This window comes from Scophthalmus maximus, chromosome 15 (genome assembly GCF_022379125.1).
Source record: "Scophthalmus maximus strain ysfricsl-2021 chromosome 15, ASM2237912v1, whole genome shotgun sequence".
Lineage (NCBI taxonomy): Eukaryota > Metazoa > Chordata > Actinopteri > Pleuronectiformes > Scophthalmidae > Scophthalmus > Scophthalmus maximus.
In genome coordinates, this window is record NC_061529.1 from 21,705,913 (window position 1) to 21,778,001 (window position 72,089).

The window sequence follows — 72,089 nt, forward strand, 5'->3', positions numbered from 1 at the left end:
TGTTTTGCACCCAAGACTGTTAGTCTGTTTTTCTATTGGGACTATTAAATAACCTTATTTTTGGCACTCTGCATTTGGGTCCTGTTCCTTCCCCCGTGACACATATTTGATTTAAATGAAGAAAAAAACAATTGAAAGGATTTTAAGAACATTTATGCGTTAAAATAATAATGCATGATACTGAACATTTACATGAATGAGATTAACAAGATAACATAAAACAAGAACTATATACAATAACACCCTCTATTGTCTTACCTCTTATGAATTTCTATAGGCTATCATTTGTGTCGCCTACAGTTTTTTAAGTCATTAAATAACTATTGTGACCGCTTCACAATTCATTAACTCATTCTTTTCCAATAGTGTAAGTCAAGTGGAAATGTTTTCATAATCCAAGTTATCGTCATGAATTGGATTTAAATAAAACTCACATACCTTTCCTGAGATCGCCAAGTCTTGTGTCCACTGCACTGTGCACAACCCAACGGACATTTGGGTTGTGGTGGGTGATGCAGACACGGTGACACCTGCCATCCTTTTTTCTTAAACTTCTGATCCACCGAACTTGCAACTGACCAACACAGCAAGAAAATGCTGTCTTGTGCTGCTTTCAACTGGGTCAATCGACCACATTGCAAAGGACAAAAGTTGTTTTGTTAGGAAAATATCCAACAGACACCTTCAAATCACTCTCTCTATATCCGACCACAATATACATCCATGAACAACAGATTGTTAGCTAGCATCGGATACAGTTCAGGTTACAATAGCTAGCATTAACTGGGTAACCAGTAGTCTATTACATATCATTGAAACACATCACGTCACTTTTTTGTTGTTGAGAATGTTGTTTTTTTCATGCCTGATGCTTGGTCATTGATGTAATAGCCCTTTATTTGATTTAACTGTACTTCTGTTTAAGATAAAATCAGAAAAGATAAGAATTTATTGATCCAACACCGGGGGAATGCACTTGTTTGCAGCAGCAGTAAGAGTAAAAGAGCAACAGGGAAGAGGAAGAAATATAGCAAAAAATACACAATAAAAGTAGAAAAGAACTATATACATTATATACAAAGAGTAATTGCTTATGTAAAAAATAGGCTAAAATGTGCAGTGGTTTGGATGGGATAAACATATGACTAATGAGTACAATGCTGTATGGATGAGCAACAAAAATAAGTAATAAATGATAAATATGTGTGTATATGTTCTCTGAGTTTCCACAGCATTGTGTCCAGAAATTGAGAACCATGTCCTTTAAGATTTTTTAAAAGTCTGAAATTATAGTTAAAATGTATAAATAATTTCATTAACATAAGTGAATGAAATGATGAGATAAAGGCCCACTGTATATTTATTCCATATATTTATCTATTTTTTTATGTCGAAAATAATTTATACACTAATTCATATTTTCAAATATGTACCTGCATATACTGGTTTTCCAGTTTTCCATTGGGTGACAGCAAGAGGCTTCGGAGTCATGATTCTGCCCCTGGAACTCTGTTGACTCTTGAAAAGTCTTTGTTTTTCTTTATGGTCTGTTCATGTTTTAATTACTTCTGAACTTTGAATTAATCATTTTAGAACCCTCGTGAACCTCTGTTAAGTTACCTTTGTTATCCCCTGTCTGTGATTTCTTGAGTTTCCTGTTTTATTCTGATGTCCCTTTCCTGGTGTCTGCACTTCCTTTTCCTCTGTCTTGTTTCTGTTCCCTTTACTTTTCCTGTGTCTCCTGCCCCTGTGATTGTCCACACCTGTCACGAATGTGTCTCCCCTGTTTTCCATCATCTGTGCCTCCTTGTGTCTATTTAGTCTCTGCGCTTCCCTTTGTTCGGTCAGTTCGTCTGTTGATTTCCCCCCAGTTTGTTATTGTGTTTTTGGCTCCTGTGTTTGCTACCTGTTCTGTCAGAGATTATCCGTTCCCATACCCGTGGACACCTTTTGTTGATTTTGTTTGTTTGTTTTACTTTGGACTTTGTAAGTTTGTTTTCTTTTCAATTTTTAAAACATTTATCAGACTGCACTCTGCATTTGGGTCCTCTTCCTACATCCCCTTGACAGAACGAACTGACCAAAAATGGACCCAGTAGGTGCAGAGAAAGAATAAATAACTTACATTATTTCCTTTTATTTATTAAACGATGAACGATGTTTAATTTGGAAAATGACCGGATTCCCTCTGTTACATCCGTAAAAGTATGTTCGAAACAACAACTCTGCCGGTGTTCTGGATTAAAGTCACAGCAGAATACCCTGAGATCGCCACAACAGCACTGAAAACCCTGTTGCCATTTCCAACATCCTATTTGTGTGAAGCGGGATTTTCTGCAGTGACAGCAACCAAAACAAAATTACGGAGTAAGACTGGACATAAGCAACACACTTTGGGTGTCATTGTCTCCCATTACTCCTAGATAGGACCGTCTCGTTGCAGAGAAACAAGCTCAGGGCTCCCACTCATTTAGCGATATAGTGAGTTGTATTTTTCATGCACTTTATATTTGATTTTGTGTTGTCTTATTTTGAAGGCATGTTTAAACGTTACCATAGCGACCAGAGAGTGTTAGGGGGCAGAGAGGATGTTACTCATGTTATGTTGTTGGCGCAATGTTACGAGGGCGCTGCTAATAAAGTTGCATAAGAGTACACAGTGGATTCACGTTTATTATTATATTTAGAAAATACCACAGTTTTTATGCCGGTCGTATCATTTTATTTTGTGTATTTCTCCGCCACAACTTAAAGGCCGGTCCGTGAAAATATTGTCTAACATTAAACCGGTCCATGGCGCAAAAAAGGTTGGGGACCACTGGTCTATATGACTAGAAAAGCGCTATATAACATGCAGTCCTCAACCCCCCTCACAGTTGGTCAGTTCCGCTCACTAGTCTTCAGTTCTACAGGTTGGTTTATGTTCTTGAGACAACTCGCCACCTAACACTGTCTTGTGTAATACGTGAAAGTCAATTACTAAACAAAAATGTTGCTCTTTTTATTTGTGTTTCGAAGATCTAGTCATGCATAATGTCATGTCCAGCATTGCTTTTACATCAGTTAGCCAAGGAGGACATACATAATGCCTTTTACGTTTAAGTTTTTTTAAACTACTTTTCCATTACTTTCCAGGGATCAAAGTGAAACTCCACAACTACAGAGTGAGATTCATATAACTGCAATAGCACCATCAAAACATATTTTAGAAGTAATTTATTTTTCTACAGTTATGACATGTTTTTTCAAGCATAAAAATGAGAAATGATAATACAGTATTGTCATTTACTGACATTTTCTTAAATGCATATCTATACAGTATTGAAGATATTAAAAGTAAATGTAAATATGTTTATTTGATAACTAATTCTGAGCAATATGCAAGTAATAGTTTGGTGTGTTTTTTAAATGATTTAATGTGTCTACATAGCTGGGTGAGAAAAGGCAAGGCAATAACAAGCATTGCACTTGTCTGCAAAATATTCAAAGAAATTGTGTCCACTGAAGCATTCCGAAAGAAGGCACACTACAGATGGCTTGACAGTAATTAACTAACCTAAGTACAAGTATGTACAAATTGTGTGTGGGTGTAATCTCTTAAAGCTGTGTAATTTTTTTCAAAGGTGTTGTGAAATATTCAACAAACATGCAGACACAACTTACATTTTAGTATTTTCATCCCTGAAAGCCAGCCCACCCTTGAAAACATAGTTAACGGTAGCCTATTTCAAACACATGCAATGTGTATCTACAGACTGTAGCCCATATTGGTATATACAGAAAAACACTTTGTCCAACACTTATCACCACTTGCAGGAAATGATACATTGCACAACATCTAAGATGTGCAATATACAATAATATATAATAATACAATTGTATTTTTTTTTGACTCATTTTGCAGCTGCAACTCAAAGGCAGACCTAGACAGTCTTGGATGGTGCCTAATAACGTGCTTGTATTGGTAAGTTGCATCACGTCATGACAACAGACAGAGTTCAAGTTGTCAGCTTGTGACTGACAGTTCAGGGGCAGTTTGTCTGTTTTTGTAATTAAAAGTGTTCAGGGCTGAGGTAGAATTTGGACCCAAAATGCAGACGAACAGACTCCATGAAGGTTTTAACATATTTAAATGTCTTTCAAGGGAGAGAGGGTGATGATGGAGGGTGGCGACGTTGAGCAGTTAGGTAGAGAAGCAGGAGCAGGCAGCATGACTTTGCCAATGGTTTCGTGACTGAGTTCCAGTCTTACTGTAGGCTGAGTTCCAGGACTGCCTGCTCATACCTCGCACTGCCTGCCTCAGAAATATCAAAACGAACAGAGAAGCTAAATCAGCTTCGGGAAAATCTACGAACAAGATCTAAATAAAGTCAAAACAAAACACTCCGGCGACGAGTCACAGCTTTAATGCAGGAGATAACCAGCTTGATCAGGAACAGGTGTGCAGTCCAGCGAGGAACGTTGGTTGCGTATTGTAACCTTGGATTCTATGAGTATAGGCGTAGCCCTCTAAAAGCTGTCACTATTGGGTTTATCCCTCGCGCATGCGGAATAATGAAGACTTTCAGATCGATACATGTGAACCAGTCGCCGGAGCGCACACATTCCAATATATGCTTTATCGTGAGCATGTGGAACGGCCTCCTCATAATCGATCTGTTGAAAAGAGACACGTCGAGAATGGGTCTCATTCCGCCTGTCTTCTTCGGAACCAGGAAGTACCGGGACTAATAACCCCTCACACTCCTGGCCTGGGGGACCTGGAGATGGTTTCTTTCTCCAAGAGCTCCGACAACTCTGTCATCAGAGCCTCTGCCCCGGCCTGAGAAGACATCACAGTCTCCAGCACCCCGTCGAATGGAGGGGGTGGGCTGGCAAACTGCAGTGTGTAGCCGTCTCTTATCACTCTGCTCATCCAACCGTTCATGGAGAGCAGAGTGTGCCACACCGAGTAGCGCTCTGAAAGCGGGCGTGCACAAATCTGCTGAGGCTCTGTGGACATCACTGACAGCCAGTGAAGAGCCCTCGCCACCGCTCCGTGAGCCGTCTGCGAGCTCAAGGAAGCCCATGGGAGAGCTGAGTCAAAAGGGCGGGTGCGGGGAGGCCCCCGTGACATCAGACTCTGTATCCGAGTCATGCCATGAGAGAAACCACTACTAACACACACTGATGGGTGGGAAGTGGGGAGGCCACAGAGAGTAGACGGGTGTGGCTGAGCCGAGGCGTTCACCTGGATGAAAGACTGGGTTCACCAGATCTCTGTCCTGTAGTGAGACATGACGAGAGATGTGACTGCTGACACGGACTGAGTGAGAGTGGAGTCAACATTTGTGTGTGTGTTGGGAACATGTGCGTTTTCAGTGGCAATTGCGAAAAAAGCAAACTCACAAGCAGACTGAGGAAGCTGCTCTTCAGTGAAGAGTAGTTGGCTCTTAAAAAAGCACTTGTTTGCTGCAGCTTCAGCTTTGCACAGGTTCACCGTGTCCCGTCAATGCCACCTCTGTTTGTGGGGCGGCCTTGGAGGCGGGTTGGCCCAGGTGCTGACCAGTCGTCGGTTTTTGGCACCGGTCCGGCGCCACGGATAGTGCTGGGGAGGAGGGTGAGGCTTTGGCGCGGCTGGAGACGCGGCTACAGCCGAAGCCGAGGGGCGTCCCCGCCTGGAGCGTGGTTCTCTGTGGCCTCTGCGGTCCCGACATGAGGCCTGGAAGCCTGGAGGCTGAGGTGCTGCTCAGAGCCACGACGTGTCTTTTCACTCGAGCCGCCTCCTCAGAGGCTTCCTGGAGTAGCATTAGAGCCTTGTTCAGAAAAAGGTTTAAAGAGGGCTGATGGGACCGTCTAATATGCTCATCTGTGTTGGAACTCACACTCCCAAACTGTGCCACCGGAGCTTTAAACCTTCCAGGATTCACCCTAGCCACCGACAGAAAGGAACATAACTGGGGAAAATTGGGCAACCTGGGCAGGCTTTTGGCCACAGCCTGCTTAATATAAATATCCCCCACCATGGCACTAGGCGCAGGTGCTGGGGGCAGAGGGATCTCCTTGCGCCCCACCGCTCTGCTGATGATGTCCAGCAGGTCCCGGATGAGAGCCGGCACATGGCCAGCTAGCTGAGGGCCGCCTCAGAGCGTGGCTCCACATTTCCCAGAGGTGGGATGGGAGATCCGGGAGGTGATCCACTATTGGAGGGAGCGGAGTCGAAAGACACCTGCCCTGCATCACTCTCAGCCTGCCAGTCTGAGGAGTACAGGATCTCCAGAGGGTCGTCGACGGTGAAGCTAGCGCGCTTCGCCCAGCTGGTGTCATCATCGTCTTCGTCGACCTCCTTCATCGTTGTAAAGGCGTCAGCCCGCCGCTGCATCTCGGCCAAGGGCAGGTGGCCCGAGGAGTGAGATAGGCAAGACTCGCAACGGGCATGCAGGTCAAAGCTCATAATATATCCTGCCTGGCAGGAGGGGCAGAGGCAAACAGAAGGTTTGCAGAAATACAAGTCGAAGCAGCCGATGAGCAGTTTCAGCGGGAGACGTTTATTTCGAGAAGTGGTTCATAACACAAAACGAAGACGATTCAAAGTGCATATGGATGTACAGTTCTTTTGTACTCACAATCTACGAAACAGGCAGCGTGGGATGTCTTGATTGTCCACACACATCTGCGTCATCATACTAGATATCGTTGACATGACATTGGTCATCTATGTCTTTACATTTGATAATTTCCACAAGATACTAGTCACAGCAAGAACACATCGGCGTCAGCATGATTATGTTTAGCACCACCAAGATATTGTCTACAACGCTTACTCAGGACACATTCTACTTCTACAATGCTGAAGAAAAAGAGGGAGCAGCCATCAGCTAACGCAGGAGTTTTATATTGTGGGTGTGGACCTGATTAAGGCCCGGTGCATGGCACGGGGCGTAAAACAAAGTCTTCACTACTGCGCATGCGCGAGGGATAAACCTATTAGCGACAACTCTTAGAGGGCGAAGCCCATACGAAATAGAACTCAGGAATACCACACCCACTTTATGGTTTGCGGTGCCCCCCATGGATGACGGTTATGTGCTGTAAAACTATTGTAGTTTGCATTGAGAGATGCAGAGACCTATATATGCACTCTCAATAATGACTTATCATAATACGAATGTGCAGACGATTCGATAATGCGTCAAGGGGGTGACTTCGAACCCCCAACCACCGTCATGGAGTCAGCCGCGCTACCAACAGAGCCAAAACACCTTCACTCTGGTGTTGGCCATTAAAATTCATCACTGTGTGGGGGGTATACTTTTGTCACCACCAGGGGAAAAAATACTGCAGCAGAGATGGGGATATGTAGACCACAGCCCCCTGCAAATCGCAAACTGCATATGTGATCACACATCTTGGTATCAGATGTTATTTGATGCTGTTCAGAAATGTTATGCGACATTGAGTTTTATAAGATTTTATATGTGATCGCTTTGTAATAATCAATCATCATGCACAAAACAGTAATTGCTTGGCTCTGGATATCTGTTATCGATTGATCAGACTTGCTAGAGTGGCTAGCTGTAACTTTGGGAAAATCTGCAATGATTTTGAGAGTCAGAATCAGAAACATCACAAAACACTATTCTGCCATCATTTCAAATACATTACACGCATCAATGCAGCGAAGCACATGAGAGAAATGGATACATTAATTTCTTTACAAGACTATGTTGCACTAACATTAGTCAATTTGTTTTTATAATCCTTATATTTTAACTCTGCTTCTTTCGTTCTGTTTTTTATAAAACTCCTATAAAGAGTATTCTTTTTTTGCAGGCATTTTGCAGTCCCTTGGACATCCAGGGGTTTTCTGAATATTTCCTTCTATTGCTATATTGTTTCGTCGGACAATTTTTATATGGTAGGTGATGAGACTGTTTCAAGAGTCCAATTGTGGCTATGTTTCTATTTTTCCAGACGGAGAAGGTGGAATCATCTAAACCTGGAGGGAAAGCATTGTTGTTGCATATAGGACTATCCATGTAGACGCAAATTTAAAAAAGGTTGAATTTCCCTCCATGTTCTTAACGAGTTTAAAATAACAGGGCTGGCTATGCATGCTCGAATTTTGACCTTGGCAGGATTGTTCAAGAGAGCAGAAGAGATGAATACCCACAGTCTGCATGTTCAACCTGAAGCCAAAAAGCTGTAGTTATTGGTGTGGGGTCTGCTGATAGGCTTTTGTGCTAGAAGGCCAAAATTCTCAAGAAGAAAGGAAATCACGTGGTTTGGAAAAGTGCAAAGTAGAATAGCCCTCCAGAGTCTACCTGAGTTCATATTCTCCATCTTCTAATATTTTAGTGATAAGTGTATTTTATCTTTTTTTCTATTGCAACATTGCCCAGAGCCAGCATTGCATATTAGGATACCTATCGCCACCCTGAATTGTTTCCTTGGCTCTTTTTTAATCCCATTGTTTCTTTAAGCCGAAGAGTTGTCATTGTTTACTGCTAAAAAAATATTTGTACAATTAAACTTGAAGCCACGTCTCTGCCTATTATATTCTACACTTATCTGTGTGTAGACCTGGGAATGGAAGTTGGTCTCAGGGTGCACCAGGTTAACGTTCCGTCCTATAGCTCCTTATCCGCCCATTGGGCAGGTCACAGTAGCACTGGGTTTGGGGTAGTGGTCCTTCAACAGCTCATCAAACGTCTTGTCACCTGGCCTGGCGGGGTTGACAAGGATTCGGACAAGTCTGACTGGCCACCGAACTGAGCTTTCTGCCAACCTGCATCATTGATCTCATCAGCTTCAAAGAAATGGTGGAGAACCTCACACAATAGTCCTTCCACGTCTTGACTATCAAAAGGAGCAACGCTTTCCAGCATGGTCGCTGCCATTTCCTAGTGTAGTCTTGTTACACAGTCAGTTTTGTGTCGCTACAGTTACTCAGCAGGCTTAATCAGTTGAGTGTTCTTCTACAAGGTATCTGCTGCAATCCTTGTCGTCATTTATGCAGCAACTCACACAAGGCTTCTTTATAAATAGTGGAAAGTTTATTTTCTTCGGTATATGCAGTGCAGCTTGACTAACGTTACTACATCTTTACATTACACAGCATGAACTATTGTCTCCTATTCAATTCAATTTCATCTGTACAGGGCCAAATCATAACTCATTATTTCTAGGCACTTGGAAGAGACCTCACAGTATTACAGAGAACCCCATCAGTTCCCACAACGAGCGAGCACTTGGCAACTGTGGATGAGAAAAAAACTCCTGTGCTGATACTCTCTATCAGATACCGGTGTAAAAACCCTTGATCCATTCTCCAGTCTTTGCAGAAGAACTTCCTTTACTTACATGTGAATATAATTAACCAGAACCCCCTTGCAGATTGAGACATCACACTGTCAGAGGTGTTCAAAGGATTGATCAAATGGGTTATTGGTAGATTGAAACGGAAATTAAGCCCGTCTAGGATTTCATGAGTTGTATCCACCTTTGTTGCCAGACTGGCCACTTGATTAGCCCAGCCCACAACCTATTGCTTTAGACTTGCCATGAGGTAAAGGTATAAAACCTTCTGACAGAATGGTATTACATTGCTGTGGTCTTCTGTGTCCACTGCGCAGTGAATAAACCACATCTGAACCAGCCACAGAATGGGACCTGAAGGATTTTTTTATTCTTCCCCAGCAGAAAGAGGGGGAGAGAAGAGAGAGTGAATAGTTGTATAACTTATTGTTATAATTACAATAATAATACTGACACTTATAAATAACATTGTTAATAAATAATGATAATATTAACAGATTTGAATCCTGCAGCTCTAGGGGAGAGAGAAAACAGTTAGTGACATGTAATGTGAATACATGGGGGCAGAGAGAGAGAGAGAGAGAGGCTTGTGCTTCTTTGTGCCTAACTCTCAACTGGTAAAAACAAGATCATATTGACACCTAGTGGACTAGCAATGTACACTTGAATTCACCTTGCATCGGTGTGGTTAAAGTGGCATTCAAGCCATGTGTATGTTAGTAAGAGCTCATTAATGCCATTTATCTGTCCTGTAGCTCTTACAGAGTTTTCTGAAGAAAGTATATGAGGAGAGGAAAGTAAATGTTTGTTCAATATAAGGCTGAAAGCTGAACATAAATAAATGCTTCTGGAAACATCAGTTGGCTACACTGTCTTTGCCTGTATTTTAGTTGACTGTCCCTCCATGCTTTCTGTGCTTTTAGTGTCTTCTCTTTTCATTGATAATGTCTCTTGCATGGCCATGTTTCCTTTTCAACAGGTATTCTGCTCTGCATCCAGGATCAGCATCCCCACCCTGTCGCTACAGTTACTGTTTCTCAACACTCAATTGCATGAATAGGCTATATACAGACGAGCACCCGTCTTTGTTGAGATAGTTGTATTAGATGTAATACACGCTTGCAGAGACATAAGTGAAATTCAATGAGTTTTGCAGTGAGAAACCTCACATGGAACAGCTATTCCAATTTGGAGAGTCCTTCTTACCATGTCCCTAATAAAGCCTGTAACTTTGTTCTGCTTCACTTTCAGTATGAAATTTGGCTCACATAATGTTGAGATGTTGTTCTTTGGATTTCAAGAGAATGGGCTTCATCTACATTATTACATAGGGAATATTTACTCTTATTATTATTTTATTTTTTTCAAGCAGACATGAAACTCTGACCTAGTAACACCTATACTAATTTACACCTCTGCTGAAATCCCACAAGCATTACCTTTATATAGATACCAGGATTAATTCATATAGACCTTGTAGTTGCAGACTCCTTTCATTTTGGGCATGCCATTTTCGAGCAGTGACCTGCAAAATGTTTTTTACATTTTATCAAAAACTTAATAGCACTTACATAACTGTAATCTAACAGAGGTAAATGATCATGAATGAACAGCTCAATTTGATGTGTGATGGTGGGGTTAAGCAGGACCCAAAATGTAGGGAAGGGGTAAAATTATTTAATAAAAAGCAACAAAAAAATTGACCTCCTGTCTTCTACTTTAAAAAAAAAGAAAAACCCAAACTTCAAACAAAGGAACGTGGACAACAAGCACTGAGGTAAAATATGGCATGGCTACACAGAGATACACAGGGATAAACAGACGAACCAACCAGAATAAAGGGAGGCACAAAGACTATATACACACAAGGGGGCACAGGTGACAATTAACAGGTGAGATACATTGGGAACAGGGAAACACAAGAAATATGAAAACCAGACACAGGAGCACAGGAAATGAATTACAAAATAAAACAGGAAATACAAAACTCCGGATGAACAAAACACAAGGGATCACAATCACTTTACATAAACAGACACACAAGGAAGGGCAATCACAGAAATGATGCACGATGAAGTCCACAAAGTTCAAAAGAGTGTCTTGGTCCTAGGGGACCATGAGAGTGATGGACCTCGTCACACATGAACTTCTTCTCTCCTCTGCTTCAGCAGCAGAAACAGTCGGACATCACTTCAGCTTGTCTCCATCATAGTTTGATTATAGTCAGACAAAAGAGCAACAACATTAACTCAATAGTAAACTTGATGAATTCCTGTGCTTATTTACATCATATTTTTAGACTGACTTAAAATTTTGAAAAATCTTTTGAATGTTTCTTTCCTATTTTAGTTGTTTGATCATATTATATCCATTTCACTTGTAGAATGTCACATGTATATGTTGCCAAACCAAATTGACCTGCACGTATCAGCATTTCTTTTCATATCATATTAAAAACTTTATTCATGGTCCTGCGATTAACGACTTTGCCTCTTCCACATGAACGCGCTCGTAACCGGACAGGAAAACCCAGGGTTGACTGAGACATTTGATATCCAGCTTCATAGTTCAGGTTATCAGGATGGTCAATGTTTGGTTTGTAATGGAAAAATTGATTGCAGTAGTTGAATCAGGAAGATGGACACCGTAGATGTCTTAAGCAGAAGTTATTATTATTAGAGCTCAATATTGAGGAGATTTATGGTACAGTGGTGTTTAGGTGCTTGATGTCCCAAAAACCTCCCTATCCCGGTCAACGTGGTGTATTTAACTCTCAGAATCATGTCGTCATTAAACAGATAGAATGGCTCCTTAGTATCAGGATGTCTTACCTATAATCTAAGACTATGACGTCCCAAGACAGCGATGTCCAGAGACAGTGACTGTCCTGGCCTGCCAAAGATAAGATGATCTTGCAGAGTGCACCAAGCAAAGTCTCTCACACAGGAGAGGAGATCATTTCTACGACAAGGTTAGGTCAAACCAGATGACGAAAACATATCCTGGGTATGTTGAAGTGGGTTATCTCTGGGTTTGCTCTGGGCTTTCTTATACAGTGCGTTAGTGTTGTCTGTCCAGTCCAGGTGAACACCCAGGTACTTATAGAGTCCACTCTCTCAATATCCATTTCCTGGATGTTTACCGGTGTCACGGGGGAATGACTGCACCTGTGGATATCACCCACGAGCTCCAGTTTTTCCACCATTTATCTGGAGGCAGTTGCACTAGCACCAGTCCACAAAGTCCCGGGTCAGTTCTCTGTACTCCCTGTCATGGTCATCTGTGATGAGGCCGACAATGGCGGAGACGTCAGAGAACATCTGTAGATCAACCGCCAGTAGCTTTTGAGGTCCTTTTTCCGGGTGCAGTGTTTTTTGGGCTCGGCCCCATGCAGGATGTCTTCCACATCCCGACGCGCTCCACGAACCTGCACAGATGGTCTGCACAGGACTTGAGGAGCACAGGGGACGGGTTGTTTGAGGATGTGAGGGTGGGGGGTTTGTGGCAGGAGAAGCGGAAGCAGTGGGGGTCTGTGACCCAAGTGCTGTGGGAGGGGGGGTTGAGATGGGGGTGGGGCGGTGTACTGGGGATGCAGATGAGGGGGGCAGCAGCAGGGATGACTGGGCGGGGGGTGGGTGGCTGCTCAAACCTGTTGAGGAACAAGTTCAGGTTGTTCACCCACCCTGGTCCCCCACAGTCTGGGAGTCTGGCGATGGTTTTGAGGCCTCTCCAGACTCCGGTGATATTGTTCTTCTGCAGAACCCTAACCCTCCATCTTCCTCTGGTAAACAGCCTTCCCCTCTCCGATCTTCCTCCTCAGCTTCCTCTGCAAAGCCTTCAGCTCCTCCTTGTATTGTTCCCTCCTGGTGCAGCATTGAATTCCGGCACGGTTCCCCCCGTCGTCTCCTCCTCAGCTCGAGGGGAGCGTCGGGTCTCTCATGATGCAGCATAGCTGTGTTTCAAAGAGCTAACCGATCATCCCTGGTGCAAACAGTAGGGCCATGGCCACGCAAGGGATCTTCGGACACGGACAGTGAAAGAAACAGAAAGAAGACCAGAGCAAAAACTGAGACTTTGGTCTCCCCAGATACAACATACTGACACGCTAATTAAAAAAAAAAAAAAAAATGTAAAAAAGTGAAAATGCTCAACGGTGTGCAAGAGCTGCTGCAACCGGGGCATACTGCTTCCTGGGTATGTTGAACTTGCTTCGTAGTACGGGCCCAGGTTTGACGGAGGGCCAGCGAAAGAGAAAGGAGGGAATATGGAATATGAAACTTAAAAACCACAGTTCTTTTAGGACTCACAATAAATTTGTCTGGAAATCAGGATTTTAAGGAAGTTGATAAACAAAAGACTGATCAAAAGTTGAACGCATTTAATTCCGTTGTTTATCCCATATGATTATTGATATCTTTACTCTGTTTCAAAGACCAATTTGGGCCATGGGGCAAGCTGTGAAATTTGTAGGAGAAGAGTTACCTGAAATTAGAAGGTTTAAATATTTATGTCTGCTATTTTTTGCTGCTGTTAAAGAAATACTGTCCACCCACAGAACTTGAATACAGGTCAACAGGCAACTGTACCTTGGAGCCGCCTGAACTTGTTATATTTACTTGGACAGAGATAGAAAAGTTGACAGCCCTTTTTATTAGTCTGTGTGTGTGTGTGTGCGTGTGCGTGAGTGTGTGGAGAGAGAATGTGTAAAAGCACTTATCGGAACCCTCAACCCAATTGAACTAAAATGCATCACAATTGTCAGCTTGCTCCCAGACTGCAGGGGTCACTGTTGACCAATTTTTTCCACAACCCTGACCCTATCGATTCGGATGTTAGTGCTTATGATGTCGTATTATGAGCCCATTCTTACTTTCTCCCGCTACCGTGATAGAATGACAAACAAAAAGTGCAAAATGAAACTGACTGTTTTTGTTAACATACTCAGATAAGTTTTGTTCACACAAGCGAGGGTGATAGTAAATCACATTTATATAATGTGCTGTTTGCACTGATGTGAAAGGGAGATGCGTTCAGGTACTCCTAACATCACCTCACACATAGCAGCTCAGTGTTATGGCTGCTTAATAACGTTTAGCCTAATAACCAACTGATCTTCACAGTCACATTATTTCATTTTTTATTGTGCATTGATAATAGAGGCATTAATTCACTCACATATTAGCAGGTAGGCTACAGATGGATCCAAATACACAACATGATATACCATATATCTAATGGCTTATAACATATTGCTAAAGAGACGCTGGCAGTGGCAGCAATGGCAGACAGAGAGCAGTGAAAAACCCCCTCAATGCAGGATTAAACAGTCAACGAGGGACTCTCGAAGAGTAGTTTGAACACTTGCTTGACAAACACGCACACATGCAGGCACGCACACATGTTTTCAGTCAAAAAAGGAAGTGAGGAGGAACTTTAATTTGAAAAAGAAACAGCCCCAACATCTGGAAGCTCTTTCACCCTTTGACCCCATCCCCTGCCTCATTCCTCCTCTGTGTCTCCTTCACCTCAACACAGGTCTTCTAGACCCGTGTCTGGAAGGAGTTAAATGTACACATCAGCATACGTGTGTGGGCGCTGATGTGTGTAGGCATGTTGGGGAGTGTGCATGTGAATGACACAAACACATACAGAAAGTCGTTTTTACTACTGTACTCTTTTGATTAAAGTAGGGCAGACTCTTTACAGCAGACCACAAAGCAAAGACACAAGGTGGTTTTAAAGATTTAATGTAAAACCTGCAATACAGACTGAAGACGGTTTCAGGAGTTCAGAAGTCCAACTGAGGAGTGTGTCCAACCAGCGTTGTGTCCAAAGTTCAGATCCAGTGTTTGGGGTTTGGGCTGAAGCAAAGGAGGAGGAGGAGTCAGGAGTCCAGCTGGGTGAGTGGCAGGGTTTGCAAGTCAGGAAGATGATCCTGATCCTAGGCATAGGCACAAAGAAGAGGTAATAATCCCAAGTTCAAAATACCTCGGATACGTTTTTGTTATCTGTCTTCACTGAACCTAACATTTTCCTGATAACCTGTGGAGCTTGGGCCTATACTACGGATTCAACATACCCGGGATATTATCTGGTTTGACTTTACCTAACATTGACCATCCTGGATAACCTGAACTACGAAGCTGGATATCAACTGTCTCAGTCAACCCTGGGGTTTTCCTCCGGTTACGAGCCGGGTCATGAGGAAGAGGCGGGGTTGGTAATTACAAGCAACAATGTCAGATCCATAAGTAACGTTTTTAATATGATACGATAAGAAACGCTGATACGTGCAGGTCACTTTGCCTTAAGCGACATGTAAAAGTGACTTTCTACAAAGTGAAATCAAAATAATAAAATCAAACAACTAAAATATCTCGCCCAATGTCAGCTGGGATTGGCTCCAGCCCCCCGTGACCCTTAAATGGATAAAGCGGTAGACGATGGATGGATGAACAACTAAAATAGAAGAAAAAACAGTCGAATAATTTTTTTAAATTTAAAGTCAGCCCAAAAATTTGATGTTAATAAGCAAAGGAATTCATCAAATTCATTTAGTATTGAGTGAATATATTTGCCCTTTTCTCTAACGATGATCAAACTGTGATGAAGAGAATATGAAGTTAGACTGTTTCTGCTGCTGATGGAGAGGAGAGAAGTATGAACTGTTTATTCATGATCATAAGAAATACTGATCAGTGTGTGGATCATTGTTCTAATAAAAGAGATAGCATTAAGTGTTCGTTAATATTTACCGTCACAGTCTCCTCGTGTTGTATCTAGCTGCATTAATTGAATAAGAATACACCAAGTGGTTCTGTCGAGAATCAAATATCATAATCTTTATTGAGTTCAAATGAAGTTTGGATATTAATGAGTCATTTATTTAGTGCGATAAACTCTCCGTCCGTTTATTAGAAACTGTTTTAAAAGCAGAAAACCCAGGGTTACCCTGAAGTCACCTCGATAACCGCCTCTGGTTGGCTACCGTCTCAGTTAACTTTGGGTGGAGTCGTTAATTATAGTTACATCGTCACAACCATGAAAGTCCAAAAAGTCCTTAATATGATAAGAAAATAAACACTGATATGTAAATCCTATGATGAAATAACTACAAAAGAACCACTCAAAGTAATTTTTGATATAAGCGTGAAAATATAATAAGCACAGGAATCTTATGAATTTATTTGATTGAGTGAGTAGTTTTGCCCTTCTGTCTGTCGATGAACAATGAAAAACTGAAGGAATGTCAGACAGTTACCGCTGCCAAAGCAGAAAGAGGAGAGAGGACAAGACATCCGCTGAAGACAATCTTAACTGTACATTCATAATCATGGTAAATATAAACATTGGGTGGATTATTATTTCTAATAAAATACATAGTATTTATTTTTAAATTTCCATTCATCACAGTCTCATGATAAACTATCCCTTCGTTATAGAAGCTCCATTCTAAGCAAGAGGACACGTAAAAACGCTGCATCAGAGAAACGATTCCACTCATCTATAAATAATTTTATTACTATGAACTCTTTTGTCCCTGACAGGTTCCTGTAGTTTTCCTTTAGACTGTTGTTTTCCAGTGATCTGATTGGTCAGCAATTGGGCCATTGGCAGGTTTTGATCTCTTATTACAAACTAACCTGCTGAGGAGCAGTTTAGCCTGAGTTACCATGGAAAAATATATATATATATTTCTTTGTTGTTAATTTAAGGTATTTTTAAAACTTTGTTTTTGTCGATCAGACTTTTTTATTAAGTTGTTGCTGTTTTGATTAAATGTTTTATGAATAGCCCAAGATCAGTTTTGTTTGTCATTGCAAACTAATTTACTTTGAAAGTTTCATTCATTAAATTTTTCTCAAGTAGCCTTTTGAGAGGAGCATCATAAGAGTCATCCCGCTCGGGGAAATTCACCAGTCACAGCAGCACAGTATCACACAGGGTAGCAAAAATACAGGAACAAATTGTTTTCAAAAAGCTACGTACATATATACAAAGTGCAAAAGTAATGTGCAGTGGGATGAAAATAATACATATTATTATTATTATTTTAAATATTCATATATATATATATATATTATCTCTCTATATATATTGCACGGGATTCCAGGAATTTGTAAAGATGTGGTAGATGTAGGAAATACACTACATAGGATGGTACTGAATAAAGAGTATTACATTGAATATTGTTATTATGGAGTCTGACAACTGTCGGGATGAAGGGATTATAATTGAATGTGTCTATAAACAGTCTGTGCCTAGCAAAAGAGAGTTTGCATGGACACCTGCAAATGGTAGGAGGGCTCATATACTGGCATATGCAGGTAGTATAACAGGGGGAAAAAATCATACATGCATACATTATATGTTTCTATCATCATCCGTTTCCTATCAAAAATTAAATAGTTGTATTGAAGCTTTTATGTTACTTACTGTAAATGTGTGTGTGTGTGTTTGTGTGTGTGTGCGCGCATTATGTGACTGTTCTGTCCTGCCTCCGTCGCGTCATCCACGGGAGAGGGGAGGGTTTCTGCTCCCTGCGCCACGAACCGGAGCGTAAGCAGAGGACGCGATGAGTGACTCGGTGTCACTTCGGCCGAGGTGGTGGACCCGAGCCCCGTGCGGACGAGCCGCTTCTTTTCGCGCAGTAAGTTGAGGGTCGCGCTGGACCTCTGAGACCTTACCTTCGTCTCGGGATCAATGAACATGGAGTGATTGCATACAAGTATTGGAGATCGGAGGATTATCACTCAACTTTGAGGGACCAGGCGACTCGGTGCAGAGCGCACGGAAAAGACGCACATGCGTAACCGCTTTTGCGGTCGATTTTCCTCCCGGCGCGCTCATGTGGTGTGACCACTGCTCCCGGAGCTGAGGGCCACAGTCAGGGATTCTGCATCCTGTCCGTTTTGGAGAAGAGTCGTGGTGAAGATGCAGCGGAGGGAGGTGTCGCATCTGTGGCTTCTGACCCTCACCGTGGTGTCGGTCAGCGGCTTCCCTGCCGACTCACAGCGGACTCCAGTCGGAGACAGAAACACGTCTGCGTCTTTTAGCGAGGTAAACGATTCTGCCATCTTCCCTGCTGCCCACAATCTATACGTGAAAGTTTTGGGAAAAAGTGTACATGTCAGTGAAATTTCATATTGACAAATTGTGTTCTAAATTTTGATTTCAGCTTAGAAGTATTTGATGCTCAATATGTCAGAGCTGCATTTAACTACACATCTGATAAACTTTGAATAGGCTACTAAAACTTTAAACAAAGTTCTGACTGAATTCAAATGGCCTCTCTTCCAACATCATCTTGACCATATATTAAACTGTGCCGATTCTATGGGTATGGATGGATGGAGGAGAGAGAGAAGAGGAAGATGATGCTGATGATGATGGGAGTTCTCCTACAGGATGGTTCAGGACTCACCTGAGCAGCCCTAACTTTATATAAGCTTTAATCAAACAGGGACGATCTGCAGAGAGGGCGTCTGTCTCCAGAGGCGAGGAGCTGGTGGCTGAAGGCTCTGCCTCCCATTCTACTCTCATTACTTCTGCATTCACTGACTCATTTGGGACATGAGGAGGGGAAATCCATGAACAACTTGTGTGCATGGAAGAGTCGTCGTTAACAAACACCATTCTACACCATTCTACTGCTGTTCCTTTAATCCCAATGTGTTCTAGTCTCTGTAATAGAATCTTGTGGTCGATGGTGTCAAATGCAGCACTAATATCTATTAGGACGAGAACAGAGACTCTTGACTGAAAGTCTTCAAGAAAATGTTTAAATGATCACATAATTGGTTAGGAACCGATTTTTTGGGGACTTTAGAAATGAAGTGGAGGTAAAACATCCATTCACACTGTAGTTGTAATAACATCTAAAAGATACTGTAAGTTGTTTTAGAGGAAGAAACTGTCAAGTCATTTCAGGGTTAGCGGGGATCGGACCACAGACCTTCTGGTTAATGGACGACCCTCTCTATTCCTGAGCCACAGCCACCCAGCTGGTTCAGTTGATACTAAGGTTTCTGTTTTGGGCAATACATCTATGCCATTTGTGGGAAGGAGGTGATGATTTTATTCTCTATTGGTTATAATTTATTTAAGATGAATAAGATAATCCTTTAATCGTCCCACAATGGGGGAATGTGGATGTTACAGCGGCAAAGTGGATAGCAGAATATAAAAGAGCATTAGAGAAGTATTTCAGTGGTTGAGTCCTGGGGAGTGTGTGTGTGTGTGTGTGTGTGTGTGTGTGTGTGTGTGTTCTACTGAGAGCAGTGCTGGTTGTACAGCCTCACAGCAGCAGGAAGGAAGGACCAGCGATATGCTCCTTCACACACTTGGGTTGAAGCAGCCGGTCGCTGAAGGAGCTGCTCAGTGCAGAGACAGTGTCCTGCAGTGGGTGGGAGTCGTTCTCCATCCTCCTCCTCTCGCCCACCACCTGCACTGTGTCCAGTTTTCTCTCTCTCCTCATGAAAGATAGGTACGCTTCATCCTCTATTATTATATTGACAATTTGTTTTGACATGAGGGGGAGGCGGGGGCCTTCCTTAACTTGCGGGGCCCTACGCAACAAGCGCAGTGAGCGTATAGGGAGACCCGGCTCTGCATCTGACAGTTACGTTAGCTACACAGTTCAAGAAGATTTACCGCTTTCACCCAAAACAAAGAAGAGGATTACCTGTCCAAAAGAAATAGGGCCAACATGGCGTCAGTTTTCAACCCCTTCTCTCCCCTGAGTTGACGCCAGCGTTGAAGAGCCACACGATGTTCACTCTGTTTACTCCTTGCGGTATCCAACCTCTTTTTGTCCATAGCCGTCTCAACTACAGTCTTTCCTTTGAGACCGAAAGCTGTTGTAGGCACTCTCTCTGCTATTCTGTAACTCGTCTTCTTCTTTTGTTTAGTTTGGCAACTCGTCTGCTAGTTGTAGTTGTAGCTACAGCTTCAGCCTTGTTTGTTTGCCTTGTAGAATATAGAGTGCTCCCTATTGTTTGGTGCACGAGCAGAGATAAGGAATTAAGCAGGTTGGTCATCCAATAATTTTCTTCGGACCAAACTTTCTGATTGGACAGGCTTCTTACAGCCCTACCACGGCCACAAAATCATTGTCAGGGCATTTAATTTATTCATTGCAAGTGGTATGTTACAAGAATTTCAAGTAATATAACAGAATCGCCAACCCCACCTTTAAGGGCCTCACAAACCATCTATGATGGCGTTTTCTGCCGTGATCTCAGAAGTAACCATTGGCTACCCTCCTCCAGTGTCACCATGTTTTTTTATTTACAGAATGCAAATCTGGAAGTTCTATACAGTCTGAGTTCTGTGGTGTGCTAGTGGAATACTCAGTAACACACAGTAACATGCGTTGTACAAAGCAAGTGTCATGGCACATTTGATTCTCTATGCAAACTTATCTCTGGCCTTAGAGACTAAGCTTGAAGAACCTGTATTTTTAATGTAGACTATCTAAACTCAACCCTCAAGCTCATACCGTCTTTTCCCTCTCCCAGGTGACAGCAAAGCGTGGCCACGGAGACGATCGGCAGACTCTCCATGAGCTGCAGCAGGAGAACCTGATCCAGACTCTGCCGTCCAGTCCTTCTTCCTTCAGGTCCAGACAACGCTGGTCCCAGCACTCTCAGCAGGGTGTCCTCCCCCCTCCAGAACCCGAGGAGGGCCCTGAGCCCTTTATCCTGGACCTGAGGAACTTTCCAGAGCTGGCCAATGCAGACATGGGCTCACAGAACCCAAACATCCAGGTAAGCAGTGTGGGGAGAGGTCAGAATTTCCTGGAATAATTGTATCATCAGAAGGAGGTTAGCTCACTGTTCTCATAGCTGGAAGGGTTCATATCTTCTCTGAAGTTCAGGTATTCCAGATTAAGAAACTGATCACAGGAGGTGGGGGTATGACTGTGCCCTCCATTACTGTCTCCTCAGTTACTCCCCCCACACATCCCATCCCTCTGTACAGCTGGTTTGATTCAGCATTGCTTCTTAAGTTACCACATACAGGACCCTTAACAGTGGGGTGCTCCAACTTGTCCATGAACCACAGACATCTACCCAAGGTTTCAGAAATAAAAGAAAATAGGGAGGAACGTGAAAATATAAAACATGTGTCAGCCAAATATGAAAGGTTGAGAAAAGTAGTTTTTTTCACTCTTGACAGTGAGGCCTTAAGAGTAAATGATAAAGAAACTTAATTCATGGAGTGGATTCAAAGATGAGGAATTCCACAAGAAGGTCATTTATTCAGATATCATTATTTACCATTTCTTACTGTGGAGAATCTGCGCCTGGCCAATAGACTGACAGTCAACCGAATTCAGTTGCGACAGTGTTGAACCGCTTCACTCATAGTACAGTGCACAGTCAAACTGAGGGCCCTATCTTACACTGGGCGCCAAGTGATGCAAAGCATCACCAAGTCCGATGTAAATGCACTTGTGTATCTGAGCTCCCATGTGTTCATTTTAGAGGGTCGCCGAAAGGATTATGATTCCTCACCTGAAAAGCATGAATATCTTTACCAATTTTTTGCTAAGCCATCCAAAGTTTATTTCATATCTCTGTCTGGGCCACTGACACTGCCATCCCTAGAGCCACGACATACCGGCAAGACTAACAGACTAATTATTAATAGGAGAATAACAGATGTTTGATGAATGCTTACTTAAGCGTTCATAACATTTTACCCAGTTTGTTTTTATTTGTAGAATTCCAGCTCCTACCAGGTTGCTTTACATGAGTGACAGGAGAGGACTGATATCAATCTCTTGCCTCCGTGTTCTGTACAGAGCTGGACAAAGGATGTGGTTAGCCTAGCTTAGCATAAAGTCTGGAAGATAGACTGTATTGACGTAGACTCCGGGTGCGGAAAGTGAAGCCAATGCGGAAGTAACTGAAACCTTTATTCTCTTAAATGACCAGCGACTCCACTGGTTCCTAAAATAAGTCAGCTTCTATAGAAGTCTATGAGAACAGGACTCTACTTCTCACTTGATTTATAATGTCAGTAAACATTTTCATGAGGAGTTTATGGTATCAATCGCCAGTTTCAAGTTTTCTCCAATACAGAACAATGTTCATTTAGTAAGTCATGGTCCCATTTAGAGTAAAATAGACGGAAAAGCACAATATGCATTGAGGCGTGGAAACCGTGTGATTGATAGTTCTCATGGCCCAGTAGGTGGATGTGCAGTGTCCTCATGCTCCCAGTCAGACCCATCCGCCGCTCCTCTAAATATGGTCACTTCTGGTTAAAAAAAAAACTGAGATGGCTCTGACCAAAACGCCAAATTCGATGCTTTGTCTTTATAAACAGTCGCAGTTGGAAACATAAGCAACCTGGGTTCTGTCTGGACCTGTGGATGTTTACGTGTGTGTGCGAGAGAGGAAAGCAGAGATAGCCAGAATTGGCTATCACTCCATCTTTCCATCTCGCTACATTTTTCCTCCATTATTTTCAGTCCCTTCCTTCGCTGCACAATAACCCTCTTTCATAAAAAGGGGAAAGGACTTTAATCTGATCTTCAAGCGAACGCCTTTTCCTGCATCAGTGTCATCAGTGTCATCAGTGTCTACTTTACTTTACTGAGAAGTTTAGAACGTAGTCATAATCGACATATTGATAAGCCGATTGTGTCGGGGTTGTGTTTTAGGTCCCATGTGGCCAGAAATCCTTCAATGTTTTTTTGGTTTTTTTAACATTTCACTGAGTTGCCATTTTGTAGCACTTGGAAATACCATGACTAATAAGGACCTTACTTAACCCAATTTATTTCTATAGTATATACTGTCAGGTTTTTATATCAAAGAGACCATTTTAATCATTTAATCCATTCACTCCTGTATGGGCGAGTTTTTGCACGAGGCTGCAGTCAAACAGGAACCCCCATTACCACTGGAAACCAGCCTTGATCCTAATCAGAGCAAGCAGTCACATATTATTGTTATATAGAGAACAGCGTAGAGCTGTTTACTGTTACCGTGCTGTCACTTCGCTGAATTTCTGAAAATATGATTAAAAGGATCTCTTTAATATAAAATCCTGACACAGTATGTACTATTGATTCAATTTATTAGGATCCTTATTGTTCATGGTATTTCTAAATGCTCCAAAAACGCAACCGAGTTAAACATTTTCGAAGTCCTGTTGCCTTCATGTAACACTTAGAAATGTTGTAGAAAACTGTTTGTTTTTTTTTACCAGTAAACATACACACAAAAAAAAACTATATTGTTTTCCATTTTATAAAGATGGACACCAATCACACTGTGACTGTGGAGTGACACTGTTACTTAAAACAAAAGAGAACAAAACATTATTATTTTTTAAATTTGGTTATAACATGAACCTCAACTTGTCTCACTTCCAAACCCAGAAGGTTTCAATGGGTTTTTCCAATATGTTTATTTTGAATAAACAGCTCACCATACTGTACAACTTTGACAGATAAGAGGAAAAGTAATTATTCATTAGTATTAATTGATAACAATTGTATAAATTATAATGAGACACTTTCAGTAATGCAGAGCTCCAAAGTCCAATGTTCCTTGGCGGCACCGGTGCGCCTCACGTTAGTGACCGGTACCGAAACCTGGTATTAAACGGGCCCGGGAATAAATTATGAAAGACATATCGATAAGCTCCGATGTTACCGGTGCTGCTAACGGGGCTCTTTTTATATATATATATTTGTATATATTTTGAGTTATTTGTGGAATTTCCATTACCAAAAACAACAATACACCACAAAAGCCATCCTTGCGTTCAGTGTTGATACGTGTTGAATCAAAAGCTGATCAGCGCTGTTAAGACGTTGTCAACCGCGACAACGGTCTGTTCACAACAACAGGGACAACAACTGTTTCTCCGGTTCAGGGTTCAGTGTACTGAGTCGGGATTCACCGAAACAGTTTTTTTATTCGCGCGTCTGAACGTGAGTGCCTGTACAACGTGAGCGGAGGGGTGCGAGGCTGCAGTCTGAAGGCTGCACACACACATGGATTCGGACTGCAGCACAGATTTGGCTCCAATCTGGGGCTCTTTACTATCAGTAACATTCTTTATGGAGAGAAATTAGTCGCAAAAAGCTCCCAAATACGTATCACAGGATCTACAAGCGCAAGATAAAGGGTTACAAGTGTGTACAATGATTTGTGCGTAAATTTGGGTACTCACTAATGCGTTTTCAAATCCACACACAAATACGAAGCAGTTTGTGCACACTTCAACTTCACAGATGTAATAATGTTCGCTTTCAAATAGCTTTCTGTGGGTTCAACTGTCTTAAACTATTTGCATCTGCCTTTTGCCTGGACTGGCTGTTTTGCCAGCAGAAGTGCGCCGCACCAGTAGGAGCTTATTCACACCACGTTGATGTCACAGCCCTAATATCAACTGCACATCTGTTTTTTTGCTGAAAGTCTACTGTAACTGTACAGAGGCAGTACTGTTAGTGGATCTGGTCAACAGTTACGTGTGAATGCTGTGTGCAGGGTCATTTACGAAATTTAACTACCTCGGAGAAATTAGAGAAGCAATTTTGCCCGATGATGTTGCTGTTGGTTGGTTCCTGGGGGCATTAAACTTTGTTGAGTGTAAATGTATGATATGTCTGTATGATGTGGTCCAAATAAAAAAGAGATAATTCTATATATTTTGTGCCTCTTCCAGCTGACCATCGAGGTTATGGACGACGGCCAAACTGGGACCGAGGTGGAGATGGACCTGGCCAAGGAAGGTCAGCGTAACGACTGGTCAGTGTCGTCCTCAGAGTGGGCCAACAGCCACAAGAAGCTGTTCTGGCCACTGTTCTGGGAGTACCCGGAGCAGTCGGAGAACGGGCTGGAGAGAGCCACTCTGGAGGAGCAGTCCGAGGACTACAACTACGACCCGGATGAGCTCGTCCTCAGTGGAGTGGGGGGAGATGGAGGGGGGCCCTGGAACAAAGACTGGCATGCCAAGGATAACTATGGTAAGAATGCAGCTTTACACATAGTATTATATTAACACATGTTACTTGGTAGTATGAAAAAGTTCTATCATACAATGAATGCAATGAATGTTAAGCTCACCAATTTTTGTATGCATCATTACATGAGATTGGCTCAGTTCAGATATGTTGGGGCTAATTATAGCATGAACAAGTGAAGTATTCAGAACTTCTGGACTACGAGCTAATCTGTTGGTTGGACATCTGATGTTACATCATCATCATCATCATCACAAATTCTCTCTGATAGGGAAGACTTGTTGACTTTGTACTGTCACTACTAAAAGTTTTGTCCTATAATGTTTAGGCTGACGGATGATCTCTACATAGTTCAATACATTGTAATCATAATCTGATGGTTAAATGATAAAGAGTGAAATGCATTCAGGTGACAATGGTTCATATTTTATATTGAAATACAAAGTTTAAGGCCACATTGAGACCCACCCCTGCCTCTCAATCACAGTGTGTGTGTGTGTGTGTGTGTGTGTGTGTGTGAGAGGGGTAGGGGGTCACATGCCATTCCTGGGCATGTTGGAAGCAAGCTGTCTGATGACGTTCTTTGTTTTGTTGACTTGACCGTCTGAGTGACCGTCTGCACACACACACACACACACACACACACACACACAGTTTGGCTAGACACGATTTATGACTAGGTCTACTCCTTCAAGGCCCACTACGTAAATATGTCAGACACCCCAGATACACTCAGTTTGACTGCCTGGCACAGTATACACATTTTGTTTTCGTTATATTTTTTGACCGTTGTGCCTTTATTAGACAGCGACACTGGCACATGAGCCTGTTGGTCTCGTGCCGTGCACGGCACCACAGATTTTTTGCGCGATTCCTGCAGACTGTTTGTGTTGGTGCACACACCACCAATCAAATGTCTGTGCTTATGACTGTACGGTGTACATATTGCAGTCGGATTACACTCGGCTTCATGTGCCCACACATCCAACCAACAGTTTTTTCACTCTCGTACACAAACACCCGCTGGCTGAACTTGTTGCCTGATCATTAGCGCAGGTATGACTTTGCTCAAAAGTATGCACTTTGGTGGCAGTGCCTGACCTCTGTGTCGAGACAAGTCTGACAGGAACAGTTCCAGATCTTTGAGTCTGTGCCGAACGTCAGAACAGGTAGGAGAGCAATAGTATCACAGACTGTTCAATGTTATTTTAAGCCTTTTTATTGCAGCCAAACCTTTAACATACAATTAATTAAATCCCCCCCCAAAAAAGGGCAAATGCATTCCGCCGCAGCATTGGGCTCTAGTTTTCGATCCAATGTTGGGACTTACAGTAATTCAGTGTAAAGCTGAGTGAAGAGTTATGATAGCAAACGGCCATCATCACTCTCACTGCAAGAAGACTTTCACTCCCTCTGGCCCCCCAGCACCCCCACCCCCGCTCCCCTCCATATCTTTTGAAGTCCACCCCCCCCCCCGACCCAGCGAGCGTTGTTTAAATACAGACGAGCATGTCTCCGAGGTCCCACGCTGTCGTTGCCCGGCTCCTTTCAGCCGCTCCTTAATTGCACAACGCACATACACCAGCTGGGCGAGGAATTCACAAGGCTGACTTCAAAGCCCACTCTTGATCTATTGCTCCATAGTTTTGCTTTTCGCCCCTCTGTGCTGTCTGCCCTCCGTCCATCTTTCTGCCCCCCTGTGTTTTTGCAGAGTACGAGGAGGAGTGGAGCCACTGGGCTCCCTGCAGCGTCACCTGTGGACACGGCACCCAGAAACGCACCCGATCCTGCGGCTACGCGTGCACTGCGACCGAGTCTCGTACTTGTGACCTGGAGAGCTGTGCCGGTAAGAAGCAGCAACTCGGTGTGGCGAGACTATAACATTGTGACCTGTCGAACAGCTGTTAGCCACTTTTAATGAAGGTATTGTGATGGCAAAAGTTACAGAAAACAAGAATAGAATAGAATAGGCAATGTTTCGTTTTTCGTACTGTACACAGTAAATTGTTGAACACTGAACAGCACTAGTACATGATGTTGTGTGTTGAGTGATGGGACTAACATAAAGCCTGACAAAGGAAAAAAGTAACAACTCAATATGTACAGATTGTTGGACTCTACTGTTGTAAAGGGTTGTAGGTGTTTCACTATGAACCAGGTCACAGTGAGGTGTCACTCATTCACCCTCTCCTCAGTCATCCCCCCTCTAGCTGCAGCTGTGAGGGGCTTTGGGCTTCGGGCTTAAATGTACTTTCGCTTTCACGAAATGTTTCGACAGATCGCTCATTCCGCCTCTACTTGCAAACCATTTGTTACACTTGTGGCAACAAGCTCTGTCTCCATCGATTTTTGTTGCAGTACTGAGTGTCTCTGTGAGGGTGTCGGGCAGTGAGAACTGGCCCCGCCCCCTGCCCCGGGGGCCCCTTTGATAGCGGGTTTTGGTACTCGGGTAATGTTAGGCACATGGGTGCCACAAAGGAAAACTTTTAGTCATACTTTTTGGTCGCATGTGCTCCAGTTCTCTGGTAATATTTGTGAACACCACACAAGTCACTCCTTTGTTTCCTTTGTTTCCTCTTGTAGACACTGTGTTTTCAGCAACTGTGCCGACATCCATCCAGACCACCAACAGCACCGATTTCCTGGACACAAGTACGTATGAGCACAGTATGAGTGTGTTTTTGTATTGTGTATATTGATCCGCACAATAGTCAACAGTTTTGGACTGGTGTTGGCCTGTATGCAGTGGTGTAGTGGTGCCTGGAGTGTGGGTATACTCAACGACTCTTTTTAGTTCACCCAAAATGACCTGTAATATTTGCACATTGTCACTTCATTTCTGATGCAGATGCTGATATTGGATCAATGCAGGCCCACAGAGTATAGGGTGACACCACTACATGATTATGATTTGGGTCAACTATTCCGTAGTCCATCCAGACATGAAAACTGGCCAATTATGGATGTGTGTCCAGCAGCACTCTGGCATGAGACCTCATGGATGCTTCTTGTGACCAGATTTTTGTCCATCATTGCATTCATATGCACTTAAGTAACCTGGTGTTGTCGACGTGCTGCTGTCAAAAAGCACTCACTGTCGTCTTCACTTGAAGTTGTTGTAGTCGAATCGGCAGCATCTCTGACGGGGGTGGGTGGCGGAGTTACAGACTGGCGCGGCAGCTGAACTGTCATTTCTACCTGAGCTGCTAAATAGAAGCACCGCTGTAGCAACACAAGGTCGTTTCTGCTGACACAAGATCTTTGTTTGTGTAGTTCACTGCATGTATGAATTTAATAGGCCACATTTAGCTGCCTTAGGGTATTATTAAGATACAAGAGGTCAGGCGATTTTTTTTCCCACGAAGGTAAACCAAGGCATGACCCGTCCTACTCTGCCTCTGATTGGCAGACTCTGATATTATTATTCTAACTCCAACCAATCGACACTCCTCATCTAGCCTAACAACAAAGGCAACGAGTACTAGCCAATCAGAGACAGAGTAAGGCGGGTCATTCTTCTGCTATCCTAGGAAAAAAGTTGGCTTGCAGCACATTGCTGAATGATAATTATCAGAGGCGATTTAGAAGTGGATATTAATGCTATGCCGATTGAAAAATAAGTGGGTATGTGTGAAAGCCTGGTTTTGATACTCATAATCCCCCTTCCCAACAATCTGAGAGCTGCCTCCACTAAGTCTGTCAATCATGATGAAACACAGAATGTATGAATTGCTGTTTACATCTCTGTATTCCTTTTCACTGCAAATACAACAAAGGATTAAGCAGGAGAGGAGAACGTTCCAGTGTAGTATGTTTCCCTTTCAACCCAGGCCTCCAATATACGGCCAACCCTAATTATCCAAATTGGCCACATGGTGGCGCTGTAATTAGGGCCCAAAATATCAATTTCGGAAAGACCACGCCCCTCACGCCGTGACAAGGGTTGACTTGAAATTTGCCACACATGTCAATTTCAATGTGCTCTATATAAAGCCTTGAATCACTGACATGCCATGTGACTAATTAGCAAAAACTGAAAAGCAGTAATCTGAATAGAACATTTGAAATTTTGACTTCATCAACACCAAATTTGGTATGCCGCTTTAAAATATTTTAATACAAATTTCTGTTATGAATGAGCAGGGTTGGTCAAAAAGTAGGGTTGCTACTAGCCAAAATGTCTTACCAAAGGACGGGGCTTAGAGGAATATTGCTGTCAGTGATTTACCATTTGTCAAAAATAAAAAATCTTGGTACATAACTTACGGCTGTGATTAGCTACACTTCTATTTAAAGCATTTTGTTACCAACCTATAGGGGGCGCCACAAATGTGTATCTCAATAAGCACAGTAACAGAATTTCACCAAAATTGGTGTGCATCCCTCTCTGGGGGAGAGTATTGATCAAAATTAAAGGCGCCGTCTTGATTCCCCAATTTTTTATTTGACGTATTTCCAGATACTATTTAGCTGCAGGAATAAACTTAAAACCTAAAATATATCTAAAGGACATTTGTAAGTATCATTTTAAATGGAAATTTGCATGATGCACTTTGCCTTGCATTGCTAGGTGTATGTTTATGGTCCTTTCTAACTGGGCACTACACGTTACTGTTTCTGTTAGATCAACCAAAGGTAACTTTCTTTCTTTGATACACCCTCCAGATGTAGACAGCTGTGAGAAGTGGCTAAGCTGCAAAAATGACTTTCTTCAGAAGTACCTTCACCAAGTGCTCACGGAACTCCCCAGCTGCCCCTGCTCGTACCCCTCTGAGGCCGTTTACAGTGCCGTCAACATCCAGGATGACAAACTTCACAAGACCTACCGCTGGAGGGATGCGAGCGGACCCAAGGAACGCCTGGACATCTACAAACCATCAGCCCGATTCTGCATCCGCTCCATGCTGTCGTACGACAGCACAACGTTGGCAGCGCAGCACTGCTGCTACGATGATCAGATGAGACTCATAACAAGAGGAAAAGGAGCAGGAGCACCAAATTTAATCAGTACAGAGTTCTCACCAGAGTTGCACTACAAGGTGGATGTACTGCCATGGATCCTATGCAAAGGGGACTGGAGTAGGTTTCACTCAGTAAGGCCGCCCAATAATGGTCTGGAGTGTGCAGATAACCCCCCTGAACAAGTGTTTCAGGTTGAACTTCAAGAGGCCAGGGAGTACTGACACTGTGGGGGTGTGGAGTCTCAACAAGAAGGGCAGACGACAGGAGGCTGAAGTTGTGGTTTGAAATCCAAAGCACAATTTCTATTGTCTATTGTCGTAATCCTGGATAAGCACAAAGAAACCTGAACTACAAAGCTTCTGTGGTCCATTCACCACGGGTGAACTCCTGTCCGCTCTAATTTTGGATAAGACATACCTTTCAAATCATATGAAAATATGAATGGATGACATGGAACAACAAAGACTGGTGAACTGGAGACTTTATTTTGTCATGTGTAGACTATTTGTTCAGAAAATGAAATAACACTGTTGTTGGAACCATTGACCATGTCCACATTGGAAAAAAACGGTGTTACAGTTTGATGTGTAAGTATTATCAGCTAATCCCCATCCATGTATGTTGATGTGTTGAGCTGAACGTCTGATGGGAATGTCAAATGTGTGTGTGTGTGTGTGTGTGTGTGTGTTTACGGAGGATATGCTTATTTATTGGCCCCTTAACTATTTTAATCAGATCTAGTTGTCCCATGAAATGAATTCCTGTCAAGCGGCTAAACAGGTAATAAAGTCAAACAATTGGAAAATAAATTGTCTACATATTTTTCTTTACAAGAACGGTGACAAAATTATTACCAGTGGGTGAAAATGTCTCCTTGTCTACATCTACCATGCCATTTTCTTTAGGATGTCACCCATACTTTTTTAACTGTAGCTTTCTGAATGTGTTGCTTTAAATGCTGCAGCCTGATACCATGCAAGATTGTGTTGATTTAAACTCATCCTCATCCCCTGTGTATCAGTGCCTGTTCGCACTCGTGTTGAAATATTTTCCAGCAGACCTCCAGAGTTCCACGAGATATGCTCTGAAAGACTAGGGTGTGACAGAGAAGGTGAAACGCGAACAGTGTTGATGGAGGAAAATTACACTGATTGGCGTGTGTGAGAGTAAAAGATGTGGACTGATATGACAGAAAGAAGTTTAGTTGACAAGAATAATTGCAGTTTCTCTCGTCACTGGAAAATTGAATGTGATAGAGAAGAGGAATGTATGAAGTTGTTCCACCTACAGTAAGTTGATGGACGCCCCCTCCCCACCGCTTGCCCTTGTGAAAATGTGTGTGTATGTGGTAGTCAACACTGGAGGGGAAACAGAGACCCTCGGCAAACACGCAGGGCTTTGAAGTGTCCTCCTCCTCCCCGCTTCCCTCCTGCTGTTCCGAGGCCGTTTGATCAAGTATGTCGGGCTCAGACACCGACAGTGTGTTGTTTTAAGAACTTCATCCTGTCGGAGGCTATCAGGGCTGTGATTGATATCGGGGGGCCTGTTCGAGAAAAAATTAACACAGCGAGCTCTGACGGAGAGGATGATCGTTACAGGAAGTTTGCTCATCTGTCCGCACAGTCACAGAAACGTGTCAGGTTTGTTTCATTCCCCTCTTTCTCTCTGCCCATCTATCAGTCTGTCTCGTAGACAGAGCTTGTCTTTGTCCCCGTGCATTACTTTGAAAATGAAAAAAAGACAAAACCATGATCAAATGTGACTCATCCATTCACATGTACATGGTGTACTATAATACACATACAGTCTCATAGTGATCAGTGTGACTTCACAGTCCATCAGGACACCAACCACTACACAGCTCCTCAGTAACACTGGAAAACAACTCTGCTTATCTGTTTAAACAGAACTTGGATCACTCCAGTGTGTCAGACTGGAAAAGCTATTTGCCGATGATAAAATAGTAAATGGTCTGCACTTATATAGCACTTTTCTAATCTTACTGCAGTTGACATGCACCCATTCACACACACACACACACACACACACACACACACACACACACACACACACACATTTAAAATGTGTTTGCATACACTCCAGTATCAGTCAGGCAAAAAACAAAAGGACAGCTGTATCTTCAATCCTTGGCACAATTCAAATAAGTAACTAAGGTCAGTAATGGGGGAGAAATCATGTTACTGTGATATTTATACAGTAATTCAGTCTACTATAAGCAGATCTACAATAACCAGGTTGTTGCAGTGCACATCAAGGAGTTCCCTTATTACCTGCATCACCTTTTTTTCATTAACTCGGTTATTTAAGATCACAAATGCAAAGTTTCAGCGACAATGATTAGTGCTTGTCTGATGAAACGACACTGGAATCATCCATCCATTATCAAAACCGCTTCATCCATTAAGGGTTGCAACCCAGCTGACATTGGGCAACTAGTGTATGCAGGGCAAAATACAGGGACACACAACCATTCACACCTATGGTCATTTTAGAACCTCCAATTCCACACAGAAAGAAAGGCCTTGATTGGTTCGAACGGGGATACGAACCCAGAACCTTCTTGCTGTGAGGCGACAGCACTAACCACTACACCACCGTGCAGCATATTGGAATAATGCAATCTGATTATTGATACTAAATCAATGCATGACATGTATCTTCTGTCTGCTTGTACCTAAAAACATAGGTATTATATTATATTTGCATTATAAGAGCTATTTGTCTTTAACCATATGGTTAAAACATTAAATATAATTTGCTGTGGTTATGTTTTCCTGCTTCATCACAATAACTCATAAATATTTTGATTTGGTTTGGTTGTGAGATTGTGGACGTCCAGCCTACTGGAAAAGGTTTATACCCTAAATCTGGGTAATTTGAAAAAATGATCTTAAACGGGCGTCTTGAACCTTTTCATTACCTCATCAACTTGAGACCCATGCCCAGATGCGGAGACTACTGGAGACTCTCTCTGTGTAAAATGGACCAGTGTTTGAGATCCTCTGACTTTGCCGTGGAATAAATCTCTTATGATTCATACAGAGCACTAAACTGTCACAGAAAGATAACTGTTAGCAAAGTCCTCTCATTACTGTGCCCCTTTCTTATTTATATACAGCAACAAACTTTGTCATGAAATATGCTGAAGTCATTGTGTCATGATCAGCCACTTGTCAATTACTTTACACCCACAGGGAAATGTCATGCCTTAAAAAACCTCTACATCATATCCATGCTTTCTTATTAGAAATTGGAAGTTTAACCACATAAAATCCCACCCACATACGATTACAAATAAAGGTGGAAAAGTACCTTCTTTTGAAAATATCAATCTTTGCATTAAGACCAATAACAGCACAGAACAATTAACTTTAAAATGGACATAAATAGTGAACTAGGTACAGGAATTTTGAGTAAAAGTAAAAATGTAAAAATGTAAAATTATGCACAGATTATTTCCTGAGGATATTCTAATGTATCATTTTCATTTGATTTACACTATACATATGTTTTGTGTTCTTCAATGAAATTAAGTTAATTTTCAGACAGCGGCATCTGGGACTCGCCAACGAAGAGACGCTTTCAATCTGTAATATTGTGAGGTCTCCACCTCACTACGTAAAGAGCCTTGAGATACTGTATGTTGTGATTTGGCGCTATACAAATAAAAAATGTATTGAATTGAATCACAACAAGCAACGCATCCATGACAATGGCGACAACGGCTGATTCTCCGGTTCAGGGTTCTGTGTGAGTCGAGCTTCACCGACCTCAGGACAACAGGTGAACGGCTCTTTGTGCAGCAGCCGCTTCAGAACTCTTAAGGACGGATCTCAAACGAGTACCGGCAGCTTGCGGAAAGTTCCGGTATGCAAGAAAAATTAAGGGTACTCCAAAGAGTAAAGAAAGGACCTTGATGTATGGAACATAAATGGATGAAAGTAATTTGAATTGAAACCTCAGTTTCGGGTTCAGTGCAGTTGAAGTTGAAGTATTTTAGTACCTTAGATATAATACCTGCCTTCTTCCACTGGCCAGCTCACAGCTGGAATCCATCCTCTTACAGTGCCAGGAATCAAAACACAGAGCTTTAAATTACTTCTCCGCCTTAATACCTCCACGAGAAGCCGCCACCCTGCAGCAGTGAGCGGCTGACAGCTAACAGTCTGCATTTGATTAGGTTGGATCAGTGACAGGGATGAAGGTCGGAGTAATGGATATCTGTGTTAGTGCGGGTCATCTTCCAGCTGCTCCAGCTGAATAAACCCTGGGTCCTCTGCACATTAGCAGCTCCAGGACCCAGCGGGATCCTCTGCTCAGCCTCAGGTTTTATGTGGTGTCCCTGCCCCAGGCCGACACACTGGGTGGGACACGAAATGTACCGGATGAAGTCAATGTTTGTTCATAAGTGCACTGATGAGGTGAATCCAGCTATAAGCCATTATTCACTTCTAACTTCCCCTTTCCCTTTCCCTTTAATCACTTCTCTACATATATGCTAATGTAGCTGCTGAGTACTTCTCCACAGATCTTGATTTTCAACTCTTTGCATTCCGCTGGTTTCCATTCCTGTAGCTTTCTTGTACCTCTTTCACACCAAAATTACCGTGTAGCCCGGGGTTTTTTAAACGCGGGTCGACCCGCATTTAAACTGAATTAATTGCTAATTCGAGGCACATAACCTGCCCGAAAATGTGCACACGCATCACAACCGGTGAAAAATGCAATACATTTGATATTTTAGGGGTCTCGGGCATGGGCGTGTCTAAATCAATAAAGGGTTAATAAAGCCCCTTACCACATTTCCCCCCGCTTTGCACTTGATGTAGATAGACAAAATTTGGTAGGCAAGTGTATAAATTTGGTCCCCTTAGGATAAAGCTACAACAAATTGAAAACACTAGTCCCGCCCCTCCGCCAAATGTCATGGAAATCCATTCAGTAGTTTTTGTGTAATCCCGCTGACAAACAATCTGACAAACAAACTTGTCGGTTTGCAATTACACGACAGCAAGTCGTGTCGTATGAACAGTGCGGCGATCCCACGACTTTGTGTCCGAGCTATTATGAAGCCACATTTAAATCCACCAGTTCCAGATGTTTTACTATGATCTACACCAAATCGCACATACGCAGACATCAGTCCACTAAATAGCTTGTCCCATGTAACATTTTTTCACCAGGTTTCTGTTCAGTAGTTTTTCATAATCCTGCTGACGAACAAGCAACTAACACATAACAGACAGGTGAAAACATAACCTCCTGGGCAGAGTTTAAAATGTTCTGCCTGTGTGGATGTGTCCTAGCCTCAGTTTGCACCAATCCTTGTGTTTTCTGCGTTTACTTCACATGCAGTCATACTGTACAGTATTAAAGCTTTAAAAAAAGAAAAAAAATGTATTTAGTCTGAACACACTCCACAGTCATGGTTTCACGGTGTGGACTGCCAACAGCCCCACCAGTTTCCTAACCTGCCTTGTAGCTAAGTGGCTGTTGGCAGTCTGCGCTCAGAGATTTGGATCTGGACTGGAGGCCAGGGTTCGGCTTCTGATTCAGAAGGTGATTCAGAAGTTGAAGGGAAATATTTCCTGACTCGCTTGTTATTCCACCTTCAAAAATCGCTATAATTAAAACTTAAAGACTGTGTTCAATTTCATGTGAAATGTCTTAAACCTTTAGAGATAATCAGTTACTTCACAAAACTTAAACACTTGATTTGATCAAGTCCAGGTCTGACTGGTTTATCTACAGTATTCTTTTCTCTTGTCACCAAGAAAATAAGACTTCTAGATAGATAGATAGATTTGCGTGTCATGTCCTTTAGCCTTATTGTATAAATGAGTCCAAGTTCTTCAGTGTTGCATGCTGTTTTTCAGTATTTTCCTTTAGATTCCTTTTCTCTTGCCCAGCAGTGAGTGTGAGTAATCCAATCCATGAACAAAGATGGAAATAAAACCAGAGCAATGCACGTAAAAAGGAAAAAAACACACAAACGAGGCAAACAAAAGTTATTGTTTCTCTGATACCAGATGTGCATTAAAAAAACACACACATCTGTTTTAAAGTTCACTTGTTTGCACTGGAATGTGATTAATGTCAAACTGCTGGCACCCTCTTTCATTGCAAATGTATCCTTGGCATCCACATCAATGCTTTGTGAATGCTTACCTTCCAAAGCTTTAAAAACCCCCAACCAGCAGTACTTTGGTTGTCGAGAAAACACATTTGTTAAAATATGTATAAAACATCTAATGTAAAGTGTACAAAAACTGTGATGGAAAATCTCGTGAGCTGCTGAAAGAGGTGTCAGGAGATGTCTTAGGCAGAAGCGTTTTAAGCATTTTATAGTATTGGAAAACAGAGATGGGCAGCTAACTCTTCAGGCTGTCCAAATCACAGCGTATTTGAACCCACATGACCTCACATGGCACTGTTGATCTCAACACTTGTGTTCCACTAAAGGCTGGGACACACCTCTCTGTACTGTTCACACTATACGACTTGCTGTCTTGTAATCACGAGGCTTTCAGTCCTTGTGCTGTTCACACTACGTGACTCATCCGAGACAGGGGGTTCACACACACTGCGCGATCCATCACCAGGAGAAATGTCTCAGAAGTACTTTTGTCACGTCAAAAAGAAACTGTTCAATATATTGGAGGGAAATCCCTGGACGGGTTAATATGCGGTTCGAGGTTACGCTCATCATCTGTTACAGCCCAGGATGATTGTTTTTCAGAAGCACAGAAAAGGCAGAGAATATGGGTGAAGAGAGTTGCTGTGTTGTTGTGCTCCAGTTCCTCCCCTGGGGTTCCAGGTTGACCCAATCACTGCCTGTCACATCACAGCTCACGCTGCAGGAGATGGTTCCAGGTATTTAACATGTTAGATATCTGAAAAACGTTGGCGAGGCCTCGGTGACTCACTTTGATCGCGTCGTTGGTTGTTCACACGTAGCGATCGAGCGCCGATTTGCAAGCCCCGATTTCACGCTGATTTTCCTCCGTCTTGCTGCAGCTGCGGGATTTGTTGGCGAGCGGAAAAACGGGCTGAAAATGGTGTAGTGTGAACTCGGCATAAGAGAGACTGACATTGAGACACAGAGACAATGTCTGTTTGTTATGGTCGTCTACCTTATCACTGTGAATGTCACGAGGGCATACATACTACACACAGTCCTGAAGAGCTAATAATGAAGACAAAATACCCTAAGAAGAATGATGTTCTGCTGAAATCTATCAGTTCAAGATTTGGTTTTGCTTATGGTGAAGAAGGAGAGTTCATGATGCGTCCTCCATGAATCTGTCCATTACTTTTTTTCTTCTTCTCTTCTGTTGCAAATCATTTTGGAGTGTGTTCTAAAACATTCTTATGAAAAGTACATAGATTGCGTTGTAGCTCGTATCAGTTCATCTTAGATTATTATGAAGGCATTGTGGGAACACAAGGAGGGGCTTGGCTCAGAGCATTTGCTTCACTTACTGCCGGGAGAACAAATGGAAACACGGTAGTGTGAGGTGATCAGCAGGGTTGAGTCTCAAGTGATATGCTCCTGCAAACAGAAAAACAAAAGAGGCACTGGAGGGCAGCCGCGTGGCTCTGATAAAGAACTGACTGAGCATTGGCTCAGGGCACGAGCCCTAAATGATCTGAGAGACTGAATCCAATGTGATAAGGGTTGTTTTGTGAGCTGTTACGGTGGGTGGTCTCAGAACCATTAACTGACCTCCTGACAATCTACAACCAACCTCTGGTAATGTTTCAAGGCGGGAGGTGGTTATTGTCTATAGAGTAAAATGTATTTCTTGGCATTTGGACAGACTGGTCATTTGAGATGAGACACCCACATCTAATGTACAGTACAGTATATCATGAGGCTGCCTCGGGTGCTGGCATGGATATGATAGTTAGTGTTAATACAAACAGACTAAGGAATATGTCAATTTTGGGGTTCTCCCTCTTTAAAGCCTCTTCATCTCAAGTGGCCCACTGCTCAGTCAGTCTTTACAAATTCATGCTGTGATGCCACATTTTGTTCAAACCTACAGAAATGTATTTCACATTCTAGTGTCCATCCCAAAGTTTATAAAGGCAGAGGTAAAGGAAGCTCTGGATACAATTATGCACAAGACTAGTGATGATTTAGTTTACTGAATCTATGTCGAAATATGTTCGTCAACAACAGTATTATTTTTGTTCGGAAATGAGGAGATAAGATTCACACTCACAGAGCGTTTTTTTTTTCTTCTTCTTCTTCAACAAATGACATCATCTACATGTCCTTCTTTGATTGGCTGTGCAGAATAGTTCACTTCCTGTGCACTCAAATCATTTTCCTGGTGATCCTGCACAACAGCAACACATTGACACGGTGTCAGACGGGCCCCAAATATGCACTTAAACTGTAGGAGATGGGATAACACACAGTGAAGGGAAAGGAACGTGACGAAAACATGGTTGCCATCTGGAACCACTTCAAATGTAATGAGAGAAACAGTCAGTGTGTAGTTGTGCCAGGAGAGAAGCTCTGAGGAAGAAACACACAAATCTGAAGAGACACCTGAAGGCACCACTCGGAGACTGAGGTAAAACCATAGACCATGTTTATAAAAACAGACGTAGTCACCGGGTCTGGAAAGTGAATGTAGTTTCATACAGTATAATGACCAAATAGTTAAACCTTCTATTAATGCTCACCAATAAGACATATTTAAATGTGTTATAACCAGAAACAGCTTTATTCTTCAAGAGATTTCATATTATAAATACATCTTTATATATGCACATGGAACATTCATATCTGGCCTGCCAGTCCAGCATGAACTAAAACAAACACAGTAGGAACCGGAAAAAAAAAATTTTGTAAGAAGAAGGAAAAGTATAGAACCTGCCTGTCGGGTAAGTAGGAACACCAACTCACTAATTTCCAGTGAAACAATCCTTCACAGAGTTTCCTGTCAAACACCCTGCAGGTCCACTGAAACTGAAGCTTAGACTGTTTTTTTTTGTTTTGTTTTTTACATTTTACAAATATGCTACCAATCAATGAAAGACTGAAAAAGATAGGTGCAATTGTGTCTTTTGGACTAAATAACATATTGTTAAGGAAATATGTTCTTTTGCTTTCCTGCCGAACGTATCGAACACAATGCTCTTGCCTCATTGGCCTCAAATGATGCCACCAAAACGGGGGCTCGATGCACGGTCTGCCTCCCAAAACAGCATGGTGACATAAAACTGCCAGCTGGCAGCGGTCATCTCCCCACGGAATATCATAAAAAATTGTCAACACCATTAGTATGAAACTAAAGGAATACGTTTTACATTTCATTGCTATTTTTATGTGTTGTTCTGCAGCAGCTCTTTGAAGACAAGATTGCTATTGTGACTCGCCGGGGAGTGACCTTGCTCTAAAGGTCCAGCTGTTTTATCAGTATCCTGTAACAGGTAACAGTGATGAAGAAAAGTTATGTCATGCTTAATTTGAATTGTTGCAGATATTTATAAATACATTGGACAGCTAATACAAGGGTCTGGTCCCTGGAACATGATCGTAATAACTTTACAGTACAATAGTAGGCAATATTAACGCTCGTTGCTTGCTACGAGCGTTAATACTGACCAGTCGCAGGACAGTGCAAAAAAAAAAACTGTATGTATTGATAATGGCTGGGAAGCATGCTTACACATTGGCTATTTCAGTGAATGCCCCGCACTGATATCACTTTAGCAGGTAAGTGCATAACTTGCTGCTGGGTTATTTTTCAAGCGAGCTTTGTACGATACACAGGACTGCACTATCATTCAAGAATCGTTGTTTACACAACCTTATATCGGCATGTGAATAGCGATCTTTTGAAATGCATGCTCTCACAAATTCATATTGAACTAAGATATTCCAGACGAAATTTGCAACTTTATTTGGGAGAAATACTTACATTTATGGGAGTCTTTTGGGGCGCCTGTCGCTATATTTGTTTGCGTAATTGCCACAGTTCACAAGGCATAATGAGAACTGAATCTCCCACTTCGCCTGAAGTCAGCATCTGACCACCCTACGATTGAAGGGCTGTTTGAAGTGGTTTAAAGGGGTAGATAACCACTACCCCTTGATCTTCAAAAGCAATGGGACACCCTACCCTACGCAGGAACATGCACAAACAGAGGGGTAGGGCCAAGTGGTAGGGCAGAGTGGAGGAAATGGGAAGAATCCCTAAGTCTAACCTTAAATGTAGAGAGGGTGTCTACCTCCTGGACACAAACTGGGAGCTGGTTCCAGAGGAGAGGAGCCTGGTGGCTGAAGCCTCTGCCTTCCATTCTACTTTTACAGACTCTGGGAACCACAAGTAGTCCTGAGTTTACAGAGACAAGTGACCTATTGGTAATAATGGAACTAGGAGCTCTCTAAGATATGATCGAGTCTGATTATTAAGGGTTTTTGTAGGTGAGGAGCAGGATTTTAAATTCTATTCTGAATTTTACAGGGAGCCAATGCAGAGACGCTAACACTGGTAAAATCCTATCTTTTTTTTCTAGTTCCTGTCAGAACTCGTGCTTCAGCATATTGGATTAAGTCGAGTCTAGATGTTAGAGTCTGCTCGGCAGTGGGTGTGGTTTCTTCCCTGGGCACCTGCTTAGATGCTATGGCTCTCCATTTCCTTATCGCCAGATTGTTCTGCCTGTTCAGTGGAATAACACCCTGCTCTTGTGGATGTTGGTCGTCACTCATCCTACTCTGTTCTGCCCCATAAACCAGCTGTCATTTAGTCGCTGCCTTTACGCCAGACACCCCTGCTCCTCTGCCAAACTGCCCAACACATCAATTTTTTAGATCTAATTTATTATCTGTTCAGTTTTTTATGAAAACCCCTTAAACCCCGGTGTCTCTGGTCTGCATTTTGAGTCCGAACCTTGTAAAACATAACATAATCTTGGTTTCATCTGTACAAAGAATCTCTTTTTGACAACAGGGAAAGCTTTTAGATGTTTTCTGGCAAATTCTAATCTGACCTTTCTGTTCTTGACTGTTACCAGAGGATCGGCCGTACAGTCAGGGGCGGACTGGCCATCTGGATGTTCTGGAGGAGTCCAGAACGGCCGTCCACCCGTCGGCTCGGCTGGTATTTGGAAGGTTGATTTAAATCTTCTATGTATTGTTTTGTTGCGCAGTGGTCTGCTAATCGAGTTCTCTACTGCACAGTGCGTTAAGCTCACTCGCAAACTCATTAGAAGCCGTGCTAGCAAATGGGGAAATCCAGGGTCGTTTTTTAGTCCCAGTCTGTCCCTGCCTACAATAGTTGTAAATCTGCTGCAATTACATTCAAGTTCATTAAAGGCATCTTTTGATTGTAGACTTTGATAATGATACGCCCACCTCCTCGAGTGTTTCTTGGGTGCGGTCAAACTGTCCTTCCTATCGTCTTTCTTATCTACTATTCCTATCTACTATTCCTTGACCTCAGTGGAAACGTCATGAGGTCAAGGGAAGGTGTAAGGGAGGACTCATACTTCCGGGTCACTTCAAGATTTAGGCAACTTCCTAAGCCAATTTGACCATTCGACCTCACCCCTTGACTTAGTTGGATGTTGTGAAGGTTTTCTTACCTCACCAAAGAGATAATTCTGCATTCATCCATTTGACCAGGCTTCCTGGCCTTGGAATTTTCAAGTGAATTCCATCTTTTTTTAAGTAAATTGTTGATTTGGCCACTCCTAATATTTTGCTATTTTATTTTATTTAATTTTTTGCAAGATAGCCTCCATCATTTGGCTGAACTTGCATGCCCCTGATAGTTCAGCATCGTCATCTCGTTGGACCTCATATAAAGAGTTCTATTGAACAGCTACTAAATTCATATTCAACACTTGGAATCAATTACAAACCATTTATTTGACTGTCATGGATCAATGAGGGGATATGCCACACCTGGCCATGAAACTGCTTGTCATTCAAGTTTGAAATTAATTGTGAGTGTCTGAAATTGGAGGGACTACGTATGAAAATGGTTGTAAAGGTTAATGTAGTACTGTTGTTAAACCCCTAGAATTAAACCTGAAAGTCTACACTTCAGTCACATCTTGATTGCTTCATTTCAAATCCATCCTGGTGGTGTACAGGGGCAAAACTACAAAAAAACAATACAAAAAATTTCACTGTCCAAATACTGGTGGAGTTGTTGAGTTCAAACAAACCCTGTGAGGATGGATGTTCAGGGTGCAACAACTTTGACCAAAAACTTCTGGTAATCGATAAAACCTCCATTTGGTTTCTTGGTTTGATCACTTTAGACAAAAATCTACATAAACCAAAGGCATTCCTGCACCACTGCATCCCTATTGTGCGATGTCATGCACAAAATGACTGGGATATCATATTTACCATAATCTAATAAAGGTGTGGGTTTTTTTTGGGACAAAAAAATATTCTCTCAAGTTCTCTCTAAAGTGGAGAACTTAAAATGAGGTATATTATGAAATGTTGTAGTGGTTTGACCTTCAGGGCCACCATAGTTCTCCCATTTTCTCTACCGAAACAACCTTTTGAATTGTGGCTCTGGAGAAACACAGAGGGGGGAAGTAAAAGAAAGAGAAGGCAGGGAGGGAAGAGATGACTTCACACACACACACACGCACACACACACACACACACACGCACGCACGCACGCACGCACGCACACACACACACACACACAGGCATGCATTTTTATGGCCATTAGAGGGGCAGTAAATAATGTCCTGTTGTGTGTGTGGATAGAGAGTATAGAGACCACAGGACCAGATGTCTGACCCCCCCCCCCCCCCCCCACACACACACACAATTTGATTGTTATCTGTACCTTTTTCTCTGTGTGTGTGTGTGTGTGTGTGTCTGTCTGTCTGTTTACTGTATGTGTTTTTATTCTGTACAGTACATGTGTCTTCATACTGTGTGTGTGTGTGTAAGAGAGAGAGAGAGAGCTGCCAGTGACCAGCTCTTGTCCTGAACACAGCTCCCTCTCATTCAGGCTCAGGCCTGGGTGTGAATAATGTCGTTAGCAGGGCTGAGACATGTTTACTCCAGAGCCACTTCCCAGAATGTATCTAATTTATTCCCTGCCCTGCCACGCTCTCCGGCCAGAGTGAACTTGCACGGATGAAGGCAGGGCATGAAACCAGAGCTTTGCACAAAACTGCGTCTGTGTGTTTGGCTTCTATACGAGGGCCTCGACAGATGTCAAGGTATGTGTAAGCACATATTTCAGAAGGTATTTGCGGGGTCTCAACAGTGGGAGAGATTGTACACAGCTCAAGTAGAGAAGTGGGTTTCTCTTAGTTAGCATGATAAGTGCATGTTGCCAATAAACGTCAGCTGTTGCCAAAGGACGTGTAAAAGCCCATCCAAGGCCAGGTTCAGTCCAGGATTAAATGGAATCTGAGAATGACAAGTGTGAGATGTTTCTCATTGTGAACAGACTGTGGAGTCTGTGGTGACGGTGCACAAGAAGCTCAGGATTAAGTGCTTTAATAAGAGTAAGGCCAAGTTTTTCAGTCTGGTGTTTTCATTCCTAGAGTCGTGATATCCCTTTCATAATGACCTATCATCACTGTCCCCTGACCAGATGTTTTTAACACCCTCTCCTCAGTTTATTTCCTTCTTCTTCTTCCTTCAGGCAGCTACCAGGCAATTTCTCTCTCCCACTCATTAGTTTCACCACAGGAAGTACAGTCATATGTACGTCCAACAAGGAGGTTATGTTTGTTTTTCAGCAGGATTGTGCATGAACTACACTGCAGAATTCCAGAAAAATTGGTCGAAGCATGGGACATGGGCCAAGAAAGAACTCAGTAAATTTGGGGCGGATCCCAAAATTTTTTTTCTCACTTTCTTTGAGACAAGACAAAACAAGACGTTTTTTGACATTTCCACCAATTGCCCAGGGAATAATACATGGCTCATGATGAAAAATATCAGGCATATAAAGGGAGTAATATGTATGAGTGTGTGCAATTTGGTGCAGCTAAATTGATTAAGGGGACTTTTGGAGAAGGTATGTGCTCCACTGAGTGCCTTTCCAGTTTAAACTCGTAACCCAGTATGCGATTGACACTTAAAGCCAACCCACATGTTGAACACAACACTGATGCCGATTCTTTCACAAAACCTTGGATAACTTTTAAGGTTGTCGACAGCTGTGTTGTTTTTCACCCGATTATTCCTATCCCATATTCAATATCCATACATGATAACTTCATCTTAGCGTACAGTCACAGAAATATATACGTAAGTAGAAACCCACCATGACACAGTGGTTTTCTCATGGTCAGCCTCGAGTCTAACATTTTGGCAAGCGCCATCTTGGTTTTTTTGAAACCAGAAGTAACTATATTTGGAGGAGCAGACTGTGGGTCTAACACAGAGTTCACCCACTGCAGGTCCACCTACACCTGCAACCATGGATGGTAGCAGCCTTCAATCATGCTGTATACATGCTACAATGCTAAAATAGGACCATAATTTAGAAAAGGAACTTCATACTGTATTGAAGAAGACTAAGTCTATGGTTGAACCAGAAGCTTAAGGCCTACTGCAACTCACTGGCTACTGCAAACCACTGCAGTTACAGTGAATAATCGCTGCTGATTTGTGCATGGACCTGGCACGTACTTCTTGAAAATCTGCGGCTCCTTGGACAATTCCTTGACAATGTGTGTCTCATTTAGCTACAGTACCCTTTGTGGTTAAATGTACGAAAAAAGAACTTTGGTGAAAGTTGGGACAACCAAATCATGTGACTTTGGTTGTCTCCTGTTTCAAATCTCTGACTTTTTCAATATTATCAAGTTTCCTAACCATAACCAAGTAGGTCTACTGTGAGTGTGTGAACATAACAACATAACCATAACAACATGTTTTCGTAACTACAACAAGGTATTGTGGAGAAAACAAAATGAGAATGTTGTCACTAAAAGTTTTTCAGACATAAATCAGTACGGGATTAATACCAGAATAATTTCAGTGGCATAAGAAAGAAACAATTCTTTGGAAATGTAAAGAAAAGTGCAGGGAAAAGTGAAAAGTCGTCAAAAACAGAAATCGGTTCAAATAATTGTGACCAACAGCAACACTCAGTCAGCAGACAACCTGTCTCTGTAATGGAAAACATGACTCTCCCTCATTTCATCAGAACTCACATCTTCTTCCTAACCTTTATAGGCAGTATTTCCACTACGGTTTTGTCAAATATTGCTTGATTTTTAAGTTACAACTGACTAATCGTTTCAGTCCGCTTGTTGTGAGGACATCCTGTTATCCTGTCATGAACTTAGACTAGAAAAGAAAACAACGAAAGTCTGTGTTAAGAAGATGGCATTATTACTAATTCATGATCATTGTAGCCTGCAGGGTTGTCCAAGTGTGTGACACATGTTCGAGCGAGACATTGGCCATCTGGCTCTCTGTGCGACAGTTTCTGAAATGTAAAGCTAAAGGCCCTGATGACCATGCATGGTGAAGCCATTATTAATTTATAAATGACTCTTCCACGTGTTGTGTGTGGGGACGAAGGGCTCTGTGGAACGGACGTGAGGACAGACCACAGAGTGAGGATCAAGGATATCAGGGGCCAGATGGGGAGGTCCGGGCCTCAGGGAGCTTCTATTGTCTCAGTCTGCAGAGGAATAAGTCCACTCACTTCAGAGTCCAGCTGTTGGTTTGCGTTTATATAATTACTTTTTTGTGCGTTTGTCATAGAAGGTGCGGTAGAACAGGCTGTAAACACAGTATTGACATATTCACTATCAACTATGAACTCCAGGTGTCTATGTTAGCAATTGTTTATTTCTATATCCACCAGCATGATCATTCATGGGGTGTAATGGTCACCTGATAAATATAAGTCCAACATACCCTCCAGATCAGGAGGTAGAGGGCCAGTCCACTGACCAGAAGGTCAATAGTTTGATCCTTGATGTTAACGTGCCCAAGTGTCCTTGGGCAGGACAGTTAACCCTTAAAATGCCCTGACGGCAGTGTGTGAATAATGTGTGATAGAAAAAAACACTGTCAAGAACCTCTACCTGAATGTGTGAATTACACTGGTAAGCGCTTTGGGTGGTCGATAATACTAGAAAAGCGCTGTATGGATACAGTCCATGTAACTTTTTAGCCCTGTTTTTGGAGTCCACCATCCCTTGTGGGGAATATCAGGTTCCATAGTCGCTAAATGCTCCCCTGCATCAACCGGCTGCTCTGTAACTGTATCCTGTCTGCTGTTTGTTGCTAAACAGGTATGTACAGTGGCTTTTCAGAGCTTTTTATCCAAAATCTGCTGCTGCTTGATTGAGAATGATTAAGCACTAAAGTAAGCAGCTTTTAAGTCTGTAGAAAATAGAGATGGACATATTTCCTCTAAATCTTGTGGAGTTCCCCAAGGTTTTATTCTTGGTCCTCTGCTGTGTCAAATCATACTAATGATAAACTGAACATAGAGCTCTAGAGTCGATTTTCCTTGTTTTGCCTGAATGACTAAATATTTGGTGCAGAACATGGAATTATTACATTAACTTATTGATTTACAATATCTGCACATGGCATCTACAGTATAGTGTGATAACCTTAATTAAATTGCTAAAACCAAGCAGCTTTAAAGTCCATTTAAAATAGCAATGGAAAACTATTTTGCCTTTTTGTGGGTTTTTAAGGGAAAGGGAAAGTGCAGTAATAACAGGACCAAACACGCGAAACGCGGAGAGTGGTTGTACGAGGGTACCGAGTCCGCGCCCGGCTGTGCCCAGGCAGAGTGGCTCGACACTGGGCTGCGACGCACTGGGCATTAGGGCAGCTCAGCCCGCATATATTCCGTTTTATCCGTTTTATTTCATTCTATTTTTTAAATAAAACATTTTAAAAATCCACTGTATTTCTTAACATAGGGCTCCTTGGTCCATCACTGGTTGTGTGGCTGATATCAGATGGGAGGCAGAGCTAGTTCCACTGCAGCTCGATGTAGAGACTAGCTGGTCTAGCTGCTGCGGGTCGTCACATGGTGTGGGCACTTCTTCTTCGTCCCATTCCCCCCAGTAATTTTTAGAGCGATCCTGATCCTCACTGCTGTTTTGCTGCTCTGTGTTGTCCACCCGAGGGATAGCATGGTTATCCATCTCTGTTGGTCTTCGTGCCCATTTATACAGATGTACTAGAAACTTCTCAGTTTTCTAGCTGTTGTCTATGTGTTTTACTGGGCACTAGCTGAGCTTAGGGTTAATTGTGTTCAATGCTAGCTTTTTCACATCCAAGGCCTTATGTGGTTTTATGTAATAGATATATTTGCTTAAAGTTAATGAAAACAATTATTTTCCAAAACCATCATTAAATGATAAAAATGATTTAAAGATGTTTTTTCAATAACTTTGGACTGAGAGGAAAGGTCCAATGCCGAACAGTACCCCCACCTCAGGCGACCCATCTGGCATATCAGGAAGGGTGCGATGAAATTCTCTCACCATACCCTCGTCCAGGGTGAAGGAGTGGGGAATCCAGGAGCAATCCTCTGGACCGTATCATTCCCAGTCCACAAGATACAGAAAGCTTCTCCCATGACAACGGGCATTCAGGATGCTGCAAACTGTGTGAGACGACCCTCTCCGGGGTTAAACTTCAGAAAGCAGCAGAACCCCAGGTCTTGAAACATCCTGGTTCCTAAACTGCTCCATAGAACTCACAGCTATCATCATAACCATCATTCTTTCTCGACCATGTTCCCCTCTCAACCAGTTGAGTCTACCCTAAGTCTGCTTCTTTTGCAGGTTTGAAGTGAATGAAGAGGTTTGAGAGGTTGGCACATTAAATTCCGCCTCTGTGATAGCTGTCATTGATAGTGGAGCCCTGTCCAATCCAGCCAGAAAAAAGGGGTGGAAAATAGCGTTTCTACCCAAGAGTCATGTTTCTGCCAATTGGGACTGAAGCTGGTAAACACTGACTACTATTGGGTCATTTCACCTGTAAGTGAATATTGACTGCACCATTTCACACTGAAGCCAAAAGCCAGATGTTAGTGGAGGGCGGAGGGTAAAAGGAGCTTAAGAGTGCTTCTCTTTTCTTATTTATTTGGTTAAAATCATTATCAGATATATTTATTTTGTCTTTATCACATATTCTTAATGTATGATGTATGTATGTATGTATGTATGTATGTATGTATGTATGTGTTTCACCGTGGTCCATGAAGAACAACATCTGTTCCCCGTATGTTGAGACCAGTTCAAGCTGAACTCTTGAACCTGAAATCAACCTCTTGTACAGAACATTACCTCATCAGGACATCTGATTCAGATGAGACAGAATACTTCTGATAATGATACCCTTGAAATTCCTCAGTGACATTAATACCTTGCACTGTCTCAAACCCCAACAGTAAATCAAATCAGGTAGTACCATCATTCCTGTGGCTGCTCAAGCAACCACGATAGTGACACTTCGATTTCAGTCCCCTAAGCATTCATGACCACTTATTTCATAAATATTTGTAACATACCATACTGTAGTTTTGATTCCACACTTTTTAAATGTTTATTATAGTAAATATTAAATTGTTTATTATCTGTCACTTATTATACAGATAAATGAATGTGTCACCTACACATCCGAGTCTCATCTGCAACCAATCAATCAACACACCATCTAATGGAAGCCCCTGCTTACTTCTCCATGGCTATGTTTGGCCATTCATTTCCCCAGACCTGCCGTTTTACATACTCCCTCCCAGATGTCCCTACAGTATATCCATCTGCTCACCTGTTGAACGATGTACTTTTTTTCCATTTACAAGAAAAGATGAGTTGATTCCACAATATTCCTAATAATCTATTTGTTAAATGCTTTCCTTTAGGAACTTTTTCTTGAACACAGAACCTTTCATTCCGTATCACAGGTTTATATAATCTCTTCAGCCAGAAAAAGCTGGTTCTGATATTGATTCCTCAGTGCCAGCTCCTGTCCTCAAGGAAATCCTAGGAAATTGCGCTTGCTCTAGTGAACATGGCTGACTAGAAAAATTATGACAATTTTTTGAACACCAGAAACTGATTGAAAAACAGTGCAACTAAGATAGGTTGAAAAAAACCCCAAGGATAGAGAAGTATTAGAAACAAGAACATTAGAAACACCCTATCTCAAAAGGATGCTGAAAAACTAGTCCAGTCATTTGTCACATCTAGACTGGACTACTGTAATTCATTACTGTTAGGATGTTCCCCAACAAGTCTGTGAAAAGCCTCCAGTTAATCCAAAATGCAGCAGCATTCTGACAGGAACTGGTGAAAGAAGGCTGTCCTAGAGACTTGTTTTATGTGCGAGTCAAAGGACATGTCCTGGTCAAAGGTAACTCCAAGGTTCCTCAGAGTAGAGCTGGAGGACAGGGTTATACCACCCAAGGTAACTATATGATCAGATAATGTTTCTCTGAGGTGTTTAGGGCCGAGTACAATGACCTCAGTTTTGTCTGAATTTAAGTCATCCAGGCCTTTATGTCTTTAAGACAGTCCTGAAGTTTGTCTACCTGATTAGTTTCATCTGGCTTTATAGATAAATACAGCTGGGGATCATCAGCGTAGCAATGGAACATTTTGTGGTGCTCTCTGATAATTTCACGTATCGGCCCCAGCACAGAAACTTGTGGAACTCCATCACAAAATTTTGTATGAATGGAAGATTTGTTGTTAACGTTAACAAAGTGAAATATATCTGATAAGTAAGATTCAAACCATTCTAGCGCTGTTATAAAATGTAATAGAATCTTGTGATCAATAGTATCAAATGCAGCACTAAGATCAAATAGGACGGAAATAAAAACATCCACTCTCTGACGCCATGAGAAGGTCGTTGGTAACGACCTGAAGCAGTGCTGTTTCTGTACTACGAGTAATATAATAATGATACTATTATTGTCATTATAAGAATCAGACTGACAGAGCTTAAAGCAACGGTTATACAACTGTTCTCTCTTCGTTCTCTTGTATCCCCCTTTTTTTTGACCCTCTTAATTCCCACCCCAACCAGTCGTGGCAGATGTTTCTCCCACAACTGAGTCCAGTTCTGCTACTATTCTGTCTTTTCAAAAAGAGTGTTTGTGTGTGTTTGCTCATTGTGGGAACTGATGGATTTTCCTTGTTATATTGTGAGGTCTCGACCTCACTATGTAAAATGCCTTGAGATAATGTGTGTTGTGATTTGGTGCTATACAAAAGAAAACATTTGAAATAACCCATCGAAGACACATATTTTATATTGCTTCCACTTTTTCATCCTATGTCTTGAAAAGGGGGTAAAAACGACCCCCTACTTCTGAACTTCTGAGTTTCTCTCATTTTTCCAGTTCTTGAGTGTTTGAATTCCCAGAACTCCCAGATTACATTCACTAGTGGAAAAGAGCCTCATTGGACCAGGACAACCCCCATTTGTTCTTAGACAAATTGTATGTACCCTCCATTGTGTTCCTGCACTGACAATTGACGTCTCCACAGCTGGACTTTGTTCACTGAAGGTTCGCTTATTGTCTAGTGGACAAGGGTTTGGACTATTGACTACATAAAAACCTTGTTTTCTCAAGAGGTTATCAGTGAGCCCTGACATTGACTTAGTCTGTCAGTTCACACACACACACACACACACACACACAGTTTCTTTACGGTTAATCGTAATTATATTTGCTTTGAGTTCCTGTGATTGTCTGGCTTTTACAGCGGTCAAGGGGTCAGTGGAGGATAACATGCCTGGATGAATACAGACACCAGGCTTTTCAATGCAGTTGAGTTTGTAGTTGTCCTAGAATATTTGTACTGGGAATAAAGTCTGGTCAAGTGTTTCACATGTGAAACAAATGTTTGCCATCTGAGGTGTATTTAGGTGACAGAGAGGCCAAGCGAGAAGTGTTTGTGTAGACATAGGCCAGGAACGTGCACTCATTTTCCTCTGGTGACAGAGTTTACACATACTTGTGAAGCGAGCTGATCAAAGACAACTGGAAAATCTATGGCTTTCATCTTTATTCTGTTCCTCGCAAGACAACATGTGCAATTTGTCCACCACAATAAATGCATGGAGTGAACCTGAAGGCAACAACTTGAACCCACACATTTTCAAACCTGGCACCAGAAAAGAAAGCACATCCAACGTCCAGCTCCAAACTTGCTGAGAGGGCCTTAAGGAGGAAAGGGTTTCACTTTACAAAATGCTTTTCCAAATCCTTCCAAAAAAAGATAGTCATTCCATTCCAAAAATACTTTGTGAATTATATGAGAAGGTGATTTTTTCGCTGTGGTCATTTGCCTTTACATCTGTCGTTTAAAACGATGCAGCGTCGTTCACACCATTCAAAGTCATGCTCATAGGGGTAGAAGTTGCTTGGTTTGAGTAACTGTAGCTGGTGTTGAGCATTATGTGGTTTCCCTCGGCACTTGGAGGTCTTCACACAGGAAATTGCGACTCTTATTTTAGGATAGCCCAGCTAAAGAAGGGGGATCACGTTTGAAGTGTAACAAGTTGACAATGCAGTTATTAAATGAAAGATAATTGGTTCTCATTCATATTTCTTTAGAGACCAGGGGTTATTTAAGATCAAGATGGGTGTATGTTCGTGCCTCAGTTGTTCCATTGGGAGTCAACCAGATGTTGGTTCAAGTGAGAGACCCCATGTTGTGAGAATGAACTACCTCACAGCTGGAGCCTCCATCTCTGCTCAATGACCCAGTGGTGTTAGCCACCACGTCGCCTCTGCGTCTATTAATAGACAGCTCCTGTCCATGTGGAGGGACCTGTGCATTGAGAGACCATAGTGAAACTGTATGTGTGAGGCCAAGGGTAAAGTAATGTGCCATTAGAAGCAGAGTAACACAACCTACGACTGCATCTGATGCATCTGCCTCAATCCTGTCTAAACCTTGTTGGCATATTAAATTAATAAAACTGAATAATCTCAGCTGCTTTTGGTTCCTTCCCTTGTGTTTGTTTGCATCAGTTGACATTTGTTGTTGTCAGTTGACAGTTAGCCACACTGTTCCACTTCATCACCATGAACCTGCACTATAGCTTTTGGATTCTATCCCACACATGCCGTCCTGCTGCCCTAAAAAAAACCTTACCATGACGCCATTGTGTTGATTATTCCGCTGCAGAGAATAGTCCCCATCTGTTTGGAATATTTCAATGAAACAATATATATTACTTTGTGCTATTCAAATAGTTCAATTTTCAGTATGAACTAATGGGCTTGAGAGTCAAAGACAGGGCGGTGGAGTCAATACATAACGTTATATCATAATTACAGCCATATTCTTTTATTAATGTAATTGATTACTTGACGCTGCACATATAGTAATTTTTCCTATATATGATCATAAACCCACAGATAAGTCTGCAATTCCCCTCATCTGGAGTGTTTAAGCATCTTTCACCTCATTCAGTATGACCAAGTTATTTTTTCTTACACTGCTCGCATCAACCCTGTTTCCACAGCAGCTGACAGAATATAAGTTCTGATTAACTAACTTTACACTAACTACTTGCACCCAACAGCGGTTACACAAATCATTGACATGCTGTTAAACATGTAGCTGCTGAAGAGCAAGAGATTCAATCATTTTGTTGGGAGTCGGTAGAGACACAAAGTAGGTGAGAGGAGAACAAAAGACACATTCATGAAGCCACCAGTAACACCACTTCATAAATGCTAATGTTGATGTGTCTGCTGGAAGTGTGAATAGGCAAAGGTTAGTCAGGGATTTGTTGTTTGTACATGTGTAACTAGCCTGGCATAGCCAGACTTATAGTCAAATGTGTATTAGTCTGGGAACTCTCAGTTCATTTTCGATTTCCAAGAGACGTTACCAACGCATCGTCACATCTGTTGAGTGATGCAAAAATATCAACAGACTGGAGCAGAGAGGACAGGATGTGATGATGATTCCTCAATGTGTGCGAACAAGTGTTGCTGATTTTGTGGGAGACATTTGAAAATATCAGGTACTTTTAGTCAAATGCTCGTTCATCAGTGGCAGCCATCACAAAAGTCATTTCACTACACGTCATGGTATAAAACCGTCCCATTATCAGATAATCGGTTGGGATTGGACCAGCAAGTTTTCTGCCGGAGGAAATCACTTGCCAATGGAGGAGATCCAGTCATAAATAAAATATGATTTAAAGCTGGCACATAAATGCACGTCTGGGTGTATCGCAGATTCCACTTCCTGTGTCCACGTACATCATGCGTAGAGTACACCATGTACATTTTGTGTTCGACTTCCTGTTGCCAGTAGGTGGCGCGATGATCATGGGTCAATATTGACATGTAGATGTGTTGAGGTTGGGACTGTTATCATGTATGAGAAATGCAGAGCACGTGGAGTGGAGTGATGACAGTCTGATGTTTCATGGTGGCACATCATCAAAAATGTTATTGCTTTTCTGACCAAGTTTGAGGTGGATATGGTCAACCTGCAAGGCAGAGGAACGCCCCCTATCATTGAGCAACATCAAATTTTGCAGAGAGGCCACGCCCATGGTGTTCCACGGAGTATGAATCTTTTATTAATTTTCCATCACAAAAGTCTTTAAATGACGAAGTTAGTTCCAGTATGATGTTAGAAAATGTCTAAAATAGCTAAAAATTCCCACACTAAATTCAAAATGGCCAACTTCCTGTTTGGGCAGAGGTAATGGCTCCTAGAGGCTTTTTTGTAGGTCCTGACATGAGACACGTGTCTAGCAAATTTCATTCATCTACATCAAATTTAAAGGTGGGGGGCCATGACTTTGAAAATTTGTAAAGGTTGCTTTCGAGCCTTTTTGACACAATAAGACTAAAGAGTCATTTCAGACATCACGATTCGACACTCTTAACATGTCTGCCAAGTCTCGTGAGCTTCTAAGCATCCCAAGTCCCTCAAACATACAATTCGTATTTAATGGCGAACAATGTGTCACCATGGCACCATCGTCAAAAGTTTCACAATATATCATCATCATCCATACATTATCCATACAACCTCTGTGTTTATGATTAAATTATTTACTACAGCACACACTTGTTTGGAAGAGCAAAGTTGTTCATAGATCTAGCCTCCTAAATTGCTGTCTAAGTTCACCAGATTGATTGATTTAACTTTTCTCCAGGGAGCATGACCCCGGCTCCTCCACAGGGTCTGACGTCCACCCACCAGAGTTTCTCAAAACCCTGTGTCACACACTGGAGGTATATGTATATTTTCTTTTAGATTTTACACAACATGATAATTGGCTTCCCATAAATCCTCCTGCAATCACAATCTGATTGAGGGCAGACAGGCCCTGTCCTGCACACAATCTTTAAGGGAGAACTAGTGAGCCATGTCATATTGTAGGACAGCTGTCTTCCTTTTCCGGAGTTTGCAATTCACATATGACGAAAACGGCAGGAGATTGTCCGAGTCAGACGCGTTCATAGCGTCAGGAGAACCTCAGGATACAGTCAGTGGTGTCTGGGTAGAGCAGCAGGAGGCTCTGACAACTCTGCTGTGGAAAGTAATGTTTTTGTGTGAATTTTCTGGAGATTTTCCTTTTTGTATTCTCACATGGGCTCACTTGGACTTTCTCCAGAAATTTTACTAGGGTGTTGGCAGGAAGAGTTCCGGACGATATCCGAGGCAACATTTGCGTTTTCACATACAGCCCCTCCGGAGAAGTCGTGTAAGAAGTCCGGACTACAGTGCCAGTCTGAAAACAAGCTTGTGTCTGAGTGACTGAGGCCGTCTCATCTGCCCGCCTTCAAGAAAACCCCTTACAGAGAAAAGGGAAACGTGTGTCAGTTATGATGTCTGCAAGTTCTTGCATCACCTCATTTTTGTTCTGTAAAGTAAAAAAGTCAACATGTATTAATCAACGTTTCAATCGTTAGGAGCGAGGAAATAAAAATAGAATAAAATAAAAATTGTACACTGTTGAAGATGTGCACGGCTGAGCTTCACCTGATGACATAGGTGTAGTGTAGGTCTCTGACCCCCAGACAGCCCCAGTCCAATGTCTCCTCATTCACCACAACAACATTAAAATGAGGAAAAAATGTCACTCTTGCATTTGCAGTTATGCTGCCCCTAAGTGGAAGATTACAATCTCAGCGCAGCCATATGTTGAATGTAAAACCTATCAAAAAAGACCCAAATAAACTTTAAAAAGAGCATTAGAATCAAATTAAACACAGAGTAAAAGCATTGCACCATATCCGATTGATATGCTATTAACACAAGATGTCTTATGTACTGTAACAATACTCACGTAAATACATGCATATGATAACATGTGGATCAATAAATAAAGGAAACGGCAAACATATTCTATAGGTTAAGTGAAACATTATATGAAATCTGTGGGAAAGCTGAGACTGAACTCAAAACAACTGTATGTTTATACAAAGGACAGAACATACATACTGTCATGTTTTCATAACGGTATATTAATACCAACAATGTTTTGAGCACATGCTAAGCCGATACACACTCTAGTCTAGTGCAAACATACAGTACATACACACAGTTTGATGGCGTCACTGATAATAAGTCCTGACAGGAGGAGGTGGAAATTCCCAGAATTCCCTGGGATGCCACTCCAGTGGCCTCAGGCGGAGAGAGGGGCGGGGCATGAAAGCTAAAACTTGGGAGGAGAGAGAAGCAGACATGCAGGAGGTTTGGACCCCTGCCGGGTGGGAGCAGCATCTGTGGTCATTTGATTTACTTTTCAAAAAGCCTCTGCCAAGAACTGACCCTAATGATGATCGGTCACATAGAAGGTAGACAACTAAGGAGTCTCATATGTCCTTTATAAATTAAAATGAATTCGACATTTTGGGTTTGAAGTCAGTAAAAGGTAGTCCCGATGGAAATACTAATCACAATTTGAATGCAGACATGTCAAAACAATGGCCCAAATTATAATTGCTCTGGTCATTGCTCTGCTCACATGCAAAAAAATATATATCTTGAAAGATTTTAATGAAAGTTGTCAAAAATAAAAAAGAGGAAATGGGACAGGAGGAAGCCATGGCCTGATGTTGAATCAGGATCATGTTGAGCCAACGGGACGTCCTGTCAGGGCCTCAGACACAGCAGCAGGCAGCAGCCCTGAGGTTCTACACCACAAACCACAGACGCTCACATGGTTGGCTACATGTCGTGAACTGAAAACCTTAAATACACTTTAGGTGATCTTCATGTTTTCACTTCAATTAAAGGATTAGAGGGGATGAAAAGATCTGAGCTGAGTCACCCTGCTGAAAACATCCTCCACATAGCTCGGCTCTACTGGAACGCAACACTCAAATACATTCATCAACACCTGTGCCACTTTCAAGAGAACATTGTTTTTGTTTTAAAAAGCAACTTGCAATTAATTCCATTTCAAAAAGGCGTCATGTCTTTTTCCATCACACGGTGGATCATCTGGGTGACAGACTGCCACACTGAAGATGCACATGAATCATTCATGAAAGATTCTCTCAAGCATCTGCTTCCTCTTTTGTTTTCTTGTGGAGCAGGAAAGAATCAAATCTGTGCTGCACTCAGTTAGTTACTCAAAACCCAAATTACAAACTAGACAAAAAGCTTAATGCTCAATCAGTGGATGGAGAAACACCATCACCTAGTGGCTACTCACAAAACTGTATCAATCCCTTGCTTGTTCACCTGGTTTGTCTTTTTAATGGGGATAATCTGCTTTAGCCCAAAGACTACAACCACTCTGGATTTGTTTTGTTGTATTTTCTGGGAAAATATTAATGTACACACGAAACACTGAGCACTTCCCCTGTGTTCCATTTTTTGAAATGCTAGATAACACCTGGACGCCAAAGAGAAAGGATGAGCTTATCTTCTCTCTCTATCCTGAGAATATGTATGTAATCATTTCTATTTATTTTATTAACGATGATATGAGTTTTAATTGTGCTGGTATTTTGAGATAATACCAACACAAAAGAATGAATTCAGACCTGTATTATCTTGTACTTTTCCAATCAGAATAAGAAAGAGTTACAGGAATAAAACTGGCGCACCTTTTGGAGAAAACCTGGTCTGATGCGCAGAGACCAAGTTCATCCTACTTTGGATGGTGCAGCTCTCATTTCTTGATGGTCAAAAACGTGACAGTCCAGCAGGACTGCACTAAAGAGTTATTTCAAATATCGGGATTCAACACTCTTAACATATCTGCCAAGTCTCATGAGCTTCTAGTTATCCCAAGTCCCTCAAACATACAATTCGTATTTATGGCGAACAAGAAGGAATTTTCCAATCAGACTTATCAATTAGCCCCTCACCCAAACATAGCTTTAACTCATTTGAAAGCCTAACTCTTAGCCCATTCAGCTCATACACCCAAGATGGAAATGTCAAAAACCAGTTATTGTAGTCGTTGTATATCGACCACCAGGCCCTTACTCTGAATTTTTATCTGAATTTTCAGACTTTTTATCTGAGTTGGTGCTTTGCACAGATAAAGTTATTATAGTGGGTGACTTCAACATTCATATGGATGTTGCCAACAACAGTCTTAGTTCTGCCTTTAATTCACTAATAGACACAATTGGTTTTACTCAACATGTAAACAAACCCACTCACTGTTTTAATCACACCCTCGACCTCGTTCTGACATAGAAAGTGAAAATCTAATAGTATTTCCTCAAAACCCTCTGTCCGATCACTACTTAGTTACATTTGAATTCTCGATGATTAACTTTACTCAATTTGGAGAAAAGTTCTATTGCAGCAGGTGTCTATCAGAAAACTCTGTAAGTAAATTCAAGGAAAATGTTCCTTTGTCAGTTACTCCACTGTCATGTGTCGATACAGTGCAGGATCGTTATCAAAACTTTGCTCCCACACAAATTGATGATGTTGTTGATAGTGCAGCAGCCTCACTACGTTCCACACTTGACACTGTCGCCCCTCTGAAAAAGAAGACAGTCAAACAGAGGAGGATAGCTCCATGGTTTAATGCATAAACACGTGCTTTAAAGGGCCCATATTATGCCCCCTTTTACACAAGTTACATTGGTTTTCAGGTGTGTGAACTACATGTCTTTGCCATTCCATGTCAAAACACCTCAAGGATCAAGCCACACAGCACCCTCCTCTTTCTGTATAAACAGCCCTGTGAGACTATGGTCGATTCCAGCGCTTTCCTGCTCACTCCTCGCCCCCCTCCCTTCGTGTTCCGCCTCGCTCCGCCTCACTCCGCCTCGCTCCTCCTCGCTCCTCCCCGCGTCTGCTGCGCAACTACGGCGTTGCGCTGCCATGACAACAGTCGCACGTAACAAGGCACATACATGACGTAGAGACCCGGGAGGCACAGCGAACACGTTCTTCATAATTACACACAGAGCACAAGGGGCTGGGCGATAGAACATTAACGACATCCCGGCTGCGAGTCTAGCTTGGCCATGCCCGCGGTCGTCGTTCGCTTGCGGGGAGAAAATTAAGGCGTAGACACGATCTGTTTTTTCGCACTTCAAAGGGGGAGGTGCTGCTCAGGTTGGGGGCGTGGTCGCCCCAGTAGCAGGAGTCAACTTACGTCACTTGACGCCCGGGCTGTGAATGGCTCGTTTACAGACTGTCTGCACGATCTACCCAAACCACGAATCAACGACTCATTGTTTTCTTTTCATTCTCCGTGGGCTGGCAGACACCCCAGATAACCAAATATACGTGGAGGCAGGCTGAAAAGGTGCCTGGAGCATAAAATGGGCCCTTTAAAACAGATGTCACGTAGGTTAGAAAGGAAGTGGCGTTCCAGTAATCTAGATGATTCTCACCTGGACTGGAAAATGTGTTTAATTACATATAAGAAAGCCCTCAGAAATGTCAGAACCACATATTATTCTTCACTAATAGAGGAAAATTAAAAAAACAGGTTCCTCTTCAGCACTGTAGCCAGGCTGACAGAGAGTAAAAGCTCTACTGAACAGTCTATTCCTCCAACTCTTAGTAGCAATGATTTCATGAGTTTCTTTACTAATAAGATTATTACCATCAGAGAAAATAATCATCAGCTTCTTCCTACTAATAGCACAGATACACTGTCCAGTACAGTAGCCTCTGAACCAACAGTATTGCCTAATTTATATTTAGAATGCTTTTCCCCTAAAGACCTGGCTGAGCTGACTTCACTGGTCATTTCATCCAAGCCATCAACCTGTCTTTTAGATCCTATTCCATCGAGGCTATTTAAGGATGTATTACCTTCAATCAACAGTTCCATATTAGATCAGATCAATTTATCTATATTAACAGGCTATGTACCAGAAACCTTAAAGGTGGCAGTAGTTAAACATCTGCTCAAAAAGCCGACTCCAGACCCAGATATCTTAGCTAACTATAGACCCATATCAAACCTCCCCTTTATCTCTAAAATCCTTGAAAAAACTGTTACTAACCAGTGATGTGACTATTTACATAGGAATAGTCTGCTTGAAGACTTTCAGTCAGGGTTTAGAAAACATCATAGTACAGAAACAGCACTACTGAAGGTTATCAACCTTCTCATGGCCTCAGACAATGAACATGTTTCTATTCTGGTCCTATTAGATCTGAGTGCTGCATTTGATACAATCACAAGAGTCTGTTACAGAGAAAAAACTAGTCCATGCATTTGTCATTTCTAGACTGGACTACAGTGATACATTACTGTTAGGATGTTACCCTAACAAGTCTGTGAGAAGCCTCCAGTTAATCCAAATTGCAGCAGTTCTGACAGGAACTAGAAAAAGAGATCATATTTCCCCAGTGTTAGCATCTCTGCATTGGCTTCCTGTAAAATTCAGAATAGAATTCAAAATACTGCTCCTAACCTACAAAGCCCTTATTAATCAAGCTCCATCATATCTTACAGAGCTCATAGTTCCATATTATCCAAATAAATCACTTTTCTCTGTAAACTCGGGCTACTTGTGGTTCCCAGAGTCTGTAAAAGTAGAAAGGGAGGCAAATCCTTCAGCCACCAGGCTCCTCTGCTCTGGAACCAGGAAGGCAGACTGAGGTCAAGTGAGCCATCATTCGTTTCTCCATAGTCAAACCAGCCGCCCCTAAATCTGTAGTGCATCTGTACTCTGACATTTTTTAGTAAATGCATTGAAACTGCTCAGAGAGAGCAGACATGAAGCGAGGACACTCTTTCTCACTTTGCAGTATGAAACTCTTACCAGAACAGAGGGGAGGAAGTATTATCTTTACACGAGCACAACACGTGAAATACAACTCGTCAAATTGCGGGGACAATATATTTCTGTGTCCACATCCGGTTTTCAATTTTGAGAATGAAGTGTTACACAACTAGGCCCATATACCAAATAAATATGGAAATAATATTAATTGGATAATGTTCACTGTGGAATTTCAGAATAAAAGCCCTTTGAAAATAAAATGTACACAAAATTATTATATTATATAAAAAAAATATTTAAATAAAACTGTGAGTTCCCAATCGCTAAATTCACTTCAGGTACATCCCTTATGACCTAAGGTATCTTCTCGAAAACTTACAGAACTTTTCACTGTGGAATTTCAGAATAAAACGCCGCTCAAAATAAAGTGTACACAAAATCTCATCTCATCTCATCGCATCTTCAACCGCCTATCCGGGGTCGCGGGGGCAGCAGCTTCAGTAGGGGGCCCCAAACTTCCTTTTCCTGGGCCACATTAACCAGCTCTGACTGGGGGATCCCGAGGCATTCCCAGGCCAGCGTGAAGATATAATCTCTCCACCAAGTCCTGGGTCTACCCCGAGGTCTCTTCCCAGCTGGACGTGCCTGGAACACCTCCCAGGGGAGGCGCCCAGGGGGCATCCTTACCAGATGCCCGGACCACCTCAACTGGCCTCTTTCTACGCAAAGGAGCAACGGTTCTACTCCGAGTTCCTCACGGATGACTGAGCGTCTCATCCTATCTCTAAGGGAGACACCAGCCACCTTTCTAAGGAAACCCATTTCGGCCGCTTGTACCCACGATCTCGTTTTTTCGGTTACAACACATCCTTCATGACAATAGGTGAGGGTAGGAATGAAGATTGACCGGTAGATCGAGAGCTTTGCTCAGCTCCCCTTTTGTCACAACGGTGCGGGAAAGCGAGTGCAATACCACCCCCGCTGCTCCAATTCTCCGGCCAATCTCACGCTCCATTGTCCCCTCACTTGCAAACAAGACCCTGAGGTACTTAAACTCCTTCACTTGAGGTAGGGGCTCATTCCCTACCTGGAGTAGACAACCCACCGGTTTCCTGCTGAGAACCATGGCCTCAGATTTTGAGGTGCTGATTCTCATCCCAACCCCTTCACACTTGCCTGCGAACTGATCCAGTGAGTGCTGAAGGTCACAGACCGATGGTGCCATCAGGACCACCTCATCTGCAAAAAGCAGTGATGAGATCCCCAGCCCACCGAGCTAGAACCCCACCCCACCACGACTACGCCTCGATATCCTGTCCATGAATATCACAAACAGGATTGGTGACAAAGCGCAGCCCTGGTGGAGACCAAACCCCACCGGGAACGAATCCGACTTACTGCCGAGAACCCGGACACAGTTCTTGCTTTGAGTATACAGGGATTGGATGGCCCCAAGAAGTGACCCCCTCACCCCATACTCCCGCAGCACCTCCCACAGTATCTCCCGGGGGACCCGGTCATATGCCTTCTCCAAATCCACAAAACACATGTAGACTGGATGGGCATACTCCCAGGCTCCCTCCAGAATCCTTGCAAGGGTAATGAACATTTTCCCACTCGGGTTCCCCCCAACCTCCACAGGAATGCCAGAAAAGCTCTGCCGGAAGTGTGAGTTGAAAATCTCCTGGATAGGGGCCTCCTCCAGATGTTCCCAGTTCACCCGCACTACACGTTTGGGCTTACCAGGTCTATCCAGGGTCTTCCCCCACCCCCGGATCCAACTCACCGCAAGATGGTGATCGGTTGACAGCTCCGCCCCTCTCTTCACCTGAGTGTCCAAAACATGCGGCCTCAGATCAGATGAAACGATCACAAAATTGATCATCGACCATCGGCCTAGGGTGCTCTGGTACCATGTACACTTATGAGCATCCTTATGTTCGAACATGGTGTTTGTTATAGACAAACCATGGCTAGCACAGAAGTCTAATGACAAACAACCACTTGGGTTCTAATCAGGGAGGCTGTTCTTTCCAATCACGCCTCTCCAGGTGTCTCCATCATTGCCCACGTGGGCGTTGAAGTCTCCCAACAGAACAACAGAGTCCCCTACTGGGGTCCTATGCAGGACTCTATTCAGGGTCTCCAAGAAGGCCGAATACTCTGAACTGCTGTTTGGTGCATATGCACAAACAACAGTCAGAGTTTTCCCCCCCACCACCCGAAGGCGTAGGGAGGCAACCCTTTTGTCCACCGGGGTAAACTGCAACACAGAGGCGCTCAGCTGGGGGTTTGTGAGTATCCCCACACCCACCCAGTGCCTCTCCCCCTGGGCAACTCCAGAGAAGAAAAGAGTCCAAACCCTATCCAGGAGTACAGTTCCAGAACCGAGGCTGTAGAGGTAAGCCCCACCAGATCCAACTGGTAGCGCTCCACCTCCCGCACAAGTTCCGGCTCCTTCCCCCACAGAGATGTGACCGTTCCACGTCCCCAGAGCCAGCTTCTGCAGCCCAGGTCCGGTTCGTCGAGGTCTCCGACCTCCACTGCCACCCGTGTGGCAGCGCACCTGACCCCAGCGGTTCTTCCTGCAAGTGGTGGGCCCACAGCCTCCTCCGGGCTGGGTCCCTTTCCCTCTTCCTCTATCTTCCATGGCGTCTTTTGTTGAACCATACTTAGTCTGGCCCCTCGCCTGAGACCACTCTGCCATGGGAAACCCTACCAGGAGCACTAGGCTCCAGACAACACAGCCCTCCGGTTCATAGGGACACACAAACCTCTCCACCACGGTAAGGTGATGGTTCCCGGAGAGGTGAATATTATGCAATTAATATTATTTCCATATTTATTTGGTATATGGGCCTGGTTGTGTAACACTTAATTCTCAAAACTGAAAATTGCATTTACCATAAATGTCAGAGTACGGGCGCACTACAAATATAGGAGCGGCTGGTTTGACTAGGAGAAGCGAATGACGGCTCACTTGACTGCAGTCGGCCACTGATAGGACGAGAGCTTCTGCGCTCTCATCAGCCATTGGCTGCATAACGTGTCTTTCAAAAACAAAAAAACAGAGCTCCACAGGTGCAAACAATCTTGGTGATGTCGTCACTAGGCGAATAAGCTTAGAAATTAATAATGAAAACCACAAAACGTGAAATAAAACCATAGGCACTAACACCCACAATATAAAAACATGAATGTACCCAATAATAAATAGACATAAAAAAAGAAAAAAACTTCTGCACACATGCACAGACACACCCACCCGGACAAAATTGCGTTTTATTATATCGCGATATTATCGCAAATGCGATTAATCATTCAGCCCTATGTGACGCAGTGATAGACGTGTAACGTGTATCTAAAGTCCGACCAGTTGAGTCAAACTGTGTCTTCATGATGGGGAGAAAATATCTGTGGTTTTAATTCTACACGTGAAAGAAATGAGGAGCCTCTAACTCTGGAGCTGCAGGACTAACTGTGTTTATTATAATGAGCTTGTGTGTCTCCAGTGTTGGAGCTTCGACTCTCAGACCAGAGAAAATGAGTGATCTGGAGGAAGACGAGGACAGAGCAGAGTCTCCAGTGTTCAGCTGTGTCGATGAAGAGTGACCGGTCCAACGAACTTCCTCCAAACTTCAGTCGTGAACCTGGACCCTCAGACTCTGAGTAAGAGACTGTTTCTACTGTGAACTGATCTGAACATGATTCAGAGTCGAAATGGATTTCACATTTGTTAGTCGCTGTCGAAGATCTTTACTCAGGATTTCTCTAAAGTCACCGTCACATTGTGTTTGTTCTTTATTGAAGCTGCTCAGAGGTTTTGTGCAGGAGCTGCACTGATGAAATATTTTTCCATTTTCAAAACTACAAAAATGGTAAAAGTCAATGGAAAATTTCACGCCACAACTTGCAAATGTATAACTGCATGTGACGTGAAAAAGATTGTATGAGATGCTGTTTGCATTTGACTAGTGGGCTGTGTGTTTGCCCTCACTAATATCATGTGTCATAAAGAAAAGTCTCCGTGTCCACAGAGCGAAGAGGAGTCATGTTTCTGAGGAGAAGCTGCCGTCCTGCTGTGCTTCTTGTCAGGACGTCCTGAAGGATCCAGTCTCCACTGGCTGCGGACACTGGCTCTGCAGACGCTGCATCACCTCATACTGGGACCAGTCGAGTTCACCAGGAGAGTCCTCCTGTCCCCAGTGTGGAAAAAGATCCAGAACAGGACCTGGAGCTCAGACAGCAGGTCAGAGCAGCTCTGTGCAGAGTGACACTGAACTTCTGTCTGATGGTTCATTTGTTCAATCATACAGCACTGACGTTTAATATGATGATAAAAACACAAGATTAGAGGTTTTAATAAAGTTCCAGTTCAGAATGTGTCTGATTGTTGAGCTTTAATCCAGCTGGCAGCTTTTCATGAGGCATCATTCAAACAACTTCACACTTGACAAGGTTCATTTGTTATTGCTGCACTTTCATCCAACTTACAGTTTCCCTTTGTGTTGGGTTCATACAGATGATTTATAGTTTGTGTTCATCCAAAATACCTTCACAGTCAACCCTGCACTTCCACTGGTCGATGGTATGAGCGGTTGTCTAGAAATTCCAGAAACAGAAAGACAAAGATTTCTCTGTTTATAGTTGGACGTATCTAATGAAAGTGATCATCAGACTCTCTGTCTTCAGTCTGACTCTGGTTCTTGTCTTTCAGCAGATCGTGGTCTGCAGCAGGTTCTAGATGAACATAAGATCAGTCTGAGGACGAGATGTGAACGTGTGACTGAAGGAAGTGATGACAGAGGAAGTGAAACCCTCCTCAACAGGATCTTCACTGAGCTCTACATCACAGAGGGACAGAGTGAAGAGGTCAATACCCAACATGAGGTGAGGCAGCTGGAGACGACTTCCAAGAAGAAGACCGTCCATGAAACTCCCATCAAGTGCCACGACATCTTTAAAGCTGGACCCGACCAGCAGAGACGCATCAGAGTCGTCCTGACGAACAGCGTCGCTGGCGTTGGAAAAACCTTCTTGGTGCAGAAGTTCACTCTGGACTGGGCCGAGGGTTTGGAAAACCAAGACGTCAGTCTGCTGATTCTGCTTTCGTTCAGGGAGCTGAACCTGATCAAAGACCAGCAGCACAGTCTTCTCACACTGCTCTGCGTTTTCAATCCAACATTGCAGAAGGTCACAGCGGAGAAGCTCGCTGTCTGTAGACTGTTGTTCATCTTTGACGGCCTGGATGAAAGCCGACTTTCTCTGGATTTCAACCACAGGGAGGTTGTGTCTGATGTCACACAGAGCTCATCAGTCAACGAGCTGCTGACGAACCTCAACCAGGGGAATCTGCTTCCCTCCGCTCTCGTCTGGATAACCTCCCGACCTGCGGCGGCCAATCAGATCCCTCCTACTTGTGGTGACAGGGTGACAGAAGTACGAGGCTTCACCGATGCCCAGAAGGAGGAGTACTTCAGGAGAAGGTTCAGTGATGAAGAGCTGTCCAGCAGAATCATCTCACACGTGAAGACGTCCAGGAGCCTCCACATCATGTGTCTAATCCCAGTCTTCTGCTGGATCAGTGCTACAGTTCTGGAGCACATGTTGACCACAGACCAGAGAGAAGAGCTGCCCAAGACCCTGACTGACCTGTACTCACACTTCCTGCTGGTTCAGACACAGAGGAAGAAAAACAAGTACCCTGCTGGGTCGGACAGAGAAAGATCCAAAGATCATCCAGAGAGTCAAACAGACATTCTTAAGAGGCCTGATGGGTCAGACAGACAAGAAGATCATTCAGAGAATCATCAACAACCTGAAGGAGATGAACAGTGATGAAATCTCTCCTGACAGGAGAGAGCATCAACATCTTCAACTGTCTGATGGAGATGAACAACCTCTCAGTACATCAGGGGATCCAAGAGTTCCTGAAGTCAGAGTACAGATCAGAGAAGAAACTCTCTGGGATCCGCTGCTCTGCTCTGGCCTACATGCTGCAGATGTCTGAGGAGGTTCTGGATGAGTTGGACCTGAACACATCAGAGGAGGGACTTCTGAGACTGATCCCAGCTGTGAGGAACTGCAGAAAGGCTCAGTGAGTCCAGACAAGTGATGGACGACGTTTCTCCACTTCCTCCCACTGCACTAAACTGAAGCAAAGATATCTCAGATTCAGGAGCTTCCATCTTGTGCTGGTGACATAATTTGGAGTCAGAGTCTGCGCAGTCGTGATTGGGGAGTGGAGCCGTGGTATCGAGGTCCTACTGATACACCGCCAACCAATCACAAGTCTCAGCTGCCAGTTATGATGTGTCACCATATTGTAATAGCATCTAGTCACTAATAACTAATTAAAACTACACATACTGGTTTATGACATGTACTGCAGCCAGCCACCCAGAGCCGGGCAACCCAGACCTTTTGGAAGCTGTGATGTCGTCCATCTTTATCCACAGTCATTGGTCTAGACATGATCAGTAACATGATGGGTCAGTATAGTGTTATGTTTGATAAATAACACTCGGACATACACAACATATAGATCAGTAGTTTAGTTCACTCAGTGTGAATTGATTTCTGACCTTACACCTCAGTGTGTTGGTGTTGGTGAGAACAGCTGTTCATCAGAAAACTGCAGAATCAAACCTTTAGTGTCTCCAGAGGAAACTGAGGAGTTTCCTTGAGTGATGTCACCTGAGACAGTGTCAGTTGGGAGTCGAGATGACAAGTTTGAAAAGTAAAGACGTCATATATCAGAGGTGTGGATATATGAGAGCACATCAGAGTAAAATCTCAGATAAAAGTATGTGAGTATGAGAGAGTGTCGAAAATTATTGTTTCATCTCCAACACAATGAGATTGGATCAGATGATCCATGGATGTGTAGAGCAGATGGTCAATACATTATGACATGTTTTCTCATCAGATGAATTGAGTGTATTTTTATCACAGATTGTCTTTTTTTATATTTTCTCTCTTCACAGATTTACTGGCTGTTTTCTCTCAAAGACACACTGTGAAGTCGTGACCTCAGCTCTGAAGTCCAACCCCTCCCACCTGAGACAACCGGACCTGAGCCTCAACCAGCTGCAGGATTCAGGAGTGAAGGAGCTGTGTGGTTTTCTGGAGAGTCCAGACTGTCGACTGGAGACTCTGAGGTCAGACACCATGTTCACACTGTATATTGTTATTAATAACTCAGGTGTGCTGGTGTCTTTAAACGTCAGCAGCGACCATCTGACCAGATGTGTTCAACTAGTTCATAAATTCAACTCAGCATTTTCACAGACTGGACAGACGAGGAACTTCTGATGTTCAGATCAGTGACTGAAGACGTCGCCTGTGTTCACACATACAAGGCCGCTGATAGAAACATGAGTGAGGACAAAACCACAGAGATGCACAAGAGAGAAAAGTCCTTTATTCTTTATGCATCATATGATTCTCCACATTGTGAACCTGCAGCTCTGAACAGACGATCACACACTGGACGATTTCCAGCAGGAAAGTTTCTACTAAAGTCTCATGTTTAATTCTTTATCCAGGTTGAAGAGCTGCAGTTTGTCAGAGATCAGCTGTTCTTCTCTGGCCTCAGCTCTGAAGTCCAACCCCTCCCACCTGATACTACTGGACCTGAGCTACAACCAGCTGCAGGACCTGAAGTAGCTGCGTGATCTTGTCAAGAGAGTCGTGTGTTGAGTCTTGATCCAGTGAGGTGAGTGGAGGTCTGGAGTCAGAACTGTACTGATCACAGTCACTATCAGAGCAAAGATCCAGAGTTTCCTGTGAACCTCCACTGTTCTCCTGGATCATTTCCTCAGTGAACCTGAATCAAGTTGTCAGGGATGACGGGTGTCACCCTGGTTCCCTTCTGCAACAAGCCAGTGGGATTTTTCCATGTGGCTTTTGTCTGACACACACACACACACACACACACACACTTACACGTTTTGTTCAGCGAGATGATCTTCACCTTAACAACAACAGTTGGAAACAAAAAAAGATTTAAACAGATAAAAAATGTTCGTCAAACACGACTTCAGCTTCTTCACCACTAAGCTTCCGACTTGGGATTTGATTGGTCGCTGATCTCTTCTACAAAAGCCTTGGGTCGTAGAAATTCAGTGATATAAAATACTCTTCCAAAAAAATGGAATATGATGCATTATTAATAACTGAACCAGTAAGATATTGAATATGGGAGCCCCACCCCCTCGCCCTGATCTGACACTGACACTATGAATTAGTTCAGATTGAATTGATGAACGCAGACGTGACCGTCGTGTTTTTTTCATTACATTACCTGGAACAGCAGCAGATTAACTTTGAATGAATCATCCATTAATATCTCAATCATAAATTGAGTTGTTGATGTAATTCTTATGTGGCAATAAAAAATAGGAAATATATTTTCTGAATTTCTAAGTACGGACAGCAGAACCGATACGTTCCAGTTTATTAACACCCATTGATTCATATCCCCGGGACTCGTTTAACAGCGGGTGTCAGTTCGGGCGGCTGTGGCTCAGGACGTAGAGTCGTTCGGGTTGGCGGTTCCATCCCACCTCCCGCCAGTACACATGAAGCCGAGGAAGCTGCTCCTCCACCGACTCATCACGTCTGTCGTCTTCTCTCAACAGATCGGACCGATGGTGTCGATGAAGAGGAGAGCACGACGTCCAGGCCGCCATCTTCCCTGAGACTCCTCCCCTCCACCTGTGACCAGACGCTCTGACGCTCACACCATCCAGGTTCAGCTTCCGGTTTGCTGATTGGAGGAATTCTGGGAAGTGTCAAATGGGTTCTCCACCGTACTATCGACATAACCACAAGTGTCAAGGACATTTCATCTAGTCCTGTTGTTGATTTAGTGGCATTATTTCAATAAGTGTGAATGTTCTGATGGTGATTAAATGTAATCAAATATTATGCGACCCCTGCTCTGCTATTTTAATCACGTCATAATGTAACCAGAAAAAGTTGGAATGCTTCACTTATGATTAATTCGCTCATAGACTCAATTGGTTTTACTCAACATGTAAACAAACCCACTCACTGTTTTAATCACACCCTCGACCTCGTTCTGACCTATGGCATAGACATTGACAATCTAATAGTATTTCCTCAAAACCCTCTGTCCGATCACTACTTAGTTACATTTGAATTCTCCATTATTAACCTACTGAATTTGGAGAAAAGTTCTATTACAGCAGGTGTCTATCAGAAAACTCTGTTAGTAAATTCAAAGAAACAGTTCCTTCGTTATTTACTCTACTGCCATGTGTCGATACAGTGCAGGATCGTTATCAAAACTTTACTCCCATACAAATTGATGATGTTGTTGATAGTGCAGCAGCCTCACTACGTTCCACACTTGACACTGTCGCCCCTCTGAAAAAGAAGACAGTCAAACAGAGGAGGATAGCTCCATGGTTTAATGCACAGACACGCGCTTTAAAACAGACCCCACGTAGGTTAGAAAGGAAGTGGCGTTCCAATAGTCTAGATGATTCTCACCTAGACTGGGAAAATTGTTTAATTACATATAAGAAAGCCCTCCGAAATGCCAGAACCAATTATTTTTCTTCACTAATGGAGGAAAATAAAAACAACCCCAGGTTCCTCTTCAGCACTGTAGCCAGGCTGACCGAGAGTAAAAGCTCTACTGAACAGTCTATTCCTCCAACTCTAAGTAGCAATGATTTCATGAGTTTCTTTACTAATAAGATTATTACCATCAGAGAAAAAATTTACCAGCTTCTTCCCACTAATGGCACAGACACACTGTCCAGTACTGTAGGTTCTGAACCAATAGTATCGCCTAATTTATATTTAGAATGCTTCTCCCCTATAGATCGGGCTGAGCTGACTTCACTTGTCACTTCATCCAAGTCATCAACCTGTCTTTTAGATCCTATTCCATCAAGGCTATTTAAGGATGTATTACCTTTAATTAATAATTCCATATTAGATCAGATCAATTTATCTATATTGACAGGCTATGTACCAAAGGCCTTTAAGGTGGCAGTAGTTAAACCTCTGCTCAAAAAACCGACTCTGGACCCAGATATCTTAGCTAACTATAGACCCATATCAAACCTCCCCTTTATCTCTAAAATCCTTGAAAAAACTGTTGCTAACCAGTTATGTGACTATTTACACAGGAATAGTCTGCTTGAAGACTTTCAGTCAGGTTTTAGAAAACATCATAGTACAGAAACAGCACTACTGAAGGTTACCAACGACCTTCTCATGGCCTCAGACAGTGGATATGTTTCTATTCTCGTCCTTTTAGATCTTAGTGCTGCATTTGATACCATCGATCACAAAATTCTGTTACAGAGACTAGAACACATTGGGATTAAAGGAACAGCACTAGAATGGTTTAAGTCCTACTTATCTGATAGATTTCAGTTTGTTAACGTTAATAACAAATCTTCCATTCATACAAAAGTGAGACATGGAGTACCACAAGGTTCTGTACTGGGACCGATACTTTTCACTCTATGTATGCTTCCTTTAGGCAATATTATAAGAAAACCCCACATCAATTTCCATTGCTACGCTGATGATACCCAGCTGTATTTATCTATAAAGCCAGATGAAACTAATCAGGTAGACAAACTTCTGGATTGTCTTAAAGACATAAAGGCCTGGATGACTTATAATTTTTTACTTCTAAATTCAGAAAAAACTGAGGTCATTATACTCGGCCCTAAACACCTCAGAGAAACATTATCTGATCATATAGTTACTTTGGATGGCATTACCTTGGCCTCCAGCTCTACTGTGAGAAACCTTGGAGTTACCTTTGACCAGGACATGTCCTTTGACTCACACATGAAACAAGTCTCTAGGACAACCTTCTTTCACCTGCGCAATATCAAGAACATTAGAAACATCCTCTCTCAAAAGGATGCTGAAAAACTAGTCCATGCTTTTGTTACTTCTAGACTGGACTACTGTAATTCATTACTGCTAGGATGCCCCAATAAGTCTGTGAAAAGCCTCCAGCTAATCCAAATAGCTGGAGCTCGAGTTCTGACAGGAACTAGAAAAAGAGATCATATTTCTCCAGTGATAGAATCTCTGCATTGTCCTCCTGTAACATTCAGAATAGAATTCAAAATACTGCTCCTAACCTACAAAGCCCTTAATAATCAAGCTCCATCATATCTTACAGAGCTCCTAGTTTCATATTATCCCAATAGATCACTTCGCTCTGTAAATGCAGGATTACTTGTGGTTCCCAGAGTCTGTAAAAGTAGAATGGGAGGCAGAGCCTTCAGCCACCAGGCTCCTCTCCTCTGGAACCAGCTCCCAGTTTGTGTCAGGGATGCAGATACCCTGTCTACATTTAAAGTTAAACTTAAAACCTTCCTTTTTGATAAAGCTTATAGATAGAACTGCTCAGGTGTTTAATAAACCATTTCTTTATTATGCTGTTATAAGCCTAGACTGCTGGGGGAACTTATATCATGAGCATCTTTCTCCCTCTCCCGTTCTCTCCCTCTCTCTCTCTCTCTCTCTCTCTCTTTATATCTCTCTCCTTCTCACACCTTTTTCAATCTCTCTCTCTCTCTCTCTCTCTCTGCCCCCATGTATCTACATTACATGTCACTAACTCTGTTTTCTCTCTCCCCTAGTAGATCTGACCC

General features: G+C 42.7%; 2 protein-coding genes across 2 annotated transcripts; both read left to right on the plus strand.

The window, feature by feature from the left end:
- Window positions 1-17,780: 17,780 nt before the first annotated feature.
- Window positions 17,781-31,050, plus strand: ism2a (isthmin 2a). The gene is made up of 6 exons (XM_035611239.2): window positions 17,781-18,357; window positions 20,817-21,065; window positions 24,988-25,288; window positions 26,997-27,131; window positions 27,869-27,937; window positions 29,951-31,050. Exons 1-6 carry the CDS (start codon window positions 18,232-18,234, stop codon window positions 30,466-30,468), a joined length of 1,398 nt encoding a protein of 465 aa, XP_035467132.1. The 5' UTR covers window positions 17,781-18,231; the 3' UTR covers window positions 30,469-31,050.
- Window positions 31,051-64,030: 32,980 nt separating this feature from the next.
- On the plus strand, window positions 64,031-68,097 carry LOC118286536 (NACHT, LRR and PYD domains-containing protein 6-like). Its single transcript, XM_047337757.1, has 7 exons — window positions 64,031-64,098; window positions 64,467-64,651; window positions 64,835-64,887; window positions 65,122-66,175; window positions 66,286-66,526; window positions 67,416-67,589; window positions 67,977-68,097. The coding sequence occupies exons 1-7, from the start codon at window positions 64,031-64,033 to the stop codon at window positions 68,095-68,097; spliced, it is 1,896 nt and encodes a 631-aa protein (XP_047193713.1).
- The last annotated feature ends 3,992 nt before the right edge of the window (window positions 68,098-72,089 follow it).

What these genes read in the sequence shown, in the direction of transcription:
- ism2a (XM_035611239.2), top strand. Translation starts at nt 18,232, where the DNA reads ATGCAGCGGAGGGAGGTGTCGCATCTGTGGCTTCTGACCCTCACCGTG. An exon ending in CGTCTGCGTCTTTTAGCGAG is followed by an intron (nt 18,358 to 20,816) that starts GTAAACGATTCT and finishes TCCCTCTCCCAG; the next exon opens with GTGACAGCAAAGCGTGGCCA. An exon ending in TGACCTGGAGAGCTGTGCCG is followed by an intron (nt 27,132 to 27,868) that starts GTAAGAAGCAGC and finishes TTCCTCTTGTAG; the next exon opens with ACACTGTGTTTTCAGCAACT.
- LOC118286536 (XM_047337757.1), top strand. Translation starts at nt 64,031, where the DNA reads ATGAAGAGTGACCGGTCCAACGAACTTCCTCCAAACTTCAGTCGTGAA. An exon ending in CCAGTGTGGAAAAAGATCCA is followed by an intron (nt 64,652 to 64,834) that starts GAACAGGACCTG and finishes TTGAGCTTTAAT; the next exon opens with CCAGCTGGCAGCTTTTCATG. An exon ending in ACAACTTCACACTTGACAAG is followed by an intron (nt 64,888 to 65,121) that starts GTTCATTTGTTA and finishes CTCTGTCTTCAG; the next exon opens with TCTGACTCTGGTTCTTGTCT.